Below are 55,995 nucleotides of genomic sequence, written 5' to 3'. Positions count from 1 at the left end.
ACCAATCAAGTCGAGATATCCCACATGAATCACTAATATTGCAAACCAAACCCACAGTCCGGCATCCTAAACTTCAAGCCTAGGATACATTACCGAGATCTGAAGCCTAAGCTCTGATACCACCTGTGACAGCCCCACCTCCCCCTAAGGCGAACCAGACCTTATATCATTGCCACTAGTCACATATTATTTCTCACTTAAAAGTTACTTTTAATCCCCAAATTAATTCTTACTCTGTACCGAAAATTCATCCGGCAAAAAATCGTGAAAACCCTAATTTCGCTCCAAACTTGAAACCGAAGCGTAAAACCCTATTTTCTAGGTTTATCTACACTTAATGTGAAACATTTGGGTAGTGGCCTTTGATAAATACTAATTTTCAAATAAAAGGGTATTTTTGAGGAAAAATACAAGGAATTTGCGAGTCCTCACACAAACTATATGCTATTTTCTTGTCTTACCTGAGAACTTAGAGCAGGGTTGATAACTAGAGTGAAAAGAGCTTGTAGCTGAAGTAAATCCCGGGCAACAACTGTGAAATCTCAGAAAAATTGCAGAAACTGAGTGTTGAACTGGAACTTGCAAATGATGTCAAAATTTCTTGGGTTAATAACGTTATGGGGTGCATGCAACAGATTATTTGTTTCCTTCTTCAGTTTAAGGGGTCAGTCGTAGGTTAGTGAGTATGAAGTGGAGAGAACCATACGTGAAAGAACTCTGATGCAAGCTGCGGTACTTCAGTTTTGCGGCCTTGCGCAGAGCTGAATTTTAGTCAGCTTTCCTTTCGAGTTTTGAACATAAACTGCCCCGTTTTGCTTAAGTTAACTTGAAGTTGAATCAATATACTTTGTACACAATCTGGAACAGAAAACTGAGGAGGAATGAAAAGGGAAAAATGCAGCTGCTAAGCCATTACATGCTGAAATTCTTTTAGCTTCAACCAAGAGAGTGAAACAGAAGGTGCTTCTGACCGTACATTTTTTACCTTGAAAATGCGAGAACTGGGTGTCTATGTCTTAGTTTCGAAACACTATAAAATTTGCCTCAATCCGATAAGCGTAACTTCAGTTATGATCAAAACACCAGAGGGTGGCAAAGCAGAATGTTGGCCGAGGGAGTGAAGCAGAATGTGCTTATGTCCGGCCAGTTTTGACCCTGAAAATGTGAGAACTGGATATCGATGTCTTCATAAGAAATGTAGGTCTATATCTTAACTTCAAAACGCTATAAAATTTTCCTTAATCCGATAAGTATAGCTCCAGTTATGATCAAAACACCAGAGAGTGGCAAAGCTGCCTTTCTCGTTGCCTTTCTTTTGTTTCCCGAATGCATTTTTGCGATAATGCTAGCCGTGAGAATCAACTTTTAACCAGCATTTAATCTAATTTCCAACTTTGTAAGCTTTCATAGATGATAGCTAAGGCTACTTTGTAGCTTAATGAATATGAGTTGCCTATCTAGTAAGAGCATGAGAGTGAGAGGAAGGAGTGGAGGGAATAATGAGTGCTGGACCGGGTACATTGCTAGAAAAATTAGTGGTGAATTTATACGAAACATCTCATAGCATTTTGACACTAACTATATGAACAATTTTGAGAACTTAAAACTAGAAAACTAATAAATTTAACAAGACATAAACCATAGGCAATCTAGTATTTGATTTAACTTAAAAATGAAGGAATGAAAGGTCAAACTTGATTTTAATGGTTTAAATAAAAGAATAATAAATGATCATCTACAAATTATATATTTACTTTAAAATTATTAACTTGTACCAGGAAGTAGCCATGAACCAGGAAACCAATTTGAGACTTGAGAGTAGTCATTCGAATCCTTGGTGAGTGTTTTCCGAATTTATGTGTTTAACTGTTTATGTGTATTTAAGTGAAATTATGTGACAAATGTGTTTATCATGAATTATTACTAAATGATTCTTAGTGAAGTGTATCTCAATTGTCCCTCGCCTTCTAAGTCGAGGGTGTACTTTATCGCATTTGATTTAGTTGAGCTTGAAGGTCGATAATTGACTGAATGTTACTGTAAGTGTGCATGAATGTAAGCCGTATATGTGCCTTGCCGCATCGACTGAACTGGGCCCCAAAAACCTCTATTCAACGGACTATTCGAGCTAGCAAGGGGCTTGGTTGGGTAGGATGGTAGTTTTGGGTAAATGTGATAGGTTATAATTTGTTGCTAAATTTATAATTATTTTCCCCTTGATTTTAGCTAAATATTATTTTAATTGATTGATTCTACTCAGATATGATTTTGGTGCTAATTGCAGGAACTCATGATGAAAAGTGCTTAAAATCAAAATTCAGAAGATTCGTCGCACGTGGGCCACTTCAAGCAGTGAGGTCCACTTAAGAAGCTGAAGAGAACCAATTCCTTTAATTTCGTGGTTACCAACATAAAAAGGGGAAGTAGACTCTCAGGAGGTCGGCTGGGCTTTTTGGGGGATTTTGGTGCTTGTGGAGAAAACCATCAGGAGAAGGAAAAAGCCACGGTTGTTGACCTTGGAAAGTGGGGACCATTGCAATTGTCTTCCAATCTTGCTTTGACCGAAATTGAAGGGAGAAAAAAAGGGAATCTCTCGTATGTTTTGTGAGAGACCCTTAAGAGCCATTATTGTTGACTATTATTAGGGGACTTGGTTTTTGTTTTGACTGGCAATAGTTTTCAAAAAGAATTCCTTAGCTTTCGAAATAAGGGGCGGCAGATGTGGAGTGAGAGAGTCACTTAGGTTTTCCTTTCTTTAAGGAGGGGAGAACCGTGACTCCTAGGGGAAAAACGGCCGCTTGGCCCTCCCATTCGCTTTGCTTTCATTAGCTTTAGAGAAAAATCCAGGAACAATTCTGCAAGCTTGAGACAGCTTTTTCGCATGGTTGTTCTCCATTAATGGAGGACTAACCTCCTATTTCTAGTCAAGGGGACAACTGATGAATTGGTTCGGCAATTACTGTGAGATCTAAACCGCTTTTAATTGTTTTTCTCATTTATTGGTATTTATATGTTTCGTGCTTTTAATTGTTATAACCCTTATGTATGATTGACTAGTGCGCAATAATTAATTATTCATATAGGTTATTTTGCTAAATAGGGGTAATTGAATCCGTAATTGTTCGTTATCTCTATCTCAGTAGCAACTGGCGTAATTGGGTTTATATCAGGGGAACATACGATCTAGTTTAAACAAACCCTCGTAGCGTGTTTGTTAGTTAGGATTGGGCCTTTCTAATTATTAATGCAATCTAGAAATTAAATCCTACGGTCGTACCTAGGATTGTTTTTGGGTTAGAGAAATAGTTAACGGTCGTACCTTAACTATCGAGAAATTAAGGAAAGGTTGGTTGTTTATCGCGTGCATGACAACTATAACTAATCTATTAATAAATGTTGGAATTATATTTGAATCGATGATCAGTCGCATGAACTATTTCTGAAGTGTATCCTTGGCTAGATTTTCTCTAATTATTTCTTTTAATTAATTATTTTCTGCATTTAATTTATTTAGTTAGCATTTAAGCCCAAAAAAACCCCTCCATTAATCTTTACTTGAAAAGAAACAAATTTCTTGCTAGTCCTTGAGAAGACAACCCTACTTGCCACTGTCTACTAGTTAGTGAATTCAGTTAAATAATTAATTTAGGTATATCGGATTAAGCAAACTCTTCGGGAATAGGGTGAATCAAGTAATCCATTGCACATCTAGAGTCCCTGCTCCAGTACTCGAATTGATTATTGGCTGCTTCAGGTGGTAGTTAGGTTTTATTTATTATTATTGCACAGGTTTGACACCTGTCAATTTTTGGCGCCGTTGCCGGGGACGGGTGCTTGATTAATTTGTTTCTTTTTGAGTTCATCTTTTTTTCATTTTTTTTTATTTTTCTCTTATATTTTTTTTATATATACTTTATGGCTGCTAACATTCCATATTTTGGTGATAGATTGGATTTTATTTCTAGAAGGGGTTATGAGGCTCGTGCTTTTTCTAATGATCAATGGGTTGTTGCAAATTGTGGAACTTATTTTGCCTCAGATAATTCAATCGACATATGCCATACATTTCAAAATGGTCTAAGTGCTCCAATCGATACTTTTGGAGATTTTCCACCTCAATATCAAACCTGGTATGACTCTTATTCAAACGGGTATGAGCAAGGATGGTGGGATGATTCCAATTTTAATTATGAACAAAGACTAATAGATTTTCAACAGCTAGAGTCTCAAGAACCGTCATCCATGTCAGGTATGTCTCTTGAAAAAATAGTTGAATTAATTGCTACTAACACATACCAAATTCAACAGGAGACACATCAAATTCAGCAGGAGACACATCTACTTCAACAGGAGACAGTGAATTTTCATCAGGAGACACAAGTGAGCATGCGTAACCTGGCAGATCAAATGGATCAATTGACATCTAGGATAACGCAATTGACTTCTCGAATAAGTGAAGAATTGCCCTCACAGACTATTATCGACCATGAGGAAGATGAGAGTGCAATTATCCTGACAAATGACATGGTACTGCGAGAATCTCAAGAAGAAGGATCTAAAAATACTGTTGAAAAGAAAGTTGAAGTGCAAGACATGAGACCCCAACATCAAATGGTTCAAGTGAATGAATTCAATGAATAATCTCCAAATGCAGTGACATCTCCTCCATTCCTCAATCAATATTTTCCTAACTCTTATTCTTTAATTCCTGCTAGAAAAATTGATTTTATTGTACCAGAAGACTTTAAATTTCATGACAGGAATAAGTTAAGAGTTACGATGGCAAAATATCTCGAACCAATAAGTGCTCGTGATGGAGAAGTGAGTGAAGATTTAAGGTCATCACTTGTTTGTTTGGCGCCATCTACTAATCCATGGAAGACCGTACCTCGTGTGTTCAAAGATTACTCTATTTACGAGGGATATCAGGACTGCATAGAAGATGAAGCGCTGAAACGAGTTACGCGATTTTATCCTCCATGAATAAACATGAAAATGTCTAGCCAAAGACATTAAAGAAAGGCGCTGCTTGGGAGGGAACCCAAGGCTTTTGCTTTAATTTTCTTATGTTTTTAGAGTTTTTGTTAAGTGTTAGTTGCATTTAGTGATTTGTTGCATTTGTGGCAGGAAGTTAGCAGTTAGACGTGCCCATGCCAGATGGTCACGCTTAAGGGAGGCAATTTTCGTCTGCGGTCAGAAGATTCTATAGTAGTTAGGCGTGCCCACGCCAAGTGGTCACGTCTAAGGAACTCAATTTCTGAAAATTGGTCAGAAGACTCTCTAATAGTTAGGCGTGCCCACGCCAGGTGGTCATGCTTAAAGATCTTAATTTCGGACGGTTGGTCAGAAGACTCGAAGGCAGTTAGGCGTGCCCACGCCTAACACAGGGGGTTCCTTTATTCAAAAAAAAAAAAAAAGGTCCCTCACTGCTTATTCTCATCTCTGCTCAAACAAAGGATAAAAGGAAGAACCCCCATTCCCACCTATGCTATAGCTGCTTGAGACCCTCCATTGCGTACTCAGGGAAGTTTCGTTGTCTCTTTTTGCCTTGAATTTTATTCCTTATTACTTATATTGAGGACAATGTAAGATTTAGGTGTGGGGGGGAGTAGTATATTGGTATTTTATTGAAAAAAGTACAAGTGTAGGCATTTTTGTTGGAATTTTTGTTTGACTTTGTCGAATTTTGTCCAATTTTTTGCCTATCTTTGTGCATATTTGTGATTATTCCTGATAAACGAGGGTTAGATGTCTCAAATTTTCTATTGCTAAGATTTTATACTTTAAGGTGTTGAGTATGACATGGTTAAGTTTAAGGGTATCTCTTTGGTGAATATTTGAGATTTTGTGACTTTTACACTTTTTGGTTAACTTTTCTAAATATTGTAAATATTTGTCGAGCATTTTTTTTTGTGCAAATTGGTTCAACTATTAATCTTAGTTCTCCATGTTTAAGAAATGAAGCGGGTTCGTGTGGTATTTAATTTTATTTTTGGTGCTTATTTATGAATAGTATTAGGCTATACTCCACTAGTATCGTTGCCTAGTAACCGGGAGTCTTCACCATAAGTGTCGACTTTCACGTCAAAAAGCAACGATAACTATGAGTATGTGGTTTTTAAGCGATGATGGCTGAGTAACCGGGCTCCTTCATGTGGCCAATGTCGGAGTTCGCGTCAAAACGCTTGAATGGCTAAAAATTAAGCATTCCCCCGAAAAAAAAAAAATCAATCAAGCGTGGGGATATTTTAGAAAAAAGTGCTAATAGTGAAAAATGTGAAAGTGATTGAATGAATTGTTAGTCCGCTGATTCATGAATTTTAATGTTGAGATTTGGCTTAATAGTCGAACCATTTGCTTATGGATGCTGGTTGAATATTTTATATTTTTAGATTAGTTAGTCATAAATTGAAAGAGTCCTTAATCTTCAAAGCTAATTGGAAAGATATTTCTTGAAAATTGCCACTAATACTTGACATACGTTTTAATTATATCTTGGCAATAGAAGATTTGAGTAATACCATTGTTTGAATTTGATTACTTGATTTATGTTCTCATGCTTGAGGACAAGTATGGTTTAGGTGTGGGGGAAATTGATAGGTTATAATTTGTTGCTAAATTTATAATTATTTTCCCCTTGATTTTAGCTAAATAAAATTTTAATTGATTGATTCTACTCAGATATGATTTTGGTGCTAATTGCAGGAACTCATGATGAAAAGTGCTTAAAATCAAAATTCAGAAGATTCGTCGTACGTGGGCCACTTCAAGCAGTGAGGTCCACTTAAGAAGCTGAAGAGAACCAATTCCTTTAATTTCGTGGTTACCAACATAAAAAGGGGAAGTAGACTCTCAGGAGGTCGGCTGGGCTTTTTGGGGGATTTTGGTGCTTGTGGAGAAAACCATCAGGAGAAGGAAAAAGCCACGGTTGTTGACCTTGGAAAGTGGGGACCATTGCAATTGTCTTCCAATCTTGCTTTGACTGAAATTGAAGGGAGAAAAAAAGGGAATCTCTCGTATGTTTTGTGAGATACCCTTAAGAGCCATTATTGTTGACTATTATTAGGGGACTTGGTTTTTGTTTTGACTGGCAATAGTTTTCAAAAAGAATTCCTTAGCTTTCGAAATAAGGGGGCGGCAGATGAGGAGTGAGAGAGTCACTTAGGTTTTCCTTTCTTTAAGGAGGGGAGAACCGTGACTCCTAGGGGAAAAACGGCCGCTTGGCCCTCCCATTCGCTTTGCTTTCATTAGCTTTAGAGAAAAAGCCAGGAACAATTTTTCAAGCTTGAGACAGCTTTTTCGCATGGTTGTTCTCCATTAATGGAGGACTAACCTCCTATTTCTAGTCAAGGGGACAACTGATGAATTGGTTCGGCAATTACTGTGAGATCTAAACCGCTTTTAATTGTTTTTCTCATTTATTGGTATTTATATGTTTCGTGCTTTTAATTGTTATAACCCTTATGTATGATTGATTAGTGCGCAATAATTAATTATTCATATAGGTTATTTTGCTAAATAGGGGTAATTGAATCCGTAATTGTTCGTTATCTCTATCTCAGTAGCAACTGGCGTAATTGGGTTTATGTCAGGGGAACATACGATCTAGTTTAAACAAACCGTCGTAGCGTGTTTGTTAGTTAGGATTGGGCCTTTCTAATTATTAATGCAATCTAGAAATTAAATCCTACGGTCGTACCTAGGATTGTTTTTGGGTTAGAGAAATAATTAATGGTCGTACCTTAACTATCGAGAAATTAAGGAAAGGTTGGTTGTTTATCGCGTGCATGACAACTATAACTAATTTATTAATAAATGTTGGAATTATATTTGAATCGATGATCAGTCGCATGAACTATTTCTGAAGTGTATCATTGGCTAGAGTTTCTCTAATTATTTCTTTTAATTAATTATTTTCTGCATTTAATTTATTTAGTTAGTATTTAAGCCCAAAAAAACCCCCCCATTAATCTTTACTTGAAAAGAAACAAATTTCTCGCTAGTCCCTGAGGAGACAACCCTACTTGCCACTGTCTACTAATTAATGAATTCAGTTAAATAATTAATTCAGGTATATCGGATTAAGCAAACTCTTCGGGAACAGGGTGAATCAAGTAATCCATTGCACACCTAGAGTCCCTGCTCCAGTACTCTAATTGATTATTGGCTGCTTCAGGTGGTAGTTAGGTTTTATTTATTATTATTGCACAGGTTCGGCACCTGTCAAAATGTTTCGGTATACTCGAGTATTATCATGAGGTTGGGAGATTATTGAACTGATTATTGAATGTAGGGGATTGTTTATTATTTTGGAGGACATAAGGAGGTGAATCAGCGGAATGTGCAATGATATTGGAATAAATGTACAATGACAGTGAAATGAGTGTCTCTTGACACTGAAATGAATGCTCAATGACATTGAAATAACTCTAATGCGAGCACCGTATCCTTTTAAAAGTGATTGTTTAGTGAAGTGTTTTCTCAATTGCTTAATGTAAGTGATCGTACAGTGAAATGTGCACTACTTGCTTAATTGTATTGATTTAAGTGTTTATTAAATATTACTTGCTCGGCAAATCTCACTGAGCTTTAGCTCAACCTTTTAGTTTTGTTTTCCTTACAGGAGTTGGTGATCGGGGAACGAACGAGAGATCTTAGGGAGTTAACGTGAAGACTTTCGTGATTGTAAATTGTCTAGTGCCATATGGTTGAAGCTTTTGTATTGAACTTAGTATTGTAAAAGATTTGAGCGTTAGGTTTTGGTTTATCAAAATGTTATATCTGAAGTTAATATAAGTGAGTGAGTTCTGGCGAGAGATAAGCAGGTGATCCGCTAACTCTTAGGGTATGTCCTAAGAGAAGGTGAGGTCGTCACAAAAATTAATTTTTTTAAAAAAAAGCTAAGTCCGGCAGTAAAGAATTTTTTTAAAAAAAAAAAATGCTGGGCTGCTGGATTGACTAAGCTCGATAGCTACGCTGAATTTTTTATTTTTATTTTTAAATTTCCGCTCTCTGGCATTCTTGTGATCTAATAAAATGTGCAGTGAATGCAGAGGTACCAAACTCATATAATATAACTAAATGAGAGTACACACTTCACATTCTTTTAATCTCCTCGTTAGTTACCTATCCTGTTAAGAACCAACCCACATGCACTAAGATAAGCTAGCTTGATCTTTTTCAAGAAATCCTCTCAAACTTCGGCTCGAAAAAGAAAATCAAAAACTAAAGTAACCGACCGATATTTTCGTTTTAGTCTCCAGTGCTCCGTTAAGATGTCAATCTATAATCCTAACAAGCAATTATATGCAAGTAGCAAGACCCTAAACTCTGTTCTCCACATTCTAAATTTGCCTCTTTCGTACAATTGGCATATTGTTACCATGTTACTCGCAGAAAATGTAGAACAAATTTTAGATACTCTTTGTTTCTTTCTTGTATTTTGAGATGTCTTGTTTATTGTTACTCTATGATCATGAGTTAATTGTATTATCAATACAAATATAAAACATAAAACATAACTGTAATGTTAATATTTAATACATTCTTATCATTTATGATTGGGAATTGTTGACAACCTACTTTGATATTTGACTAAAAGAGCAAGGTTGTGCTATTTACCTTCTTATAATAATAAAAAAAAATACAACCGACACTTCCAATTTTATTTATTTGTTTATTTCTTTAATTTCTCTGCATAAAATATTAGATTATTCGTAAATTCTTGATTTCTAATAAAAAAAAATTAGTGACTGTGTTAAGATACTTGAACTTTTGAGCCATCTGAGCTAATCTATGACATATGAAACCAATCTTATAAAGAAATCATGTCACAGTGTACAATTCTAATTCTATGTGAATTCAAATTTTACGTAACTTGTAACCATTCAAACAAAGAATTTGGAATTCCAAATGCATTCCTTATCAATTCTATGCTTTTCCCAAACAAAAGAATTGCAATGATTTGGAATTACAATTTATAGAATTCTAATTCTATAGAATTCCAATTCTATGGAACCAAACACACCCTTTAACTTTTTGACATACATGAATTCCATGTGGTATATTTTTCTAGCCTTTTACAACTATTCAGATATCATATAGAATGAGTTGGAGATCACCTCTATGCTATGTGTACATTCAAAATTATCCTTTTCGCAACACAAGCATTGCCGGATTTGGAATTGAGTCTCTACTAAGCAAATGTGTATTGTGGGCGCCGCTGGCACCTCCGCTCCCACCTTATTCAAAGACAAATGTCACAATGTTTTACGTAAAAGTATGTAAAAGCATTATGTTTGATTCGTATTTCAAAATCAGAAGCAAAAGCTTAAACACCAATAATTCTCGTCATTCCTCTTACTTGTTTGGTTTGGTTTCGGAATAGGTTTCATTTACTAATAAGTTAATCAACTTAAAACCCAAGTCATAAGTGAGCAATGATATAGAGGACAAATTTTAAACTCTTTTATTCTCATTCAGTGATACTGATACACTCAATTATCAAACATCTTTCTAAGTTTCTCAAGCAAATTAAACATTCTGTACAATAAAAAACAACTATATGCACTTATACAGGTCTATACAATTATAAACTGCACACAATAACTGAAAAGATTTTCATGCTTCATAGAAAATGTTTGATCTCCTAACTGAAAAGAAGAGAAAAATTGTTTGTAGACAAGACAGCAGGCGCACCAGCATTTTCCACAAACTACTTGGGGTGGAGCTCGAAATTTCCAAGTAACTATCTACACCTATGTCATATAGTAGACTAACTACTAAAAAAAAAAAAGAAAGAAAGAAGAATATACATGGTGACAAATTTTACTATAAAAACTGAGGCTCTAGCGCCCAATGTATCACCAAATCTTGCATGCTTGAGCATTCCTTTAATTTGATTCATAACTCTGAGAAAATGCCTGGTGAAGAAGTGGTTTTCTTGGATGTCTATGCTAGCATGTTCTGCATGAGGGTCAAAATATATAGCACGGGCTAAGAAGGATATCAAGTATGATCTCAAAAGAAGAAGATTTACCCAACAAAAGCTCTCTCCTCCTTGAGATCAAACCCATTCACAAAAAGTCCCGGTTTTGATTCACAATGGAAAACCAATAGTTGAGTCCCTTGTAATTTTCCAATACATATAGATGAGGTATGGCAGGATGAGACCCCATTGTTACCATCTGATCCTTGCAAGAAGGCTCAAGCAAGGTTTCGAGTTGACTTTATTGACAAAAATGTCCTGCCACTACTATACTTCTTTGCCATGTTTTGCCTTTCGGTTTCCCTTTTTCTTTTTCAGATAATGTCAGCCTGTCAATTATAGAAATATGGTCAGCATTTTTTTTTTTTTTTGAGCAACGCTGAATCTTTATTGATCAGCAATGAACGTGTACGCAAAGGAATGTACTCATTCCAACTATGTAAGCAGCTAGCACTATAACTATTACACAAAATGATGCCTCAATCATCAGTTAACCAGAATACTTATCGATTGAAACACACATTAGGTAGCCCCAGCTGGACAGCCAAGCCCCAGTTTTGCGTAGTTAAAGGCATGCGTCTCCAGCTCCCAACTATATCTTTCATAGAATCAAGGACAGCAGAAAATCATGCTAACAGCAAATACCGAAACTTGCTGAAAAATAGCTTGGTTTCTTGCTCACCACAATTGATACACTACGCTAGCAAACTCCAAAAGCACAAGTCTCCTCACCTGGTCCGTAAAAGAGTTTGAGCTACAATGATCACACAACCATTTCAACTGGGAAAATTTTACACCTTTTGCCATACTATGCTTGATACTGGGCAATCAAAAATTATATGGTCCATGGTTTCAACTTCTCCTTTACAAAGCTCACAGAGGTCATAAGCCGTAGGAATTCCCCAAGCCGTAAGTCTGTCTTTTCTGGACAGCTTCCTTTTGCATAATAGCCAAACCATAAAAGAGTAACGTGGAAATGCACCTTGTCCTCGCACAAGTTTAAACCAAGCCACCTTGTCCCCCTTGGTTCTAGTCACTGCCATGGCTGAATTAGTGGCGAACCAATCAGAGGCATGCAGGGACGGAGCCAGAAATTTATTTTTGGGGGGGCTGAAGTGTATTAAAAAAATTTTTTTGTGACGAAATAAATATATTTAATAAGTAAAATTTAGAATCAATAATTATAAAAATAATAAAAACATATAATTATACATACCCAAAAATTTGTTATTGATTAACACTTGAAGTATTGGTAGTTGTTGCACTCGAATAACGAAGAGGAGGCAATTGCATTCTGCGAGTCTTCATCCGTTGAAAACGCTGCAATATTTGCTCATTTTCAATTGTTGCAAAAATATCCTTCTCGATGTATACAACCAGACAGTCATTCAACTTGCGTGTTGTATTACAATGGATCAAGAAAAGTACTACTCATTCAACCGTCGCCACAAACAATTGCTTGTTCATTTGTTCCTTCAGATTTTATTTTTAGCACGTTACCATCAAGTCCAAGAATTCAACTAGAAAATATTTGGGCCTGCAAGTGAAGCTGGTGGATCAATAATAATATGTATATTGCACAAACCCAATGGAAAAGCTACAAGAAGCAAAGTCAAAAGTTGCTACGAAGCTAAGTCCCATCATGCCCAAATTGATTCCTGCTGCTTCTGCTAAGATCCGGGTCGTGCCCCGGGACATAAGTTTTTGCGTTAGAAGATCGTAACAGAGAAGGATATCTTTTTTGTCTCGTTCATAAGGCGAAATGGTTAAAAATCTAGGAGTGTGCAGCAAAAGATTCTTCTGACGGGTTTGCGCAACATATAGAGCCTATCCAATCCAAAACCATCCGCTGATTTTTGAAGGAGGTTTACAGAGAGCAAAGCTGGCCTGGGGCTCCATTCTAAATTAATGGGGCCCGGCGGCCTTCAATGCTGTAACTAATTGTTTAGAGTTCAATGTTGATGGTCCAGAGGTACAGCGCTCTCTCTGGGACTGGGACTGGGACTGGGAGATCGAGGGTTACCAATCCAGAGGCTTCTTCAAAATGAAACTGGACTTCCTCTGTGTCATCTGTGATTCTTTTGGGTCTGACTGATGAATAGGCTCCAAAAGTACCACATCCCCGTGCTTTGACGCATATGTTCTTTCCATAACCCACTTCTTTGACCACTCCACCTGAATTGAACATCCTGATGAGGCCTATAGGAGCGAATCGAGAACCATTTGATGTTTCCTTGACAGGAACAACCGTGAAAACCTCGTACTCCCGTGCCATCAGTGTAATTGGCAGAGCAGCATTGCTTGGAAGGTAGACTAGATGTAGGGGTTTTTCCGGCGGCTTGGGGGGGGCTTAAGCCCCCACCAGCCCCCCCTTAAATCCGTGGCTGGAGGCATGTGTAGTCCAGTATACTTCATCCTTGCTGCTTGGATTAGGAAGCAATGAGGGAGCTAGTTGACTTGTTGCGCTAGTCAGTATTTTTAGCTAGTACCTATGATTTTTTCCTCAATAAGAAAGGCTTTTAACTTTCAATGAAACAGTTCCAGCAGGCTGATGTAATGCTAAAGCAGAGGTTGACATCTGCAACCTTGTGTTGATCTTAACTGAAGCTGATATTTCTTTGAGATAGCAAGGTGGACAACCTGTAGAAATAGACGAGAGAAGGTTTTTACATTTTACCGACAAAAGATATGTGGACGTACCTTCTTTCTGTTGTTACATCCTTCTCTTATATCTCGGCCTTTAGGTGTAAGCAGTTGGTACCGTATGTCACTGTTTGGTCGGAATTTTTTGCCGTTCGAAACTTGCAAGACAATTGTCAGTGATGGATGATAACAAGGGAAATCTGTCCTCTCTGTATCTTTTCTCATTCTCCAGCTGCGATTAATTATTCGTGCAAATCTCCAATTATAAATCCTTCCGTTTACCTGTAAATGTTCACTGGGGCTCAGCATCCTTCATTCAATTCGTTCAAGAGAGAGAGTGAACGAAAGTCAATATGGAGGCCAATCGGGCACCTTTTTCAACATAGAGACCAACTCCGAAATTTCTTATGGAGGAAATTTTCTACGTGATTGAATGGCAACATTTCTCGTATGATCGTCAAAGAAGGTTGAAAATGCTTTAAACTCAACTCTGAAGTCTTGCACAAGTTATAACTAGGCCAAAATAAATTCATCCAATAACACGAGATTAGGCAATAAGGTTCAATACACATACCATCTGTTACACACTTTGATTATTGTGTAATATGAAGTTTTAGAGTGAAGTTGTTAAAAATATATATAATGTAGTGATGTGAGTACAAAAAGATATTTGAAAAATGTGAAACATTTCAAAAATTTTTCTAAAAAATTCGCAATCCAAATGAGACAGACATAGTCTAAATTGGTTTAACAAACAACTGCAATCATTTGGCATCATAGGCACAAAGAAACCAAAGATTAATAAGCTACATAAGAATTTCATAATGAATTGTGTCCACAGCCAATAATTTCAAAATCATTGGATATCCTCTTCAAGAACTGTTCTAACTCCCTTGAAGTATTTCAAGAATGGATGGATGCAAATTGCAATGTGCAATACTGATCAAGTGGGATGTAGAAGAGGTTAGCATCAACTTTAAAAAAAAAGACAAAAATTCTATAAAATCGTAGAGAAAGAAAAAGAAAGGATGAAGGATTATGTTTCATAATTTCTCTTGAACATGATTTTGAAGGTCACTATGTCAATTGGATTACTAAATGGGAAACAGTCTTTGTACCGCCATATTTCCCTATCGAAATCCAGAGAAGAAAATACACTATTTTCTATTTTGACTTTGATAGGTGCGGCCTTTTAATATGGCCACGTATATACGATGGTCTCATAATAGTGCCATTTTAGTGTCTTATAGGAGAAAACTAATGGATCGAAACGGGATCCTTGTAGAACGAGTGAGATCCCTTTCAACCTTTTGATACGTTCACATAGTTCTGGTTAGGGGTGTCAACAAATCGAATCGAGTTCAAATACTAGTTTGATCGAGTTCGAGTTCGACAAAGTACTTAAGGCTCGAGATCGAGATCGAGCTCGAGATCGAGATCGATGAGTATTAGTTTTACATGCTCGAATTCGATTCGTAAGAAAATCGTGAGGTTCGAGCTCGTGTTCGAAATTGCTCAAATCGATTCGAGTTCGAGCTCGAGCCATTAAATATTGTGCTCGTTTAAAAATCCTGATTCTTAGTAAGCAGAATTTGCCCTTTCGACTAATCTTTTATCTACCATTTGCATTTGAAAATTCAAGAATTCCCACAGAAATCTACAAAATAAAAAATTGGAGATGTTTGGAACAACTTTTTCATCATATCTCGTGTTTTCCTTGGGCAGATGAAGTCAAGTAGAAACCCTCAGTCTCAATTGATTTTGGGCATTTTGGGTTGTGCAGAGTTTAGAATGCTTCAATGAGTAAATGGCTATACGAGTTGAGAACATTCACAGGAAAGTTTTAGGACAAGATTTTACTTGTTTAATGCCCCATTTTGTCAGTTCACCATGGTGGAATTTACAGGAACAACAACTGTCTCAGTTGCAAATTGCCCAAGTTTAATAAATTAAAGGACCTAACAACAATAAACTAATATAGCAGGGTCAAAATAAAAAAAATGCAAGAAAATCTTGCCGAACCAGCTAGGGTCCACCATTGAAGAAGAGATTAAGTAGATACATGCATCTTCCCAAGTTTCTGCGTCTTCTCTTTCCAATTTTTAATACAAAGAAAATCCACCAAAAGGCAAAAAATCAGTTACTCCCACCTCACAACAATTGCTAATAAAGTCACCCCTTTCATGCTCCTTGTGTCTGCAGAAAAATTTCTAGTATTTTTTTTAAAAATCATAATTATAGGAAGCATAAATATGGCTCCTTGTGTTTGCACCCGCAGTTGTCAAAGATTACTTCTTTTTGTAATTCTTCTTCTTCTTCGTCCTCAGACAGTGCAATATATAGCTGCCTTAAAACTGTCAAACTTCCTTAAAACCTTCAAAAAGTGTTTCAGGTTTGTTATCCATCTTAACTGACCAAAGAAAGCTGATAAGCAAAAGAATGACAAGCATTAGAAGCTGCACGGCTGATATCTTACCTTCTGCACGCGGCACGCCTGCACCTGCTTCCAAGATCCACCTTCCGCTAGCTGCACGACTGCATAATCCACTTCCAATTGATGGATGATGACAATAAACAAAAGAAATGGCTGGAGTTAGCAACCCAAATAGGTTTGATTTGGAATTGGGATTAGGGATTGAGGTGAGGAATTGGGATTAGGGAATAGGGACTGAGGTGAGGAAGCTGAAGCTCTTCAAGAAGACGGCGGAGTGCGGATAAGATTCTGAAGTTGCTTGACCTAATTAGACTAATATTTGAATTTCTTTTTTTTTTTTAGAATTATCTGAAAAGACAATAATACCCCTATTATATTTTGAATTTTAATAGATACAACATGTAATTAAACTTACAACTATATATGTCTAAGTAATTTTATAAATATAAAATTATATATATTTAAATATACCTTAAGCTCGAAAAGCTCGCGAGCTTATCGAGCATAATGTTTGTAGGCTCGAATTCGATTCGTTTCAATATTCGAATAGTTTGAGATCGACTCGAGTCGATCATTTGAACGAGCTGCTCATGAACTATTCGTGAGTAGCTCGATTCGTTGACACCCTTAGTTCTGGTCCTCATGATCGTGTTACTTTCATCTCTATAGAAGGGGTAGAGCTAGAGCTAAATGATGGCTTTTGAGCATATATAGAATTAATTTTTTACATGTTGACAGTGTAAATTTAAATTTAAATTTATAGTATGTGGTACGATCAAGATCTTGTTAGTATAAAAATAAGGACAAAATACACTTTATGCTCCTGTAATTTAGTAATTTTTTACACAATCCTCTTATAGTTATAAAGTTATATATAACTCTCTCATAGTTTGGATTAAAATGTCAAAAAAATGGAAATGATCATTTGTAACGAAACCTATCAAAATATCGAAATTACCCTGATAGGTTGTCGAACCTGTGCAAGAATAAATATATGCTCAAACAAAATATAATTTCTGTAAATAGTGATAAGTAGGGTCGAATCCACAGGGACTGGGGATATTTGTCTCTTTTGAGGTTCAAACTAACAATAGGGGGTTTTTTTTTATAGAAATTAACAATAAGTTATGCTAATCGAATAATGCAATTAAATAAAAATTAGATGGCAAATTGCAAAAACTCAAATAGTATTGGACAAGCTCTAGTCAAGAAGCAACTTCGGAAATGGTTCTTCTAATTGATCATCGATGCAAGAATAATTCCTTATATAAACTGATAAATAAGTTATAATTGTCAAACAAGCGATGACAATCAATTTCTCCTTAATTATCGATAGCTAAGGTACGACTGTTAGCTATTACCCTAATTACAAAATAACCCTAGATACGACTGTAGAATTCAATTTCGCAATTGCTTTAAAATTTAGAGAAATCCTGTTCTAACCAAACAACACGCTACGAGGGTTGTTTACAAATTAGCTCGTATATTTTCCTGACATAATCGAGATTATGTTAGTTGCCACTAATTTAGAATAATTAAACAATTACGGATTTAATTACTCTAATTGATTTTAGATTATTGAATTAATCTAACATCCGGGCCCAGGATACTTGAATTATACAATAACCATAAGAAAATAAAGTAGGAAATATACGAATACCAGAAAATTATAGGAAAAAGTAAAATCAGTTAGATCTCACAATTTAAGTTGAACCAAGTCCTTTATTGTTCCTTGGCTAGAAATAAAAGTTTAGTTCATCTCTATCGATGGGATCCTACACAAAATTGCCGAAGTAAATGTTGAAGGCATGTGTCCTCCAATTGAATATAATGAAAAAATGATGGAATAGTTCCCCAAAAACAATGAATAGTCAACCCCCCAGGAGAACTAGCTGGCAAAGTCCAAAAACAAAAGAAAGAAAAATCAAAGTTGTCTGACCACCTCTTACTACCTAATTTTCCTTCCTATCCGGCTACTAAGAGGAATAAAAGGGAAGACTCCTAGTCTCTGTTAACCTCCCTCCTTTTTTGAAAACAACCAAAAGAAGAAAAAGAAGAGTCCCCCAAAATTGCTCCTCGTCTGCCGCAGTTGACCACTGGATAAGGAATACCATCTCCGTTTGGACTCTTGTTTCCTTTTACTACTCCAACTCTTCTGTTGACTACCGTAAAAATTAATTTGACTAACCCGAAGATGTACAACTTGACAAATTTGCACTTTGTTTATGATATTTTGTTCCAACTCCCTGCAATAAGCACAAATGCCAAAAATGAATAGAATCTGCTAATTAATACACATTCGGTAAGGTAATAGGAGGAAATTAATTATAAAATAAATGATAAAATTGTGACCTATCAATTCCCTGCACACCTAGACCATGCTTGTTCTCAAGCACGAGAATAGCAAACCAACATCAATTCCTGATAATGGCTATCACTCTATCTACCTTATTGCCAAGATACCGAGAAATACACATATCAAGCATCAATGGTCAAGATCCAAGAAACATCACCCCGGTTAGCTTCTAAACCACAGGCTCCTCCAATTTATGGCTAACTATTCTAAGAAAAAGGAATGGTCGATCAACATTTATCAGCAAACGGTCCAACTATTAACCAAAATCTCAACATTAGACGCATAGATCAACGGGCTAACTTTAATCACACATTTACACAACTTTCACATTTTTTTTTATATTTTTGACTAGATAGTAATAATAATAGACTTAGTCTCTAGCCATTAGAGCCTTTTGACGCGAACTCCAACATTGTCGGATGAATGAGCCCAGTTACTCAGTTGCAATCACTATAAGACCACGTACTCATAGAAATTACTATTTTTTGACGCAAGGATCGATATTTTTGGTGCAGACCCCTAGTTACTTAGCAGTAATAACTAGCGGAGTACAGCCAAATTTATTTACAACTAGGTAACAAAATAACTCAAGATATCACATAAAATAATAGCAGCTAGCCTCATTTCCTCATACATGGAGAACTAAGGTTAATAATTAGACCAATTTACAAGTCAAATGTCAAGCAGTTATTCTCTATGCTTAGAAAAGTTAATCAAAAATTGTAAGCATCACAAAAGCATCGATATTCACCAAAGAGATATTTCGGACTTAACCAAATTAACTTGATACACTTTTATTACTAAAATTTGACAATAGGAGAATTAGAGTTAGCCAACCATCATCAATCCTTGGCAGTCACAGAAATGCTGATTACTAATAAAAGTGAAAAGAAAATAAAAGAAAAGCAAAACAAATAACAAGAAATAAAGGAAACATATCTAAAAACTAAAAATACTAATTGTACCACAGCTCCCCCCACACCTAAATCCGACATTGTCCTCAATGGAGGTCATAAAGCAAATAGGACAATGAAACTTCTCCAAATACGTGGTGGAGGGTCCCGACTGGCTATGGAATAGGTGGGAACGGCAGAGTGAAGCCAACATGGTGGAAGTAGGCGGCCAAGTTCTGAGACATCTGGGCCACCTAATCAGCAATATTCATCACCCGCTCGTCCATTTGATGAACATGTGCTCGTACATATCGCCACTTAGAATCGGAGGCCAGCGGTGGAGGAGGTATAGAAGAGGAAGGTCCGGCAGTGTCATTAGCAGATCCAGGAGCTGAAGAGGACCTTGGTCGTGTAGAAGGGCGGTGACCCGGTGCTCGAATAGGTCCCGGGAGTGTAAATCAGAGGGTATCATCAACCCGCTCTATAACTCCTATTTTTAATAGACAATCGTCATCCAGAAATTTCATGTCAAAAGCCAAATGGAGATTGTGGTTTTGGAGATTAAGAACCCCTAACTGGATTACCAGGTGTGTGATATACGACCTGAGTATCAAGAGTTTGTTTTTCTTGGCTAAAACTGTCTTAAATTGAGATGCCAACCAACACCCCAAATTTATCTTAATATTATTCTTCATATACCAGATAAAGAAGAACTCGGGGAGAGAAAGTATTCCAGAGCTATCCTTGCGACCCGAGTAACTGTAGGCTAAGAAGCGCTGAATATATCGGGAATTGGGTTCCTTAAGATAAGAACTCTTGGATCTAGAAGAGTCATAACGGTTGCTTTCAACAGACATTTCTTTCCAAATATCGGGGTAGTGGGAGAAAAATTGTTCTATGTAGTCACAAGCACTCTTAGCGTACTTCATAGTCTTAACATATTCCCGAGTAATGAATCCAAATGCCAAATTGAACAGAGTAATGGAGAAATGGAACTCTTGACCCATTAGTCAAAAGTGAATCACATTTGGAGTATCTATAGTATACCCCGTAGGCAGGTCAAACTAAAAAGTGGAGTAAAACTCTCTAACCAGTTCTGCAAAGGCAGGACAAAAAATATCAAAATAAGATCGCCAACCAATGGTGGTAAACATCCGTTCAACCTCTTCCCTTATACCCAATACATCCATGGTAAGCTTCTCATAACTTTTGTAGGGGATAATTTGCCGCTCACAACACATGGCATATCGCTGCTTATCGGTAGCCTTAGTGAAGTTTAAATGACCTCCAAAGTGTGTGGGTACAGCCACGTGGACTCCTTTATCCCTACCGAGGCATTTTCGTACACCTGAAGAGGAAGGTTGGTTGGTAGGTTCATTCACAGGAATGGTAGGTTGGGGTGTAGAGGGTTGAGGTCTAGGTAGGGCTACTATCGAGCCAAGTCGAGCTCGAGTAACACTATACTCGAGGTCGAACTCGATCTCAAGCAGTATTACTCGAACTCGAGCTCGAGCTCGAAGGAGTATATAAATTTAAGCTCGAGCTCGACTCGATAAAATGAAAACTAAACTCGAGCTCAACTCGTTTGGAATCGAGTAAATATCAAGCCTAAGCTACTCGAGATCGAGCTCGAGCTCGAGTTCCTATTTTCTCAAATTTCAAATTCCAGATTCATGTTAACAGGTTTGCCTTTCCAATATAAACCAGAATTCCAGATTTCCAGACTTCGAATATAAACCATGACTAACAAGTGTATATGATGAAACAGGTTTGCCTTTTCAAATTCATCTCAAAGTACAGATAATATCAGTTAACATCCTCACAAATAAAAGTTAACAAGATATCGAAATAGACTTGAACCACCACTGATCAGTTAACATCCCAAATTAGTGTCAAAAGTTTCGAGCATTACAAAATACAAAAGTAACAAGTCAGCTTGAACTACCACTGATCAGTCCATCAAGATATCAAAAAATGAACAACACCGCAAGACAAGCACATAAGATTCCAGTATGCATCAAGATTCGAAAGGACAAGTGCAACCACAACTTGTTTAACAAAAGAAAGGTGCTAGTCTGCTTGGCATCCCAGTACGCATCAGAGGCCAACCCAAGATTCAAAAATTGCAGTCCTATCAAGAATGCAGTTGTATCAATTTAAAGGACAAAAGTAAGAAAAAAACAATTAAGAACTACAAGATTCCATAAGGACCATACTACTAAACCTGGCTGTTTGAGAGACATCTTCATACTTTCGGCAACTCAACTTCTTTAATTATCTTAACTTGCTGCATATTAGAAGAAAGAGAAAGAAAACAAAACATTAAAAGTTAGAAATAATTTAGAAAATAATAAATTGAGTAACTTATGCACAAATAGTGGTCTCGAAAACTAAAATACTGAATATTACCTTCATTTTCTTTTTGATTCCATGGAGATTTCTACACCAGTCTCCGGCACACAGCAATACTTGAACAGTTTCTGGGTGAAATGAAGCTCGATAGGAGTCTATTACTCGAGTCCCGACACTAAACGTTGCCTCAGATGCCACTGTACTTACTGGAATGGCCAAGATATCACAAGCCATTTGAGACAACACTGGATAGGAAATTCGGTTTATTTTCCACCATTCCAAGCAATCAAATGCTTTCAGGTCTGCTCCAGTCTTTTGGCGAGACTTATCTAAATAATCAACCAGTTCCGACTTAAGGGGTTCGTTAGTCTCAACTTCATCACAAGAGACATTGAAATCATCCTAAGAAGAAGAAGCTGGTGCATTTTTTCGCCGCCCTTCTAAAGAACAATATTCCATTGCTCTTCCTTCTATACTTGCCATTAAAGCAACATATTCCTCATAAAGATCAAATAGGACTTTTCGAACATTTGAAATATGCTCTTGAGCTTGGAAAGGAGGATACATTTGAGGGTATGCGAACTCTACAACTCGCATTTTCTGTCTCGGATCTAAAATGGCAGCAATTGCCATTAGCAAATTACAGTCACCCCAATATTTATCAAACTTGGATTTCATCTTTGTTACCATGGCCCGGATGAAGTCGTCTTCATTGTTGACTTGAGCATCTAAAACTTTCTTAATTTTTGCCACCTCTTGAAGGAACAAGTTGCTTGTAGGATAATCAGTCCCAGACATAATATGTGTGGCTGTCCAAAATTTCTCCAAGATAGAGCAAACTTTTTCTACTTTATCCCAATCATCAGGAGATGGGCAAAAATCATAAAGTGGCTCTCTATCTTGAAAGCGGGGAAAAACATCTCTAATTTGATGGCACAATTCAGCATCTCGAAAGTGGCATTCCATCTAGTCCGACAATCATAAAGCAATTTTTTTTCAGGTATTCGGAGCTATTGGGCAATTTCAGCAAACAGCAAAGCTCTTCCCTCGGAGCGATTGACAAATTCCACACTTTCCCTAATATTGTTGGTGATGTCCACTATCTTGGAAAGGCCATCTTGAACCACAAGGTTCAAGATGTGTGGACAACATCGAACATGAAAAAGTTTGCCTCCACATAGCAGCTTTTTTGATCTAGAGAAGTCATCCTTCAAAAGTCGGATAGCAACATCGTTATTGGAGGCATTATCGACTGATATAGTATGTATCTTGTGATCAATTTCCCATTCCTTCACGCACTTAAAAATTGCAGCAGCAATCTCCACCCCACGTCGAGGTGGTGGTATGTGAACAAAATTGAGAATTCTCTTCTGAAGCTTCCAATTTGAGTCAATCCAATGTCCAGTGATGACCATATACTATATTTTCTGATTTTTAGATTTCCAAAGGTCGGTTGTGATGCTCACTTGTTGCACATGCTTCAACTTGTTCTTTTCAACTTCATAGACTGTCACGCAATCATTTTTTGCTATTCCCCGAGAGATCTTTTGGCACTCTGGCATTCCCCGTCTCATCATGATGTTAAAACCTTCTTCCTCCAAGATAGTGAATGGATGCTCATGCATTAACACCCAATGTGCAGCAGCCTCTCTCATTGCCTCCATATCAAACTTACCAGTATGTAATGCCGGTAAAGTCGAAAATATCTCATCAGCTGGCTGGAAATTTAGTTTTGTTTGCTGTGCTACCATTCTAAGATGCACTTTTCTAGCTGAACACGAAATCCTATGCCTTAACATGCTTGAAGTTTGCTTAGATTTGCCCCTTGAAAGTTTTTTCCTACAATGGACGCACGTGGCATAGAAAGTGCCATTTTCTTCAATTTCTTCAAAGTCATCCCAAACTTGTGATGTTTTACTTCTTTTTGGAATATGAAATTCATCATCACCTTTATCTTGCTCTCCTTCTGTTACATTTTTCTCCATAGCATTCACTTGTGTTCCTTCATTCTCAACTGGAGTTTTTTCAGTTCCTTGATCAGTCACATGTATTTCTAGATTTGGAGTTGTGTTGTTGCTAACAAAAACAGGACTATCGACCAATATTGGAGAGGATGAACCAACATTTGATAGCTGAGGAATAGAAGAAATCTCAGGTGGACTACATCCACCTTCAATTTGCCAAAAAAAAAACCATAAACTTGATTAAGTCTTAAACTATTAGTACATTAATCTCACAGTAATCATTAAGTCTTAAACTACAAGGATTACATGTTGGTTTTTCATCAACCAAGAACATGCCAAATTACATTACATGTCGGTTTAGCCAATTGCATAGGGGCAAGGTCCATTCAAAACCAAACAGTGAGCCAAAATCTAAGCAGTCAACTTAGTCTTTTGCACAAATCTTTTGTTGGGGGCTACTAATTCAATGCCAAGAACAGCAAAATGCTTTCGGCAATTCATACGGGATATAGCAAAATGCTTTTAGGTGAAGTGTGGTCCCTCTGCTAGTAGTGCACAATCCACTATCACTAGTAAAGTAAAGCAAAATGCCAAGGACAGCAAAATGCTTTCAGGAATTCATACGGGATATAGCAAAATGCTTTTAGGTGAAGTGTGGTCCCTCTGCTAGTAGTGCACAATCCACTATCACTAGTAAAGTAAAGCACACTATATAATGCTTGACAATGGAAAACAAAGATTATATCCACGGGGGAAATTAAATCAGTTTCAAGAAAGCTTCTTTCCTATCTCTTCTTTTTACTCTTAGTCCCTGAGACTCGTGTAGAAAGAACTGAGACAAAGTGCAGAATGAATCAGTAGGTTACCTAGTCCCTGAGGTACAACAGCTAATCTTGAACCACCAGTAGAAGGGCCAGTGTCACTTTGCATTTTTTCTCCAAAAATTTACAATAGCTTTTACTCCCTTTTGATTCCACCTTGAATTTAAGCCGCAAATTGCTTATTTAATAGCTTCTATTCACTGTCAACAAAACCCACAATTTTTACCAAAGACCCAAAATTAGGTTTTCATATTCTGAAGCAAAATGGGAACTTAGACTCAAAAATTCACACCCAAATACCAAGGTCAGTCGTTTATTACCTCAAATGAGCTGCATTAACTGCCGGCTGCAAGGTGCTTTACAATCGAGTGACATTTCGCCGCTAGTCATGCTACAAGTGCAGAGAAGAAAATCAGTGGCTCAGCGGGACCATGTTGTGATTTGTGAAGTTGAAACCAGAAGGAGAAGCAAAGCACGACGGCGATGTTGGTTTTTGCTCACCTATGAGCTGCGATGAAGTACTAAAGCTTTGAACTTTGCCAGTGAGATTGTGAGAGTGCATTCTTGTTTAGGGTTCAGACAATAAGGTAAACGAGAGTGATTTTTTTTCTTGTTTTTAATTTTTACATTTTAGATTTATCACATTACCATTTTGCCATCCATCACTTTTTTTTAACTAAACATTATTTCATGTAAATTTATTAAAACACAAACCTATAATAGTCATTCCATACTTAAAATATATATAATATATATATTATACGAAAACTCGATTAGGCTCGTCGAGCACTCGAGTAGTTATTTTAGGAGCTCGAACTCGACTCGTTTAACGAGTAGCTCGAGCTCGAGCTCGAGCTTGATTTTACCGAGCTCGAGTCAAGCTTTTTACCAAGCCGCTCGCGAGCTACAGAACCCCTAGGTCTAGGGGTTCGAGATTTAGAAGTGGATTTTTGTTTGACCATAGTGTCTACCATGCACAATCACCAAGAGAAACAGAATTTCCACCAAATATATGAAGCAAGTAATCCAGAGGTGGTAACTACATCCAATGTAACAATCAACTCAATAAGCATAGATTATTGCACAATTTATCCAACCAAAATCGCAACGAATGTCCCAAACAAATGAACACACAGTCAATAGGTAGATTACTCTTAACAATGCAATTTAATTCAACCGATTTCAACCACCAAATCAAGGGTCACTGGTGTCTCCCAATTCAACAGTCAAATGCAGAATTTATCCAACCACAATATTAGAAAATTCCCAAACAACGCAGCAATTCAAATGAAGAACCAGATGACTCCCAGAATCGGTATAATTCAGCAAAGCATTTCCCATTTGAGTCAAATAATTACTTCCAGAAATAATACTTCAAAATTTGATACTCTAGAGAGTTAGTTGAGGGGGGAAAGAAGTGGATTACCTCTACCACGTGCTCGGTTGACGCCGACGCGTCATAAGGGTGGAAACCCTTCTGATGAAAATTTTGAGGATTGCACATTACCACGTGTCCAGGTGACGCGGGCACGTCATGAAGGCAAGAACTATTCTAATGAAGAGTCGTTGAATTAAAAGTTACTGCACGCCTTGTTGACGTAGGCGCGTCATGTCGGTCAGTCCGCTCCAAGATCGAAGGAATAGCTCTTTAGGTGACTTGACGTAGGCATGTCATGAGGGTTGAAACCTTTCTAATGAAGCACTTGGGAGTTGCACATTACCACGCGCCCTGTTGACATTGGCGTGTCATATCAGGGGAACACCTACTAATCATCAGAAACGAAAAATTAAACCAAAAATTTTGGAAAACTTTAAGAAAACATATTGAAGCTATCAACTAGAGTTGAACAACAACTAAAAGAAATTGGGTTGCTTCCCAATAAGTGCCTTTCTTTAACGTCTTTGGCTAGACATGGCTAGGTGTTAGCAATTAGAGCAATTTGGTGTGTCCAAATGTTTCACCTTCACTTCTCCACTTGGAAAGCTCTCGTAATAGTGTTTGAGACAATGTCCATTCACCACAAACTTTTTGGCCGTCTTAGTACTCTGAATTTCTACTACACCATAGTGAAAGGCATGAGTAACAATAAAAGGGTCAATCCATCGAGAACGCAGAGAAAAGAAACTGAGATTTGCTAGTTAATTCCACATATGATGGTTTTGAACCAAAACAAAAGAGTTTTCAAAGGAATAAAATGCATTTTTTACTTATTTACCTCCTGAAAAAGTTTCCGCTTTGAAAAAAAAGCTTATCCAAGATTTGAATATGAAATTCTTGATTTTCAAGGAGAGAGCCTATCTTGAGGTGTAAGAACTGAGGGAGCTTTGAAGATGTAGAGTGATCGCATCCGAGAGCCTGAAGTTAGTGTGATCGAGGGGCAAGTGTATTAATAATTTCGTGGATAGCTTTAGGAGTTCCATAACTGCATTGACTATAGGGAAAGACAGCTAAAAAATAAAATGAAGAGGCTAAAGTTTGATAAAGTGTAATGGTGAAGGTTAGGACATGAAGGATCTCAGTGCTAGATCTCAGTGCTAGATCTAAGGCTGAACAAATTGAAGAGATTGAAATTATGAAGGTTGTCGTGGCCTAAGTGAGTAAATCCCTGGTTAGGGTTTTTATTGATGGTGATCCGATTTGAAATTTGATGCATGTCTTGAATGTGTATTGTGCTAGCAATGCAGACTTGCTTAGTTTCTGATATATTTGGACTTGTTATATGTTTACTTGTACCTGTTGTAATCATATGCATCAATCTTGTGAAATCTGATAATTGCACTTTGGATTATGATTGACTAGTATTGCATCTATGATTACGTGATCCTTGCCCTTTTATACCTATACTGCCTTAAGCTTGTGTGAGAAATAGAAACCGGAGAATGGCGTTGAGGATATAGATAGTATAGGAGTACGGTTTAAAGATATATGTTGAATACATTGGTGTCTGATCATGATATAAGTTAATCATTGTTTGGGGTGCGAAGTAACTTGATGATTCACTTTAGTCCATGGGACGAATGAATGTTAGCAATGATGGCTTAGTACCTATATACATTTGAATATAATGGTATGTGTATGAAGATAATAGGGATTTAAGAGTTGTAAACTTTCACTTATGTGTTGGTGAAAGACTTTTGTCCTAATGATTAGTAGTTAAGGTTCAATGATCCATAAGTAAAGGGAATGTAAATTGGTTTTCGAGTTTTAGATATAAGCTAGATAGTTTATGGGAAGAAATTTAATCTATCTTTTGACAGTGGAACCTGTTATACCTGACTTTAGAAAAAAAAATCCAGTACTTCATGTTTAAAATCTCCTATTCTAGTTTTACCTGCTACGTGTGAAGTTTGACAAAAAAAAAATTGATGATGAATTAAAAAATTTTCCATTTGATAATATAGCTCTTTGCCTTTCTATGCCTTTTAGATAACGATATTTAAATTTGCTATAAATGTGCTTGTAAAAGTAATTTAGAATCTTCAATCCTGTTTTTCTTGTTTAAGTTATTTGGGTAATTCTCTTGTACGATATTTTCATGAAATTTGAGTTATTAAAATCGTATCGTTTATAAAAGAAAAGGTTTTAACCAAGTATTTTATGTTGTCCCCTTCTTGTCTTTCCACTTTAGAGTTAACTAAGGGAGTCTTTGCAAACAATCAAGAATTTAAGAATTTATTCTTACGAGTGTTATTCTGAAAATTTTATAGCCTTCTCCTAAAAACTTCAAATATTTTGATTTTGTTATAAAGCTATATTTTCTCTTTGTAGAGAGGAATGAACCCAAGAGCCTTATTATATTTGATGTAAGGTTTGAATTTATCGGAGTAAGTGACTAGGGGATTATGATAAGATATTATTGAATTTAAGGTTTATCCTTTAGTGTTTTGATAATTGTATACATTTGTATGGAACTAGATGTGTTTTTTTTGAAGTTATTGATTACGTGAGGTTTCTTTCTAACCATTTTGAAAGATTATTAGGGTTAAGGCCCAGTAGGATGAAATTACTGCATTGTTAAGATCTTATAGAATTTGATATACGAAGCATTAAAGTTCATTGAGAGTACTTAAGGACCACTGGGATATTGAGGTAAGGATTTCATGATTTGTTCTTGGATTGAAATCCGTAGATTGACAAATTTCTTGAGGTGCTCTTTATTACTTATGATTGGCTTATTAATGAGGTAATTGAATTTGCGGAAACGCGTGAAAAGATTAGGGATACACGACTTACGGGATATCTAGCGCGGAATAGGTTTTACAATTCTTAAGAGCGAGATGCAGAAGAGATATCTGAAGTTTTTGAACTAAGGTATGAATTTTGAGAACAAAATTCTTTTAAGGGGGGAAGGATGTGAGGATCCGGATTTTTATTTTGTTTAGATTTATTCATTTATTTTACTGGTTTATCTAATTATTTAATTATTTATGCATTTATTTCATCCATTTTAATTGCATTTGCATGGAACACTATCTCATTTTATATTTTTAAAACGTTTGCTAGTAAATTTAAAATTTCTGCAGCTCGTTTAGTGAGAAATAGTGAAAACACGTTTTTCGAGACAATATTCGATCCGAGAGTGCAGTGGTCTTGGAGAATTAAAGATGACCAATTGTAAACTAAGAAAAGCTAATTGAGGGATTAGAAGTGAGTGAGATAAATTAAGCTCGATTAAGAGCACTAATTGTCCACTATTCAATTGTTGACTTTTTGCACACAAGATAAGTTTATGTCATATCACCTTTCCATCAAGTCATTTCACTCCAAAAGCTACCAAAACCCTTTCTTTCTCTCCTCTCCTTGGCCGGCCACCCTTCACCCTTCCTTGCCAAAAATTTCAGCTAGCTTTCTTCCACTTTTACTCCAAGAACACACTCCAAACTTGCTCCTTTTCTTGGATTATCACTCAAACTTGAAGGGAGACTTGAAGGAGGAAGGAACCTTGGTGGGTTAGAGCTTAAACTCTGGTGGTTTGGTCTTCATCTCTTGGAAATAAGGTAATACTCCAAAGCTCTCATCTTTTCCTTCAACTTATGGTTAGTTTAGTTAGTTATAACTAGGTTAAACTTGGGTTGTTGATGGGTTCAAAGAACCTTGACACTAGATAGATGTCTTGAGGTGGCTTCTTAGGCAGTGGCTTTGAGGAATTGCTTGTTTAGTTGCTGTTTTGATGAGTTATGGTAACTTGGTTTTGGTTGAGAGTTGAAAAGAAAACTTGAAGAGAGAAAGAAGCATGCTGTCCGAAATTTCTGCTGGTTATTTCCTTCATTTTAATTTCAAATTTTGTTATTATTTTGGTTCTATAATGCTTGTTATATATTGGTGTTTATGTGTGTTAAATATCTCCCAAAAAAGCATTGCATTTAGTTGAGTTAAAGTAGGGGAAAGTGAGGATTCAAATCTGTAAAATTTTCTGATCAGGAGACCAAATGAGTGTGCACGTTTTGACCCATAACTTTTCGTCTGGGAGTTGAAATCTAGTACCGTTTATGGCATCTAAAACTAGACTCCGAAGGCTTTCTAACAGTATAAAATCCACCTCCTAATTCGTTTTCTATGAGCCGTAGTGAACCGGCAAAGAGGACTGAGTTTCCTCACTATTTTCATCCGAGAAACAAGCATAGCTACAGTTTGTAGCTCATTTTCACCTATCTTACAAAACGAATTTTAAAACAGTTCCTTCTAGTGATTTTTAGCATTTTGAATCTAGTTTTCAACGCTACAAACCATGCTAAATTTTGAGTTGTGTAGCTTTAGTTATGACCAGATTTTAAAACTCTGTCCAGTGCTTCAAAACTGGAAATTTCGTGAAACAGGTTCCAAAAATCAGCTTTCTTAAAACTATTGTATCTTGGTGTAGAAAGGTTCAAATTGAATCTATTTGTTGAATTTGAAACTATATTTGGGGTTCTATTAGTGGTATAAATTTCAAGGGCTGATTCTATTTTTATGAATTTTTTCGAATTTCCAAAGTTTACTGAAATTGCAAGCCTGTTTTGCTCAGTTCTGTCTGGAACAGTGATTTTGAACTAAGATTTGAATGATTTTGGATTCGAATCTGGGAAAAGTGTCTTTTAGAGAGTTTTAGTGCATTGAGCCTAGTTTCCAACGGTATAAAATTTTCAATTTTTGGACTTATAGAACTTGAGATATGATTTTTCCAAGTGGTGTCACACAAAACTGAAATTTTCTGGTTTCAAATAAAATACTCTTTTAAGAACTTTCAACTTTCCTTTGAGATTTTTGGTCCGTTTTAAGTTTAATTGACTCGACTTGTGGCCTTGAGAGTGAGTAGCAAGAAGATATTTTTTTAATTAGTCTTGGTTGAATACCTAGATAATCATGATTGTGCATGTCTCAGGTGATCACGAGAACATCGAGGAGCTTGTCTGACCTCTCGCTTTGCTCTTGTTTTACCTTGACCCTTGGTGAGTGTCAAGTGCATGTTCAATGTTACTATGATTGAAATGATAATTGTACAATTGCTATATGATATGTGAACTTGCCGAGATGAGGGAGTACTTTATCGCCCTCGTCCTCTCTCTCTCTCTTGATCAAATGATACTTGTTACATGAATGTGTATGGCTTGCACTTGTACTCGAACGTGTTTAACTCGTGAGTACTGAGCGACAGCATGTACCACACCTTATTTGGGTGGGAGGTGCCTCTCATCCCTACTTAGTGCTATGATCGATTCCCTGAGCGACAGAATGTACCATACCCTATTCGAGTGGGAGGTGCCTCTCAGCCATGAACAATTCTAAGTCGATTGGAGCGTTGTCTCATCGACCAATCATGCTTGTGGGGACGCCCCAATCCATTGGCCAATCTCGTAATTCGAGCCGGTAAGGGTTTGATCGAGAAGTTTGGTGAACCATGAGAAATTTTATAGTTTAATCTTTTGAGATCTTACTTGGCATACTTGATTAGTATCGCCACCTCATGCTTGTTTGGTTTCGGATTCGAATAAGTGTTATATTGGATGGAGGAAGTAAATGGAACACTACGGTCTTGTTGTTACTTGATTTGACGGAGAGTCAACCCTGAATGGTTTGAATCGATCGGGACGTGAAAATAGCTCATGTATCCTTTCATGTGTGTTTATTTCTTAATTGTGCACTTAAATAAAAGTTCATGTTAAAGTTGCTTTCAAGTATGCTAATTGACTTATTGGTGCTGCTGGTTTGCTTGCTTGATTTTCTTGACCTCATTGAGCATTAGCTCATCCTTTTAAGTTTGTTTTCCTTAACAGGTTTTGGGGGTGGAAGTTAGCTAGTATACTTTTGTATGATATTGGAGACTTTTAAAGTGTAAATTTTGTTATACTTGGGTATTTTGGATTGTAGTTGTAAGGGTATATTTGGAAGTTTTGGACTTGTATATTTGAAGTATTTCTTAATTAAGTCGATGGTTGACTTGTAATTCTTTATTAAACTTGAATGAGTGCGTGAGTCCTGACGAAAATTGGGCAGGCGTTCCGCTGATACCCTAGGGTTCGCCCTAGGGAGAGGTGGGAGCGTCACAAATTCTTGCAGGAGCAATATCCACCTTATCAGCCTTGGTTTCGCATCTTTCTTGGTCATTATGTACGTCAATGCTGCATGATCATAAAATATGACCTGAATTTTTCTAAAGAAAAAACAACTGCTAAAACCTCCTTCTCAGTAGTGGAGTAATTCAATTGAACTCCACTCAAGGCTTGGGATGTGTAGTAGATGACGTGAGCTGCTTTTTCTATTCCCTGCCCCAACACTGCTCCCACTGCATGATCACTAGCATCACACATGATCTCAAATGCCAATCAGAAGGTTGGATGATCGGTGGCGATGTCAACAGCTCTTTTAACTTGTTGAGTGCTCTCTCACACTCGACATCGAACTCAAAGGCTGCATCTTTTTGTAAGAGTTTGAGCAGAGGAGCTCCAATTTTTGAAAAATTCTTGATCAACCTTCAATAAAAACCTGCATGTCCAAGAAAAGAACGCACTTCCCGCACACTCGCGGAGTAAGGTAAGACAGATATAATGTCTATTTTAGCTTAATCAATTTCAATACCCTTAGAGGACACTACGTGACCTAGAACTATTCTATGCTCAACCATAATATGATATTTTTTCCAATTAAGCACGAGATTAGTTTCTATACATCTCAAGAAGATCAATTTCAGGTTATCTAGATAATTATTGAAACTATCACCATATACACTAAAGTCATCCATGAAAATCTCAATAATTTTCTCAACATATTCTGAAAAAAGGCTCATCATACATCTCTGAAATGTTACAGGGGCATTGCACAATCCAAAAGGCATTTGCCTGTATGCGAAAGTTCCAAACGGGCACGTAAAGGTGGTCTTTTCTTGATCCTCCGGTGCGATTGCAATTTAAAAATACCTTGAAAATCCATCTAAAAAATAATAGTAAGCTCAACAAACTAATCGCTCAATCATTTGGTCAATAAAAGGAAATGAAAAATGGTCTTTTTTCATGACAGCATTAAATTTCCGGTAGTCGATACAATGCCGCAATCTTGTGGATTTGTGTACTGGCATGAACTCACCCTTCTGGTTGGCCTCCACTGTTACTCCTGCCTTCTTTGGAACTACCTGTATCGGACTCACCCATGGGCTGTCTGATATTGCGTATCCCCACATCCAGCAGCTTTAGTATTTCGTTCTTCACCACTTCCATCATAAGGGGATTGAGCCTCCTTTGAACTTGTCGTATAGGTTTGACATCTTTTTTGAACCTTATTCGGTGTATACACCCAGAGAGGCTGATTCCCTTAATGTCGGCGATAGTGCATCCCTATTGCTTGCTTGTAATTTCTAAGAACTCGGATTAGCTTTTCTTCTTAGATTTCCGACAGTCGCGCCGAAATAATCACCGGAAACGTTTCCTTCTTGCGCAAATAAGCATATTTTAAGTGCTTTGGTAGAAGTTTTAATTCAAGTACAGGTGTCTGCACCATAGACGGTAATACCCTTTGGTGAGATTTGTGCACGAAAATAGGTGCGAGCTCATACCTTGTCGTCTTGACTGGTAACGATTGCAACGCCCCAATCATATTCTTTAGATCTTCACTCAATTCTACCTCATGAGTTGTGTCTAACTCGAGGTGCTTAGTTAAATCAACTTCTAACTCATCCTTGCTAATAATTTCAAACACTTCCTGCACCGCTGGGTCAATAGCACTTATAGAAAAAATATAGATAAAATTAGAGTTTGAGGGTTATTTCATGGTCTCAAAGATATTGAAATGAACAATTTCTCTATCAAATTTCATGGATAAGACACCCTTATTAACATCAATTTTAGATTGGGCTATGAACGAAAAGGGTCTACCTAATAGCAAAAGCGAGAGGTCGAGAGAATTATCATTATCCATGTCAAGTACATAAAAATCAGTTAGAAATTTTAACTAACACATCATCGACCAACCCGTCAGGATAAGCATTCGTTCGACCAACTAATTGGATTATTATCCTAATTTTTTTTAACGGACCTAGGTTCAAAGAAATATAGATAGATTTAAACATTACATTGATTGATGCTCCTAGGTCTAACATGGCATTTCTAATCAAAGTATTACCTATCCTACAGGGGATAATGAACATACCTGGATCCCCACACTTCGATGGGAGTTTCCTCTGTAGAACCGCTGACACGTCTCCTCCATAATAACTTTTTCGTCTCCTCTCAGCCTTCTTCGGTTGACGAACAAATCCTTCAAAAACTTTACATACTTCGGCACTTGTTTGATTGCATCTAGTAGAGGGATGTTGATCTCTACCTTACGGAATACCTCCAAGATCTCTTTCTCCTTGTCCTGCTTCTTCAGTTTCTCCAACCTGTTAGGAAAGGGAGACAGATTAGCTTTAACTTCAATGATTGGGTCAAGAAGTATCACTGAATTTATGTTGTTTATGTCCTCTACCTCAAGCTTTTTCTCGATCTTTTCTTTATCCTTGTCCTTTGGAGTCATGAGTTCGGATCCCTGAATTTCCTTTCCACTTTTTAAGGTCATTGTACTTACATTTTTCAGGTTCAATTCAGGTAAAGACGGCAATTTTCCGTGAACATGAGATTGCAGACGGTTGATTGATATTGCCATCTGACTTATCTAACTTTGTATCGCTTGCATCTGACCCATTTGATTCCTTATATTTTATAGGTCAGATTTCATCTTTTGTTGACCAACAATTAATTGTTTCATCATTTCTTCAAAAGACGGGTCTGAGTTTGGAGGAGGTGGTGGCTGCCGAGATTAGTATTACTGTTGATACCCTTGCTGTCTATTCGGTGCAAAATTTGATTGCCTATTTTCCCCATAACTGAGGTTAGGGTGATCTCTCCAACCCGAATTGTACATGTTAAGGTACGGATCATATGACTTTCTTGGCGCGGACGCGTCACCAGTCATGTTTACTTTCTCCACACTCTTTTTTTGAATTATTGGGCACATCTCTGTAGAATGACCCATGATAGTGCAAATCCCACACACCTTGGCTTGTGGTGCATTTCCTACAGCCAATTGCCTAACAAAAGATGTTAACTCGGATAACTGTTGTTGGATAGAGGATGTTTCTGTCTCATTCACTCTGCGTATTGGGACATCCTCCCTTGTACCGAGCTGTTGCGAGTTCTTGGCCATTCCTTCAATCAACTCCCACGTTTCTCGAGGAGTCTTGTTCACCAACGTCCCTCCACTTGCAGCATCAATAATACTCCTGTCTTTGAAAAGTAGTCCCTCGTAAAAGTATTGGATGAGCAACTGCACACTTATTTGATGTTGAGGACATTTGATACATAACTTCTTGAATCTCTCCCAGTAATCATTGAGCGACTCTCCTGGATGTTGCTTGATACCGCATATTTTCTTCCTCAGACTTGCAGCTCGAGTTGTAGGAAAATACTTTTCCAGAAATTTTTTCTTCAGCTGCTCCCAAGTGGTAATACCACCTGGAGGTAGTAGTACAACCAGCCTTTTGCCGTGTCTTTAAGGGAGAAGGGAAATGCCCTCATTTTTATTTGTTCTTCCATGTTTTCCGAGGATTTCATACTGTTGCAAACAACATCGAACTCTTGCAAGTGCTTATGAGATTCCTCACCTGGTAAACCATGAAAAGATGACAAAAGATGGATTAGACCAGATTTTAACTCAAACGGGGTGTTATCATTTAAATTCGGAAAAGTAATGCATAAGGGCTGCTGATTTAAATTAGGAGCAACCAACTCCTTTAGTGTTTGTGCATTAGCCATAGTAACTTCTTTCGATCCGAGTCACTCGAAGTATCACCAAACGAACTTGTTGCTTCAACTTTCGGATCAAGTCTCTGAGATGCAACACTAGATTGCTCTTCTCTGAGTTGTCTGGTCTCTTTTCGCGTTCGGCGTGCGGTCTTCTCTACTTTATGATCGAAAATTAATTCATCTGTACGAAAAGAACGAGACATAAACTAGAAAAGTATCAGAAAATTAAAACGAAAATGAACTTAAAAAGAAATAAATTTAACTAACGCCAGTCCCCGACAACGGCATAAAAAATTGACAGGTTGTCGAGCCTGTGCAATAACAAATGCCTACTCAAATAAAATATAATTTTTATAGGTAGTTATAAGTAGGGTCGAATCCGCAGGGATTGGGATATTTGTCTCTTTTGAAGTTCAAACTAACAATGGGGGGTTTTTTTTTATAGAAATTAACAATAAGCTATGCTAATCGAATATTGTAATTAAATAAAAATTAGATGGAAAATTGAAAAAACTCAAATAGTATTGGACGAGCTCTAGTCAAGAAGCAATTTCGGAAATGGTTCTCCTAATTGATTATCAATGCAAGAATAATTCCACATATAAACTGATAAACAAGTTATAATTGTCAAACAAGTGATGACAATTAATTTCTCCTTAATTATCGATAGCTAAAGTATGACCATTAGCTAGGGGTGGGCAAAATTATCCGCTAACCCGAAAACCCGTCATATCCGATCCGATCCGATTCGATTCGAAAATTAGGATATCCGATTTTTATTATTTGATCGGGTCAAAATAGGGTTGGGTACCCGCTAAGATGCGGGGCGGGTTAGGGTCACATAATTAAAAACCCGCGGGTACCCGATCCGCCCCGCATATATATATTTTTTATTTTATTTTATTTTTATACACACACTATAAAATAATAAGAACTAAATAAGTAATTTTATTGAACAGATTGCATTACAAATATGAGAGACTATAGTTTATTTATAAGATTCATTTGTAGAGGCCATGATCTTATATTGTATAGAAAAAAGTTTAATTAATGTGGAACATATATATTAAAAATTGTGCTACTTATTTCAAACTTTTATTGATTTCGAATTCTTTTAATTTTTTTCCTTTATCTTATATTTTCTTCACATGCTTGTTTCTTGGTGGGAAACCTTTTTTTAGAAAAAAAAAATATTTCTTAAATCTTAGATGAATGTGTAAAATATAAAATTAAATTGGTATAAATTATTTTTTTAAATTAAATGATAAATGGGGCGGGGCGGGTACCCGTTGACCCGACCCTATCTCAGTGGGTACCCGATTGTAGGGTACCCGCTAATATGCGGGGCGGGTAAGGGTAAAAAAATGGCTGACCCGCAAGGTGCGGGTCGGGTCAGCCAAATGGTGAATGGGGCTAGTACCCGACCCGCGCCCACCCCTACCATTAGCTATTCTTCTAATTGTAAAATAACCCTAGGTACGACTGTAGAATTCAATTTCGCAATTGCTTTAAGATTTAGAGAAACCCTGTTTTAACTAAACAACACGCTACGAGGGTTGTTTACAAATTAGCCTGTATATTTCCCTGACATAACTCCGATTATATCAGTTGCTACTAATTTAGAACAATTAAACAATTATGGATTTAATTACTCTAATTGGTTTTAGGTTATTGAATTAATCTAACATCCGGGCCCATGATACTTGAATAATACAATAACCTTAAAAAAATAAAGCAGAAAATATACGAATACCAGAAAATAATAGGAAAAAGTAAAATTAGTTAGATCTCACAATTTAAGTTGAACCAAATCCTCCGTTGTTCCTTGACTAGAAATAAAAGTTTAGTTCATCTCCGTCGAGGGGATCCTACGCAAAATTGCCGAAGTAAATGGTGAAGGCATTCTTCCTCCAATTGAATATAATGAAAAAATGATGGAATAGTCCCCCAAAAACAATGAATAGTCAACCCCCAGGAGAACTAGCCGACAAAGTACGAAAACAAAAGAAAGAAAAATCAAAGTTGTCTGACCACCTCTTCCTACCTAATTTTCCTTCCTATTCGGCTACTAAGAGGAATAAAAGGGAAGACTCCTAGTCTCTGTTAACCTCCCTCTTCTTTTGAAAACTATCAAAAGAAGAAAAAGGAGAGTCCCCCAAAATTGCTCCTCGTCTATCGCAGTTGATCACGGGATAAGGAATACCATCTCCGTTTAGACTCTTGTTTCCTTTTACTACTCCAACTCTTCTGCTGACTATCGTCAAAATTAATTTGACTAACCTGAAGGTGTACAACTTGACAAATTTGCACTTTTTTATGATATTTTGTTCCAACTCCCTGCAATAAGCACAAATACCAAAAATGAATAAAATCTGCTAATTAATGCACATTCGGTAAGGTAATAGGAGGAAATTTATTATAAAATAAATAACAAAATTGCGACCAATCATACCCTTATTTAGAAACTAAAGTGGTTGAAATGACTAAAATATATATACATAATATGCATGACACTTTAATCCCGTATAGTTTATGTTTTACTATACATCTCTCTTATAGTTTAGTATTTTACCATATAATCCCTTTATGATTTTTAAAATATATACATAACTCAACCTTTTGATACGTTAACATAATTTTGACCTTTACGATCAAGTTACTTTTGTCCCTATAGAAGGGATAGAGCCAGAGGTAAATGATGGCTTTTGAGCATATATAGAATTAATTTTTTACGTGCTAACAGTGTAAATTTAAATTTAAATTTATATAATGTGATATGATGTAAATTTGTTGATGTCAAAACAATTATATACTGGCGGTATATAAAAAAATTAATTCTAGAACCCATTGTCCGGACCAATTTAGACATAAGATGTGGTGGGGTACTCTTTTCTTGTGGTTTAGTTGAATTGTCTATGTTCATAGTTTTTCTTATTGAACTTAAATAATGTACAAACCAGGAACAGAAAAAGGAGCGAGAGAGAGGGAAAGACAAAAGCTTGAATGTGATTACTTAAGGAGTGACGTCAAATCCCTTAAGACTATGCGTAAGCACTTAGCTAAAAACTTGGGAACCTAATAATTAGGGACCAGCCGCAGCAGCTACTAAGTAGACAATCAAGAAAAAGAGACCATAACCTTTTCCGTGGACGCAAGCTTTTGTTCCTTAATTTCTTAGTTAGTGTTTTAATATTTAGCAGTTTAATTTCCACCAGGCCGCTGATTTGGTTTGAAATAACTGGTAATGGGAATAATTTTACTTAAAATTTCCAGAATCTTCTGATTCATTAATGGAGAAGATAATGGCGGAATTGTGACTACAAAAATTGGCGCGTAATTTTGTGTGATTAGGAACAAGAAAGCAAGACAAGCATCCTAGAACACGTTCTAGACAACGAATATTCTAGCACAAATAAATAATATTTATTTGTTGAGTTCTACAATCCTCTATTACCTTTGATTTGATTGGGGACGGCGGTCAAATGGCATTGTATTTATCTCGAAATATTTATTCAAATTTAGAGAAATTTAAAAATAACAAGCCAAAAAGTTTTTAATACTTGGTCATAGAGATAATGTTGCAACTTTTTTTTTTATTTTTTGGGTCATACATCGACTATGGGGGAAAAGGGGTACATGAGCAATCAAATTCTAAAAATCGAGGAAAGCTGAACAACCATTAGATCACACGAATGTGATAAGTACTTACTGGATTTAAAAGTAGCAATTGGTGGGAGGCCACAAAATTGTGAGTAAACAGCAATTATGCACACATTATTCATCTCGTGAACTTTCTATCAATTTCTAGTGAGTAACTGGAAAAGGAAAGTTAATTTTGTATTCGAAATATTATAAAGTAAATTAAGTTACATGCTATAAATTTGAGCATATATCAAAACTAAAACGTGCTAGTATAGGTTGTAAATTCCTGAAGTGGCTTTCAAGAATCTTAAAAAAAAAAATTAAAGAGTCAAAAAAGATCTAATTAATAACACATGAAAAAGAGACCCTTCATTTTCTCAAGATTTAGAAATTCTGGTTCTAATCCTCCTTCCCTTACCTTTGAATCCTATCCCTACTGCTTGAAAAAAAGAAAAAAACCTGCATTTTGACTTGTGGCCTAAATTGCTGAAGGGCAGAGGACCCAAGTGTCCTGGTAAAATCTACCACTTACCAACCATTCCATCATGCTGCCATCACCAGCCTCTCATTCACTATAAAATGCAAGACCCCGGTTCTCATACCTGCTAGTTGCTAACTGATGCGACTGCCAAAAACCGTGTCCGAGCTGATGGGGCCGACCTGATTGGAACAATCGAGCTGGGATCGTGCTAGGTGACCTGAGAAGAAAGAACGGAGGTGGGACTGATGTCCCTGGGATAACTCCGACGGTCAAGTTAGTTTGGCCGTAGAAGGATATAGTAATAGTAGAGAATACTTGTGAGCGTACCTTGCGTAGTCTTGATAGCGGAGTATATATAGGACCGTTCGAGTTGTAGTTTCCTTATGGGAGTCAAAGTTCCCTTAGGGTTCGGAGTCTTCCTAGGGTTTCCCGCGGCGGCCCCTAAATGTTCGGAGACGGCGGCCCATTAAGCCCATCATAGGAGACCTTCGACATGCCGAGCTGGCTTTCTTAGGCCGAGCTGGCCTATGCCAGCCTCGAGGTACCTACTGCCGACCTGCCGCGTGTGGTCTACCGACCTGACACATGTCATGCGCGGATTTGCCCCACTACACTAGCCCCCCTTGAGTCTAGAGTCACCGAGGGGTCGCGTGAATTTAGACCAAATCTCGAGGCGTCAGGTCTGCCAGGGATGGGACCCACGATCCCACGACCGTGCACCTTGTACGGATAACCGCCACGCATGCTGTCATAACCGTCACGTCAGGGGTCACGTCCGCCCATGACGGTAGTTGTCAGCTCAAACGTTTTCCAAGGTGACGGTTTCTCAGCAATAAATTTTGAGATTTCAATTCGGGACTCTTCATCTTCCCGCCCTGGTGGCCTATAAATAGGCCCTACCAGACGTCACTTTCATGCTTCCTTTCTCATTTCTCCTCCTTCACAAATTTTACCAGCTCGCTCCCTGTCTAGAGAGTTCCAGAGTAGCGCCTTCCCTTAAGCACATATCAGCTCTTCATCCACTAGTAAGTCTTCTTTTCCCTTTTATGTCTTCTTCCTCCACGCACTCAGACATCACCAGCTCGGCACCTAGGCGTAGAGTAGTCCGACCTGCACCTATAGAAATAATCTCTTCCTCCTCTAGCTCTTCTTCTTCCAGCTCGTCAGAGTATCTACCTTCCCCCCTTCATTCTCCTGCTTTAGAGATGGACCAACCCACCCAACCTGTCCGGCCTGACGCTGGAGCTGCCGACCTAGGGATTCCCCTAGAGGTAACTCCAGCTCGGACCAGGGCGGGACCTTCCAGGGGGCCGGACATCGACTTCGGGGAAGTCGAGCTTATTCCCCCTATCCTAGACCAGGGAAGTGTCGACGAGCTGGTGGGGAGGTATGATATTCCCCTTCAGTTCGAGGCCAGGGCTGCCCGACCAGGGGAGTACGCTTGCCGACCTCCTTCTGAGTTTGTGGCTATCTACAGGGATCAGCTCATAGCTGGTCTCCGTCTTCCCATTCCCCAATTCCTTTACCAAATTCTAACCTTCTGGGGAATTCGTATAACCCAACTCGTTCCAAACGCCATCAGATCGATCCTCGGCTTTTTTATTATGTGCCGAGTCCTCGAAATTCCATACTCTCTAGACCTTTTCAGGTCATTCTTTCAGATGAAAGTGAGCGGGCCAGTTCATGGCTGGTTCTATTTTGCTCGCAGGAGCGGGGGAGAACTCCCAACCCGCGAGCTGTTCACGCACACCCCCTCTTCCATTAAGGGCTGGAAAGCTCAGTTCTTCTATGTGAAGAACACGGGTTTCCCTCCACTGACCTGGAGGGAGGAGACCCAGGTGTCCGACCCCATTCCTTCACCTCTTCCTGCGGCCGAACTGGACCTCCTGGTCAGCTCGGATGCTCGATTATCGGTGAAGGAATTTAGCAATGCCCAGCTCCGGTCGGCGGGGCTGATTCGAGCAGAGGTAAACGACCCTGCGCCTGACCTCCGACCTCTCACACCCGAGGAGCTTACAGCTTGTAATCCCTTTGATCTTCTTTTCCTTGCTTTCCTTTCTTTTCCTTTGTCGCACGAACTGACCCCTTTCTTTGCTCTCAGTGAAGAGGTTCTCCCAGCTTCTGAACATAGGAGGGACAGGCAGCTCGCGCGCGGCTACCTCGGTACCCTCCTCAGCTCCTGGTGACGTGGCTTCTCCCCCACCAGAGCCTATTCCCGCAGCTCAGTCTACCCCCTTGGAGGAACCCAAAAAGAAGAGGAGGAAGACCACTGCCAAGAAAGCCAGGACCGAGGTGACCACCTCGGTTACACCCACGCCCCAACCATCTCCTACTGGCGCTTCCACGGAGCACTATGGGGTCAACAGTGCGGAGCTGCAGGCCTCATCTGAGTCGCCCCCTTCGATGTGGCGGACGAGGAACATCATTCCTCTCAAGCCCCCAACCGAGCTGAGCACACATCCCCACCCACTCCATTTCTGCCCGAAGTGGGGGTTGTCGATGAATGACCGAGCTCAGTTTCCAGAGGCTGCTCGAGAGCTCGTCAAAGGTTCGGTGCTCCCACGCGACCATCACTTTATCCAGCTCGCATCCAACTCCGAGTTGCTGTCGCACTACTACCTGAGCGCAGCCCAGGTAGCTTCTTCACTTGGTACTTTATTAATATCCTTAATCCATAGTCTTCTCATAGTTGGACCTGCAGCTCAACGTCGCTGGTGCCGAGCTGGCTCAGCGATATGAAAACATGGGAGAGAATCTCTCCCAGGCTGATGCGGCCAAGAACAAGCTGTCCAGTCAGCTCGAAGCGACCGAGGCAGAGCTGGAGGCAACGAAAAAGCAGCTTGCCGACTCCCAGGCCGCCTGCGAGCTTGAGAAGGAAAAGTCCGCCGAGCTGACTTCCCAGCTAGAGAGTGAGCAGAAAAAATCAGTCGAGCTAGTGGAGGCGGCCAGGACGGAAGGGCGCCAGCTAGGCGTTCGAGATTTTAAGAAGTCCGAGGCCTTTATGGATGATTTGGCCATCTTGAATGGCCCCGTCCTGCAGCTGGGCTACACCAAGGCCATGGCGGATGTTCAGTCTTTGAATTTGCCGGGCTTTGACCTGAGCAAATGGCCTGATTATAATCCCCAGGCTGCTGACCAGATTGACAGACTCGTCACGGGCTACTCCAATGGGCGCGACCTGGCTGCCTTGGTCGCCAACCCTGCCCTGCCTGCGACCTCCCCTGAGCAAGAGCAAGAACAGCAAGGGGAGAACTAGAGATAGTGACTTAGATAAGTCTATTAGACTAGGGCGAGCTCGGCCAGCTCACTTTTTGTATGGCCCCCTCGATGTTTTTCCTCTTTTTGAAATGAAATAAATAGCCTCTGATGGCCTTTCTCGTCCAACACTTGTAAAAATTTTCCTTTATTCAAAGTCTTTGGGTACATAAAAATATCTCAGCTCGGGCATTGAAACCGTTCTAATACGGGCCGAGCTAACTAATGAAGTGAAGATCAGACCTGTCCAGCTGATTACCTCAGCTCGGACAAACTATCAAGAAAAAACCTCAAAACTGAGTGGTGCCAAGATAGGCCCAACTAGATAAAGTGAACCAATAAATTGAACTAATAAAACATAGAGCCGACCTGTCCAGCTGAGCACTTCAGCTCGGGCAAGCCCCTAAAGGAAAAGCTTCAGATTTGAGTTGTGCCAGGTACGTGGAACTTCGCTTCCATCCTGGCGGGCCAGCCTACAATAACCCGCTCGGTCAGCCTCTTTTACCACGTAGGGACCTTCCCAGTTCGGATCCAACTTACCGGTGCCCACAACTCGGCTAACGGAGTTTTTGCGTAACACCAGGTCTCCTGGCTTGAAAGAAATGCGCCTTACCCTAGCATTGTAGTAGCGTGCGACCTGGCCCTTGTACTTAGCCATCCATATAGCCGCCTCTTCCCTTTGGTGCTCGACCAGGTCCAAATTAAGCCGCATCTCCTCATCATTGTCTTGAGCCACAAAGTGTTGCACCCTACCTGAGGGTACCCCAACCTCTGCTGGAATCACCGCTTCGACCCCATATGTTAGGATAAATGGGGTTTCCTGGGTGGCCGTCCGAGGTGTTGTCCGGTAAGCCCATAGTATGGTGGGTAGCTCCTCCAGCCAACTAGTTCTCACGGACTCTAATCTTGTCCTCAAGCCATGCAGGATGGTTCTATTTACGTTTTCGACCTGCCCATTGGCCTGGGGGTGCCCCACTGAAGTGAAGTGCTGCTGGATGCCGAGCTCCGTACACCACTCTCGAAGAGATTGATCAGCAAACTGTCTGCCGTTGTCCGAGACGAGAGTCCTTGGTACGCCGAATCGACAAACTATGCTTTTCCAAAGGAACTTCTGAATAGACCTGCTGCTTATCGTGTTAAGGGGCTCGGCCTCTATCCACTTGGTGAAGTAATCAATGGCTATCACCAAGTGCTCACAACCCCCTGGAGCTCGGGGAAACGGCCCCAACAGATCAATTCCCCACTGGAAGAATGGCCACGGGCTGCTGAGAGGAATCAATTCCTGAGTGGGGGCGTGATGGATCGGGGCATGTAGCTGGCAAGACCTACACCTGGCTACCAGCTCGGCTGAATCTCTAAAGATGGTGGGCCAATAGTACCCCGCCAACATCCCCTTCTTGGCTAATACTCTCGGGTCGACATGGTTGCCGCAGATGCCCTCATGCAGCTCGCGTAAGACGTAATTACCTTCCTCAGGCGTCACACACCTCAACCAGGGCTGCAAGTAAGATTTCCTGTATAAAATCCCTTGTGTGAGTACATACCTCTGTGACTTGAGGAGGATCTTGCGGGCCTCTATCCTGTCTGGTGGAAGCTCTCCCTGAGCTAAATACTGAATGACAGGATCCATCCAGGAGCTCACTACCTGAATGACCGCCGTGCTGACTTGGTCATATGCTCGGCTTTTAACCATCTCCACCAGTATTTCCCGACCTATGCCTCCTGCCGAGGTGGAGGCCAGTTTGGATAAGGCGTCAGCTCTCCTATTTTGGCTCCGCGGTATCTGCTCAAGCGCAAACTGCTCGAACAAACCCTTCAATTCGTGTGCCTTCGCTACGTACCTTCTAAGCGTCCCCTCTTTGACTTCGTAGCTTCCCCACACCTGGTTCACTATCAGCTGTGAGTCACTATAGATTTTTATCGACCTGGCCCCTAACTTCCGGGCTATCTCCATCCCTGCAATCAAAGCCTCGTACTCTGATTCATTATTAGAGGCTCTGAAGTCGAATCTTAGTGCATAGGGCAGTTCTTCCCCCATAGGGCTAATAAGGAGGAGACCTGCTCCGCACCCCTCTTTGCTCGACGCACCATCCACGTACAATGTCCAGGTGGGACCTGCTCGTTCCACCGCCTCTGCGTCCTTCCTAGCCTGGATAGTATCCCCTGCCAGTTTAGCCTTGTCTGCTTTTCCAAGATGCCCGGCCTCGTCAGCATCGGCGGCCTGTCCGACCTTAGCTGCCTCCTCGGCCTCTCCGGCCTTGGCAGTTCCCTGGGTCTGCTCGGCCTCCACTGCTTTTCCGGCCTGCCTATCCTTGACGGCTTTTTTGACCTGCTGAGTCTCATCCGCTCCTCTGGACGGTCTGTCCTCGGCAGCTTCTTCGGCCTGCCGGGCCTCAGCTGCTTCTCCGGACGGTCCTCCCTCCGCTACCTGTGTGACCTGGGTGACCTCGGCAGCATCTTCGGCCTGTAAAACCTCTGCTGCTTCTTGGGCCTGGACGGCCTTGGTAGCCTCGTGAGTCGGTAAAGCCTTAGCTGCTTGCCCGGCAGGTACCTCCTTACCAACTCCCCTGTTCCTCATAGCCTGCATGTCACTGGCCTGCTTGACCTCCGCTTCAGGCGATCCAAAGGATACACCATCTGCTATGAAGTCTGCCAATGCTTGGGCTTTGATGGAGGTCCGGGGCTGGTAGCCCAAGTCATACTCCGACAGCTCCACAGCCCACTTTACCATCCGTCCCGAGGACTCGGGTTTGGAAAGGATCTGCTTCAAGGGCTGGTCCGTTATGACCACTACAGGATGAGCTTGGAAGTACGTCCTAAGCTTCCGAGCTGCATGTACCAATGCCAGAACATAGCGTTCTACCGCCGAGTACCTTGCCTCGGCCCCCTGCAGGGCGCGGCTAACGTAATACACCGGCTTCTGCGTTCTTTCTTCCTCTCGCACCAATACTGCACTAATGGCCCCCTCTCCCGCAGCTAAGTAGATGAACAGGGTCTCCCCCAACTCTGGAGAGGTCAGGGCCGGCAACCGTGCGAGGTGGGCTTTCAGCTCATCGAATGCCCTTTGGCACTCCAGGCTCCATTCGAACTGCCGATTAGCTTTCAGGACCTTGAAGAAGGGCGCTCCCCGAACTGACGATTTGGATAGGAACCTGTTCAAGGCTGCCATCCTCCCTGTCAATCGTTGTACCTCCTTTATATTTCGGGGAGGAGCCATGTCCGTGATAGCCTTGATTTTGTCTGGGTTAGCTCTGACCCCCTCTTTAGAGATCATGTAGCCCAGGAATTTGCCCGACCTGACCCCGAAAGTACACTTCTTGGGGTTTAGCCGCATTCGCGAGCTCCGAAGGACCTCGAAGATCTCCCTCAGGTCGGAGACGAACTGCTCCTGGGTTCGGCTTTTCACTAACATATCATCCACATAAACCTCTAGGTTCCGGCCGATCTGATTTCTGAACAGCTTGTTCACCAACCTCTGGTAGGTTGCGCCTGCATTCTTCAGTCCGAATGGCATGGTAACGTAACAGTAGGTCCCGTCCTCAGTGATGAACGAGGTCTTCTCCTGATCCCCCTCATCCAAAGCTATCTGATGGTACCCCTTGAAGGCGTCCAAAAAACAGAAGATCTCGTAGCCCGTTGTCGAGTCCACGAGCTGATCAATCCGTGGGAGTGGGTAACAGTCTTTCGGGCAAGCCTTATTCAGGTCAGTGAAATCCACACACATTCTCCAGGCTTTCTCCTCCTTCTTGACCAGCACCGGGTTGGCTAGCCTGGTAGGATAATAGACTTCCTTAACGATCTTAGCCTCCAGTAACTTACCCACCTCGCTCTTAACGACCTCCTTTCGCTCAGGAGCGAAATTCCTCTTCTTCTGCTTCACTGGTCGGACGTTGGGATCTACATGTAGTCTGTGGACTGCCAACTCGGTGGGTATTCCGGGCATATCATCAGCGCTCCAAGCAAAAATCTCAGCATACTCTTCCAAGAGAGATTCCAAAGAACTTCGGATCTGCTCACCCAGGCCGGCGCCGACCTTCACCGTGTGCTCGGGTCGGTCGGGCTGGACGGGTAGCTCGACCAATCCCTCATCTGTCTCCAATCTTTCCCCCCTCTCCAGGGGTTCCCAGGATTCCAGACAAATCGTCTGAGCTACCAATTTTTCTTTGCCCTTAAGGGTGGCAATGTAACACGCCCTTGCCACCTCTGGATCTCCCAGCACCTCAGCCACCCCATCAGAAGTAGGGAATTTCATACTGAGGTGCAAGGTGGAGCAAACAGCTCGGAGGGCATTCAACGTGGGACGTCCCAGGATCATGTTGTAGGAGGACGGCTCCTTAACCACCGCAAAGTTTACCGGAATCGTTCGGCACTTCGGGGACACCCCCACCGTGACCTGGAGAGTGATCATCCCTTCCGGTCTCACCGGAGGACCAGCAAAGCCGATCAACGGAGTTCGGACCGGTACGAGCTGTCTATCCTCCAGCTGCAGCTCCTTGAAGGTCTTATAATACAGCACGTCTATGGCGCTTCCGTTGTCTATATACACCTTCCTCACCTTGAAGTTACAGGTGATGACTTCTATCACAATGGCTTCATGGTTATTAGAGGCCAAAGGGACTGCGTCTTCAGGTCCATAGATTATTTCCTCATACATCTTCAAACGCTTGGCCGAGCTCTCCCCCGTGGGAGGGGGACGGTTATGCCGCCGAGCTGCATGACTATCTCCACCCGCAGGTCCTCCGGCGATGGTGTTAATCACCCCCGCCAGGTTCTGTATTTCCTGCTCGGGAGTTCGGCCGCGGGGCCCCTGAGGCCGGTCCCGCGGGTAGCTCGGGCGTTCCGACCTGGGCCTTCCCCGTTGCGGGTCAGCTCGTTCCTCTCGTACAAACTGCCCCAGATGACCTCGTTTGATGAGCTTTTCAATGTCTTTCTTGAGGTGACGACAGTCCTCCGTATCGTGTCCCACATCCCGATGATAAGCGCAATACAGACCTTGATCCCGTCTGCTTTTGTCCCCAACCAAAGGTCGAGGAGGTCGGGATAGCCCCTCCTGCTCCATTACTGCGAGCACTCGAGCTCTGGGTGCCGTGAGGCCAGTCCAGGACTTGTCCCCTCCCATCGGGCGACTCCTGGGGAGGCGGTCATAAGCACCCCTCCTTCCCTGGTCAGGCCGTGCCCTCACTAGGTCGGCGCCCTTCCTGCGCTTGTCATCCCTCAATTTTTCTTGTGCACTCTTAAGGCGATTGGCTTCCTCCGCGTTGGCCTTCTCATGGGCTCGATCTAACATCTCCCGAACTGTCTTGGGAGGTCTCTCCACCAGCTCGGTGTACAGCTTTTGCTTGCGCAGCCCGTTGATGAAGGCGGCCATGACCACCTTGTCGTCGCGATCTCGAACCTGAAGGGACTCATTATTGAAGCGCACCATGTACTCGCGCAAGGACTCCTCGGCCTTCTGTTGGATAGTCATGAGGTGCGCGGTGCTTTTAGAATAAGCTCGTGAAGAAACGAACTGTGCCGAGAACTGCCGTGCGAGCTGAGTGAAAGAACTGATCGATCTAGGGGGAAGCCCCTGGAACCACTGCCGAGCCCTTCCTTCTAGGAACATTGGGAAGGTCTTGCACCTGACCGCATCCGCGGCCGTTTGTAAACGCATCTGTGTCATGAACACAAACAGGTGGTCTTCCGGATCCGTAGTTGCGTCGTAAGGCTTCATGTTCGGAATTTTGAATTTCGCGGGCAGTTGAAACTCCTCGATATCGAGCACAAAGGGGGAAGCAATGTACCTGTCCGCTTCTGGGTCCAGAAGTAGGTCCAATTCGTCCCGCACCTGCTGTCTCTCTCTCCGGGGGGAGAGGTCTTCCCTGGGGAGCCTCCGGACGGGCTCCGGGTGTTCAGTCCGGGAGTTCTTGTGAGAAGGCTCCATGACCTCGACTTGCTCACGCGTGACTTCCCGGTGTGCTCGCTTGGCCCCAGTTTTGGTGGGACTCCCAGTTCGGGATTCTGACGGATCTGCTCCCTGAATCTTGGGCTCCTTGTCCTGATGACCTCCCGACTGCTCTTTGAGATAGTTCATGATTGCCTCGAAGGTGGGCAGGTTTTCGGCCACTGTCTGAACCAGTTGTTCAGGCGGGATTCGTGAGGGCCCTGCCCCTCCTTCTCCGGGTGTTGGACCCCGAGAGGGGTTTTGGGAGCCACCACGCTCGGTCCCCTTGGACCCGCCAGCGTTCCTCTGCGACCTAGTCTTCGGCATGACTCGCAATGAAGTGTAACATGTTTCCCACAGACGGCGCCAATTGATGCGACTGCCAAAAACCGTGTCCGAGCTGATGGGGCCGACCTGATTGGAACAATCGAGCTGGGATCGTGCTAGGTGACCTGAGAAGAAAGAACGGAGGTGGGACTGATGTCCCTGGGATAACTCCGACGGTCAAGTTAGTTTGGCCGTAGAAGGATATAGTAATAGTAGAGAATACTTGTGAGCGTACCTTGCGTAGTCTTGATAGCGGAGTATATATAGGACCGTTCGAGTTGTAGTTTCCTTATGGGAGTCAAAGTTCCCTTAGGGTTCGGAGTCTTCCTAGGGTTTCCCGCGGCGGCCCCTAAATGTTCGGAGACGGCGGCCCATTAAGCCCATCATAGGAGACCTTCGACATGCCGAGCTGGCTTTCTTAGGCCGAGCTGGCCCATGCCAGCCTCGAGGTACCTACTGCCGACCTGCCGCGTGTGGTCTACCGACCTGACACATGTCATGCGCGGATTTGCCCCACTACACTAACAAATTGCTACTATTGCCCATAATTCTTCTTTCTTTTCATCGCCTCTAGCGAAAAAATCCTTTCTTTTTGTTTTGTTTTGCTCGAATATCATTTGAAAATATGGCCGGTGACAAGGTCGTTGTGTTGGGTACATATGTGAGCATGTTTAGCATGAGAGTCCAAGTTGCTCTGGCCGAAAAAGGCATCGAGTATGAAAACAAAGAAGAAGACTTGGCTAACAAGAGCCCACTTCTTCTTGAGATGAACCCTGTTCACAAGAAAATCCCAGTTCTGATTCATAATGGAAAGCCTGTTTGCGACTCCCTTATCATTGTTCAGTACATAGATGAAGTGTGGCATGACAAGAATCCCTTGCTGCGATCTGATCCTTACCAGAGAGCTCAAGCAAGGTTCTGGGCTGACTTCGTTGACAAAAAGGTAACATTTTTTTCTTATGGAAACTCTAATTTTGTCAACTGCTGTTCAATCAGTTATTCGGGCAAGTATTTCTACTGTCTTTACCCAGATCGTCTAGTCGTGGAACTAAGCATTTCTTAACCTATTTTCACTAGATTATTTTAGGCAAACAACATAAGCAAGCAGGACAAGTTAGATATGGGATAAAAATATTATGTTAAGGAGCGATTTTTCTGTTCAATTTTTTTCTGAGAAAATTAAGGTGAAATGCAGGTTTATGATTGTGGAAGGAGGATCTGGGCCACAATGGGAGAAGAAAAGGAGGCAGCCAAGAAGGAATTCATAGGGATTATGAAAACATTGGAAGGAGAACTTGGAAATAAGCCTTACTTTGGAGGGGAAGACTTTGGATATGTGGATGTGGCTTTGATTCCTTTCTACTGTTGGTTCCATGCCTATGAGAACTTTGGGAATTTCAAGACAGAAACGGAGTGTCCAAAGCTGGTGGAATGGGCCAAAAGATGCATGCAGAGGGAGAGCGTTTCCAAGTCCCTTGCTGATCCTCACAAGATTTACGAATTTGTTGTGTCCTTGAAGAAGAAGCTTGGGATCGAATAAAGTCTCTTTCAACTTTTTGGCTAAATGGAGGATCGAATAAAGTCTACGCATGAATATGTATTTGGGATTGCTTTGCTTTTTTTGGGCTTCGTAGATCTGTCTTAGAATCCTTTAGTTTTGTTTGCTTGGCTTGGGAGAATAAAAGAGATTTAGCGTCGTCTTCCTGATATCCTGGACTGGTAGTAAATGATGTTTACTACCACTACTACTAGGATTTCATGGATAGGCTGTTTATATGTATAATTTCTTCCACAAATTTATAGGACAATTGTCTCTGTCTTTAGTTAAGCAGAGTGTTCGTACAATGTCCAAATTATGTTATTGTGATACTACTTTCTTTTCCAGGATTGTCCCATATATTGCATATCATCTCCTTAGATAATTTTTTTTTTCAACTCTCTCCCTTCCTTTTATTCCTTAGTTATTGACTTGTGAAATATGTGCACTTCATTTACAAAAAAAATGTTCTGTAAATCTCTAGACCAACTCATAAAAATAGCTCACTGACTTGGGGCGTGGAGCTCGAAGGTTCCAGGAATGATCCGGTACCATTTCATGGTACTAGTTCAACTTAAATAATAAAATCCATGACGACTAAATGTACTACTATTAAAAAAAACAGGAATCTGTACACACTTCTTTTGTGGTCAACCATCAATTTTCTTAAAAAAAACTAGCAAACCAGAGAAAACTCCTCCTCCTGCTTCATACCATCCTCTGAGAAAATGGCTGGTGAAGAGGTGATTTTGTTGAGTGTCTATCCGAGCATGTTCAGTATGAGGGTCAGAATAGCACTAGCTGAGAAGGGTGTCAAGTATGAACTCAAGGAAGAGGACTTGACGAACAAGAGCCTGCTTCTTCTTGAGATGAATCCTGTTCACAAGAAAGTTCCAGTTTTGATTCATAATGGAAAGCCAATACTTGAGTCCCTTATAATTGTCCAGTACATAGATGAGGTATGGCATGACAAGAATCCATTGGAACCATCTGATCCTTATGAGAGGGCTCAAGCAAGGTTCTGGGCTGACTTTATTGACAAGAAGGTACCCTGCAAGATTTCTGTGTGAATTTTATATTTTTCATTTTTTTTCCGGAGAAAGTCTTCTTTTTGGAGTTAGATTCTGCATGAATTAAAAGAAAAATTTTTTGACTAACTAATGTTAGGTGTGAAATGGAATATAACTAAAAGTTGCATTATGCAAGAAGAAACAAAATTGACTAACTAATGGAGAAAATGCAGGTTTTTGATCCAGCAAGAGGGATCTGGGCAACAAAGGGTGAAGAGCAGGAGGCAGCCAAGAAGGAATTCATAGAGATTCTGAAAATATTGGAAGGAGAACTTGGGGAAAAACCTTATTTTGGAGGTGAAACTTTTGGGCTCGTGGATGTGGCTCTTATTCCTCTATACAGTTGGTTTTATGCCTTTGAGACCTGTGGAAACTTCAAGATTGAGAGCCAATGTCCAAAGCTTGTGGCTTGGGCCAAATTTTGTATGCAGAGGGAGAGTGTGTCCCAGTCCCTTTCTGATCCTCACAGTGTTTATGATACTGTCCTTTTTCTGAAGAAGATGTTTGGGATCGAATCGATTACCACACAATGTTCCATTTTCTTACTGTAGATTATTCACGAAAATAATTTGGGAGACCAAAGATGTGATGGTTTTGTAGTCGAGATGCACTTGTACTGAACTTTCAATTGGGCTTTCTTGTGGCCTTTCATTTCCTTTATATTTATAAGAAGCACTTTGTTCTTCTACTGTTGGTGGGATTTCGAGTGCACTTTGTGCTTTAAGCTGTTGTACGTTGGGCTGCAGATTTGTACGTTGAATGGTGGGACCGTTCCTGCTAAATTGGACCCAAGCACTTGATGTCCGACTCTTGGTAGACTCAATGCGCCTGGTTCATGGTATTGTACTTTGCAGTGGTGGTTTGTACATTGATTGGTCCCACTGCTGCTTCAGCTTTTGCTCTGATTTGAACATTGCACTGGTGGCTGTGCGGCTGGGTTTTATACCTTCTGTTGTACTTCACTGCTGTGTGGGTGGAGAACGAAAAAAGGATTTTTCTCTTCAAATTAAATAATTAACTTCGCTTATAAATGATTATTATGAATGTTTACAATTTCATTACGTAAGTGATAATATATAGATTTATATATATAGTTTGTGAGAAACATAAGATATGCTTTATTCTTAAATTTTGAACAACCACTTTGATAATTTGTTATAGCGTTCAAAGTAAAACATGCAAAAAATTTTGTGTTCTACTCCACAATTGTGTGGATGTGGAAAAAATTCCAGCAATTGAAAATCTCCAAAAAAATTGAAGAATTTAATCAAAATATATACGTTTGTGAGGAACGTAAGATATGCTTTATTCTTAAATTTTGAGGAACCCGTTTGATCATGTGTTATAACGTTTAAAGTAACTTTCCTTGGATGATAATCAATGTTTACAATCTAAAACATGGAAAAAATTCAGAAAATACTTAATTTCTAAAATGTCCAAAAGAAATCAAGAATTTAATCAAAATATTTAATTCAAATGCAAAAATAAACCACGGATTCAACTTCGTCCCACAAATTAAATAAATTAAATAAAATGTTTAAATAAAATGTTTAGATAAAGTATTCAAATGTGTTTAATATTAGGAAATGTCTTATATTATCAAATTAAACACATTTTATATTATCAAACATTTTATTTATATTATCAAATATTTAAGTAAAATGTATTGGTTTCTAATATAAAAAACCATCAATTGCGTTATGTAATTTCCTATATAAGGATAATCATGTATATTTATTCAAGCAAAATTCACATCTCAACAAATATTCACTAATTGCATTCATGTGATTTCTAATATAAGGATAATGATGTACATATTTATTTTAAAAAATTGATAAATTGATAAAGCTAATAATCATAAAAAAATCCCAGAATTATGGTGGATATAATAATTGGAGTTCATAGATTTATAGAAGCAGTAGATAAATATTTATGTAACTGAAAATATATAGATATAGATATATTTCGAAATTACTGAATTCAAATATCAAAAAAAGGTTCATCAATTGCTATTATGTATTTTGTAGTTATTATTCTAAATTACTGAATTAAAATATGAAAAAAAGGTTCATCAATTGCTATTATGTATTTTGTAGTTATTATTCTAAATATAAGGATGTATATATTCCTATATATTTATATTTCATATATAATCATGTACATTTATTAAGTGATAAGTGATATATATATCCTTTTATTATATGGATATGTGATAAACATGAGATATAATTTATTCTTCAATTTTGACCAGAGAGTTCAATCATGTGTCATAGGGGTTAAATCAGTTGTCTCCCACTATCATCTATTTTTTACTGTTTTGACCATTCTGATCCTTATTTTGTGGAGCAGCTTCTTCCTAAGGTTGGCTATATGTGTCATTTCCAATTTCTTTGTCTCGGTTTTGCATATTTCTTGTTTTTTACTGATCAACGATCAATACAAAACTACCAGAGATTTCATGCAAACAGTTTCCTACATTCACAGAACCAGTTTACATGCAAATTACAGTGCATCTTACATCTTACAACTTGCTTCATAAAGCTTGCTTCAGATCAGGTATTCTCTTATCCTAACCCAAACTTAGTTCACATGAGCTATTCAGCTGTTCCATGCTACTGGAAATTTGTTTTATCTCTATCTGTACTCAGGTGGTGGAAATTTCATATAATACGCAGTAGCAGAGGTACTTTGATCAGCTTCGTCTGCTATCTTCATGGAGGTTTTCTACTCTCTTTGCTTCGTTCAGCAGCTTTTGTAATCTTTTTTAATATATTTAGTCCATAGCTCATTCTATCTGTACTGATAGCCTTCATGCTTTTTAGCTGAATAGTTTGTTCCTTGCGCATGACCACTTATATACCTAGCTACTGATATATGTACAAATAATATATATCTGTGCATACGCCTAGATTTTCCTCTGTCTATATTTGTTGCTTCGTTCGTGTATACGTATAAAAAACATGAGCTGCTCCAAGCTATCCATAAGATATGATCCTGATAAACTTCGTGAGAAAAGGGATAAGCGAAATCGTAAAAAAAGAGAAAAATTTGCTGCTCTATCTGTCGAAGAGAAACAGGCTCAGCGCAAAAAAAACAGAGAAGCTTATCAGAGAAAAAAATTGGACAAAATGCTTTCCAAGTCCTTGCCACAACAATTTCAAGAGGCTTGCCAATCACCAGTTTCTGCATCTGTTATACGTAGCCTTTCTCCTCAACAATGTTCTCATGGTACATAGTGATTCAAAAACTCTTATTATATTCTCATAATCTGTATGTGCATAGTATATTCATCATAACCTGTTTATTTCCCTTATTTTGTTGATGATTAGCTTTGAATGATCAAGTTATCGAAGCTACTGGTTGTCAAACTTCCAAACACAATGAGAATATTGATGCAATTATTCGTTGTAATCAAGGTTAGTCATAGAATTTATTGTTCTTTACCAACTTTTCTTACAATTCCAGCCGCTGCCTTTATGTATATTGAATTGCGTATTTTTCTGCCTGACCTTCAGCTGATTCACACAGTGGAGTCTCATACTCTCATTTTACAGAACACTTTACAGGTACCATTTCTATCTATTTTAAATGAATGAATTCAGCTAAACTTAGTTGTATATGTATCTCTGTTTCCTGCTACATTGTAGTCAATTAGACTGTCCATTGTTTCTTATCCTATTTGAATTCCATTTTCTTCTTTATAATATTCATGCCACCAGTCTCAACTCTATCTATTGTAATAGGTGCTTCAAAACCTGGTATTCGGATTTCTCCATCTCCAAATAACAGTGATGAACTACCTTCTGCTGAGTTGGGTAGAAAATTAAAGCAACAGATTTCTTCCTTCTCAAGTTATGAGAAAGGTACATGGTGTACTTTGTTTTTCATATATCCCTCCTACTCGAATCATAAACAGTATTCTATTGATACAATGCTCTACCTCCAATTTTTACATGCAGGATCTGCTTCTAACTCAGCTACACAACATACATGTGTAGCTACTGACATGATACACAATGCAGGTCATTCAAGCTTCAAAATTGATCATTCATTGTTG

General features: G+C 39.6%; 3 protein-coding genes and 1 non-coding gene across 4 annotated transcripts; 3 read left to right on the top strand and 1 right to left on the bottom strand.

Annotated features, from left to right (window-relative positions):
• Positions 1-22,675: 22,675 nt before the first annotated feature.
• LOC113777296 (zinc finger BED domain-containing protein RICESLEEPER 1-like) lies at positions 22,676-24,559 on the bottom strand. Its single transcript, XM_027322330.1, has 3 exons — positions 24,496-24,559; positions 23,132-23,835; positions 22,676-23,041 (listed from the first exon to the last, which is right to left on the bottom strand). The coding sequence occupies exons 1-3, from the start codon at positions 24,557-24,559 to the stop codon at positions 22,676-22,678; spliced, it is 1,134 nt and encodes a 377-aa protein (XP_027178131.1).
• A 10,675-nt stretch (positions 24,560-35,234) lies between these two features.
• LOC113778944 lies at positions 35,235-35,341 on the top strand. Its single transcript, XR_003469407.1, has one exon. It is a non-coding gene; the product is annotated as a small nucleolar RNA R71 (small nucleolar RNA).
• A 14,521-nt stretch (positions 35,342-49,862) lies between these two features.
• On the top strand, positions 49,863-51,226 carry LOC113777662 (probable glutathione S-transferase parC). Its single transcript, XM_027322819.1, has 2 exons — positions 49,863-50,274; positions 50,527-51,226. Exons 1-2 carry the CDS (start codon positions 49,957-49,959, stop codon positions 50,869-50,871), a joined length of 663 nt encoding a protein of 220 aa, XP_027178620.1. The 5' UTR covers positions 49,863-49,956; the 3' UTR covers positions 50,872-51,226.
• A 297-nt stretch (positions 51,227-51,523) lies between these two features.
• On the top strand, positions 51,524-52,536 carry LOC113777661 (probable glutathione S-transferase parC). The gene is made up of 2 exons (XM_027322818.1): positions 51,524-51,914; positions 52,112-52,536. Exons 1-2 carry the CDS (start codon positions 51,597-51,599, stop codon positions 52,487-52,489), a joined length of 696 nt encoding a protein of 231 aa, XP_027178619.1. The 5' UTR covers positions 51,524-51,596; the 3' UTR covers positions 52,490-52,536.
• The last annotated feature ends 3,459 nt before the right edge of the window (positions 52,537-55,995 follow it).

The sequence above is a fragment of the Coffea eugenioides genome, chromosome 7 (assembly GCF_003713205.1).
Source record: "Coffea eugenioides isolate CCC68of chromosome 7, Ceug_1.0, whole genome shotgun sequence".
NCBI lineage: Eukaryota > Viridiplantae > Streptophyta > Magnoliopsida > Gentianales > Rubiaceae > Coffea > Coffea eugenioides.
Note: the sequence above shows the minus strand (reverse complement) of the source record. Positions and strands in the feature narration are given on the sequence as shown.

Coding starts and splice junctions, on each gene's coding strand:
- LOC113777296 (XM_027322330.1), bottom strand. CDS start 24,559: ATGCAAAGTGACACTGGCCCTTCTACTGGTGGTTCAAGATTAGCTGTT. Junction 23,836..24,495: donor TGTTGTACCTCAGGGACTAG/GTAACCTACTGA, acceptor GGCAAATTGAAG/GTGGATGTAGTCCACCTGAG. Junction 23,042..23,131: donor AGTTGAAGCATGTGCAACAA/GTGAGCATCACA, acceptor TCAAATTGGAAG/CTTCAGAAGAGAATTCTCAA.
- LOC113777662 (XM_027322819.1), top strand. CDS start 49,957: ATGGCCGGTGACAAGGTCGTTGTGTTGGGTACATATGTGAGCATGTTT. Junction 50,275..50,526: donor CTGACTTCGTTGACAAAAAG/GTAACATTTTTT, acceptor GGTGAAATGCAG/GTTTATGATTGTGGAAGGAG.
- LOC113777661 (XM_027322818.1), top strand. CDS start 51,597: ATGGCTGGTGAAGAGGTGATTTTGTTGAGTGTCTATCCGAGCATGTTC. Junction 51,915..52,111: donor CTGACTTTATTGACAAGAAG/GTACCCTGCAAG, acceptor GAGAAAATGCAG/GTTTTTGATCCAGCAAGAGG.